At 45.5% G+C, this 61,413-nt stretch overlaps 1 protein-coding gene across 1 annotated transcript; it reads right to left on the bottom strand.

Annotated features, from left to right (window-relative positions):
• Window positions 1–3,616: 3,616 nt before the first annotated feature.
• On the bottom strand, window positions 3,617–59,018 carry Pard6g (par-6 family cell polarity regulator gamma). Its single transcript, XM_090352932.1, has 3 exons — window positions 58,831–59,018; window positions 35,981–36,203; window positions 3,617–6,226 (listed from the first exon to the last, which is right to left on the bottom strand). Exons 1-3 carry the CDS (start codon window positions 58,900–58,902, stop codon window positions 5,370–5,372), a joined length of 1,152 nt encoding a protein of 383 aa, XP_090209058.1. The 5' UTR covers window positions 58,903–59,018; the 3' UTR covers window positions 3,617–5,369.
• Between the last annotated feature and the right edge of the window lie 2,395 nt (window positions 59,019–61,413).

The raw sequence follows: 61,413 nt of genomic DNA, 5'->3' as shown, positions 1-61,413 counted from the left end.
CGCAGTGAGACTTATCTCATTAAATAAATAAATAAATTGGTAGTTAGGCACACATGGCTCATGCCTGTAACCCTAGCTACTTAGGAGGTTCAGATCTGAGGATTAAGGATTGATGCCTCTTCCGCATATAAATTGGGGCCCAGCGGTTGTATGCCCTTCTGCCGAGAGTCTTCACCATGCATGGCAGGACATAATTCAGGGTAAATTTTTTTCCTTCATGCCTGAATACAGAGTGGTGCTCTTTCCATTGACCTAACAATTTAAATCTAACAGTACCATCAAAGGGTCACTGTTCAGTGTCCCTTGTTGGGTAAAGCCCTGAAGCAGCACTGTGATGAAGGCATTTTGATAGCTGTGGCACAAGTCTTGATGCTCTTATGTTGAATGTTAAGTAGTTGCTCAGTACTACATTTTTAGATCAAAATTGATGAAAACTGAATTTCTGAAAGTCTATGAGGGAGTTCATGTCATTATAAATAAGGAGACAAACACTTGGTGAGGCTTAAGATCTTACTAGAAACTTTAGCAGCTGTTTACTGTATGCAAGGAAGTGAGCTAAGTAAAGTCACTGTCGGTGCTTATTGTGAACTCTGTTGTCTTGTGCGTGTCTGCCTAGTAATTCTAAGTGGTAGCTCCCCATTCACACAAGGAAACTGAGATATAAGAGGTTGCGTAACTTGTTTAGGCTAAAACAATTCTGATGTGGCATTTGAATGCCTCATTGATACCATATATTACTGCTACACATTGTGTGTGTGTGGGGATGTGATGGTGGTAGTGGTGTGTATGTGTATATACTGGCACTTGAGTTTGAACTCAGGGTCTTTCCCTCTTAGTTGGCTTTTTTCAATCACAACGAGCACTACCATTTGAACCACACTTCCACTTCTGGCTCTTTGCTGGCTAATTGGAGGCAAAAGTATCATGGATTTGTTTGAGTAGGTTGGCTCTAGCACGGAAGATAGGATTATAATTGTGAGCCACTGTGTCTGGGACATGTTACCTTTTAGAGGTTTAGGTAGGTGATTAATTGTTCTAGTCTGCTCAGGACTTGAGAGATTTCTCTGGATTTTCAGTGCAAAAAACAATGTCCCAGGCAAATTTATTTGTCCACACTAATGTCACTTGATGAAAAGTGTTGTCTTTAGACTTAGATATCAAGATGAACAGGACAAGTTGGGCATGAGTGGCTCATGCTTATAATCCTGGCTGCTCAGAAGGCTGAGTTCTGAAGATCACAATTCAAAGCCAGCCTGGACATGAAAGTCTGTGAGACTCATCTCCAATTAGTCACCAGAAAACTGGAAGTGGTGCTATGGTTCAAAGTGGTAGAATGCTAGTCTTGAACACAAAAAATAAGAGATAGTACAGAGGCCCCGAGTTCAATAACAAAAACACTTGATAAAAGTGGAGCTGTATGCCAGGTGTGGTGGCTCACACCTGTAAACCCAAGCTACCCAGGAACCTGAGCTCTGAGGATTATAGTTCAAAGCCAGCCCAGTTACAAGAAAGTCCATGAGACTCTTATCTCCAGTTAACCACCAGAAAACTGGAAGTTGTGATGCTGCTTAAGTGGTAGAGCAGTAGCCTTGATCTGAAGAGCTCAGGGACAGCTCCCAGGTCCAGAAGTTCAAGCCCCATGATCCCCCCTCCCCCCCCCAAAAAAATCCATTACTGGGGCTTAATCTCAAGGCTTTCTACTGTTGCTTTTTCAAGAATGGTTCTCTACCACTTGAGGCACACCCCCATTTCTATCCTTTGCTAGATAATTAATGATAAAAGTGTTTCAGGAACTATTCTGCTCTGGCCTGCTCTGGATCACAGTCCTCAGATCTCAGCCTCCTGATTAGCTAGGATTACAGGCTTAGCTGTATCCGAATGTATTGGGTCTTACATCCACCTGACAGATGTCTACAGAGGAGTATTATACTGTGGGAAGTGCATGGCCTTCTCTAATTTGCTGTCCCTGTTATGAGTATGAGGCCACTCCATTTCTGCCTCTGATTTTGGGTTAATTAAGCACTCAGATGTTTGCTGCCTTCCATTGTTTCTTTTTTGCCATAGTTTTGGATGTTTTCAAAAGGTAATGGCCTTAGCTAATAAAACCCATAGAGCCATTAGTAATACAGTCATCCACTGCACCAAAAAAAAAAAAAAAAATCTGGAAATGATGCTGTGGCTCAAGTGGTAGAGTGCTAGCCTTGAGTAAAAAAAACTCAGAGAAATAACCCAGGCTCTGAGCTCAAGCCCCAAGACTGGCATACCACGCATAAATTAAATTAGATTAGTGGAAATTCACAAATCAGACTGTATTTATAAAGGGTTTTATAATAGTCAAAAAGAAGAAAAGAAGAAGAAGAAGAAGACGACGACGAAGAAGAAGAAAGGATTTTCCAGCTTGGTGCAGTGGCACAGTCCTGTAATCCTAGCTACTCAGGAGGCTGAGATCTGAGGATCACCGTTCAAAGCTAGCCCAGGCACTAAAGTCTGTGAGACTTTACCAGAAAACCGGGAGTAGCACTGTGGCTCAGGGGGTAGGGTGGTAGCCTTGAGCTGAATAGCTCAGGACAGCACCCAGGCCTAGAGTTCAAGTCCCATGACTAACGACAAAAAAAAAAAAAAGTTTTCCAATGGGTATCTAGGAATAAGTGAAAATACGGCACATAAAATCTTGAAAAATACTATTCAGTCCTTGCTATGTATTTTTCTTCTTTTTGTTATTGTTTTATCTTTCTCCAGTTGTGGGGATTGAACTCAGGACCTGAGCACTGACCTTGAGCTTTCTCAAGGCTAGCACTCTACCAACTTGAGCCACAGCACCACTTCTAGCATATTCTGTGACCATACAGGGATGGTACCAAGGAATCAAACCCAGGACTTCATGCATGCTAAATAGGCACTCATCCACTAGTCCACACTCTTGGCCCCTGAGTGTTTCTTTCTGTCATTGACACAAACACTTTACCCTTATTCAAAACAACTGAAATATATCAGCATTATATTTTGTCAGCTCAAAAGCAAAAAAGCCTTTTTTCTTTGGCATATAAAACAAATGAAACTTTAATATAGTCATTTTTTTTAAATGAGAAAAGAAAATGGCAGAAAACCATTATAAATCTTGGTAGAAAAATACACTCAAGTAGCTACTCCAAGCAGCTTATAATTCCTACAATTACAAGCAACAGCATACAAAACTCAGAATAAGCCTCTTTTGTTCTCCTTAAAAAAAGGATTCACAGTTGCTAACAACTTAAAACATGGTAAGAAATGTAACTTCTCCTTGGTAGCAAACCCAGTTAATAAAACAGACTTCAACCAGTAATAACATATTTTGGAACATTTCTTTCTGATAGTAGAAAGAAATGTCAGAGTTCAAGTTCTGTAATGTTTGCTTACTTAGTAAAAAGTTGCTTATAACTCTCAGGAACAAATGAGATGCTCTTACAGCTCCTCAAAGATCATGCATCTGGATGTCTGGACCTTTACTGAGGCTTCATAGTGGAGCATCTTGCTCCTTGCTGTCAGGAACAGGCAGTCAGGAATCTTATGTACACAAATAAGAAACTCAGACACAGACTTAGAAGAAATTCCTCAGCGAGAGCTACTTATTATTAATAATAAAAGGAAAACAATGTTTTCACTTAATGAATTCAAAACAAATGATGATGAGATGTGTAGTTCATGGATGAGATAAACATGAAACATTCATGAAATCAGGACATTTCTGCCACTGACCAGCAGGTGGTGCTGGACCATAAGAGCAACAGGTAGGTCTACCTGCCAGAAAAACCTAGAAAATACTTTCACCTGTATTTACACCACAGATTCATTTGGCCAAAGTTTGTTCTCAAAGACTTAACGTCACATTTTCTTCCTGACATCATATTCAGGAGGAAAACACACCTAATGACAACTAGAGTCAAATAAGAATAAACTAAGGTCAAATAAAAGTGACACTAACATTTGTCAAATCTATCAAGTTCCGTGTGACTTTATAATTCAAAGAACTCATGCCCACTGAGAACTGTGCTACGAATGGAAGCTAGCACAGAGTAACAGTGACTTAAAAAGAACCAGCTAGCTGGGCACGGATGGCTCATGCCTGTAATCCTAGCTACTCAGGAGGCTGAGATCTGAGGATTGCGGTTCAAAGCCAGCCTGGGCATGAAAGTCCGTGAGACTCTTATCTCCAATTAACCTTCCAAACCGGAAGGGACACTGTGGCTCAAAGTGGTAGAGCATTAGCCTTGAGTTGAAGAGCTCAGGAACAACACCTAGGCCCAGAGTTCAAGCCCCACTAGCAGAAAACAAAACAAAACACACACAAAAAAACAGCTGTTCTAAAAGTAAGGTAACAAAGCATACATCCACTTGAATGATCACAGAAGCTTCATAGTGCCCTCTTTCATTTTTGCCAAAAACATCTTAAAAAGTGCCCCAGAGTCAGCTCACCCAAGGACAACTGAAATGCTGTAGAATAGATACTGGTTCTTCACCACACATGGCATTGCTGAGCCCACCTCCCAGCTAGCAGTGCCCCTGGTTTCTAGCACTGACTGGGAGGCAGGAGATGGTTGAATGACAGCTCATGGCAGGACCATTTCGCAGCCCCAGGGAGCTGTTCCCAGAGTTGACTAATGCCCACCAGCCTTTCAGAACTGGCTGTAACCCCCATGAACACTGAAATCCTGCCACGGTCTTGCCTGTCCTGGACATGGCTACACCTGTCCTCAGAATGTCTGTCTTGTCACAGCCATGCTTCAGGTCAGTAGAGAGCTCCAGCGGCATGGTGGTTTTTACACAAGTTAAAAACTATGAATTTTATTATAAAGTATTTTTACAGTTTAAAAATATTTCCTGGCCAGGAGTGTGGCCTAGTGGTAGTGTGCCTGCCCACCGTGCACGAAGCCCTGGGTGTGATTCCTTGGTACCACATACAGAGAAAAAGCCAGAATTGGTGCTGTGGCCCAAGTGGTAGAGCTCTAGTCTACCAAGGACAGTTCCAGGCCCTGAGTTCAAGCCCCAGGACTGCTTTAAAAAAAAAAAAATTGCCCTTAGGTCTTTCACTTTGCAAAGGTTCTCAGGCTTATGCATGTGTATGTATTTTAGCTTCTTTGGAGAAATCCTATAAAAATGCAGTATTTTTAGTTCTTGTCTAAAAGTTGAAATAAAGTTGTGGAAATGATAAAAAAAAAGAAAGGGGGACCAACGCACACAATTATCTTAAAATTGATAACATTTAAAAGGCTTCCCTTTGGAAACTTACTGCTGTAATTACTGTGTATCTGAGTATCACCAGCTCCCCTCAACCATGGGTCTTACAACAACTCCGTGTGTCTGGCACATGAGTCCAGCCCAGAGCCTGGGTTCTACAGAGTGACAGCTGGTCCATGCTCCTCTACTCCTCCTTGAGGGAGGACCAGGGTGTGGCGGGGGTCTGGCTTCAGGGAACTGAGAAGTTTGTGAATGCTGCCATTGCTGTCCCGCCCAGAGTTGTGCAGACCCAGGTCCCGCTGTAGACTGTGGGCAAGACTGGTGCCATTGGCTCGGGAGAGGCTGCCTGCAGGAATACCCTGTGACCTGGGAATGTGTTGAGGCTCCAGAGCCCCTTCGATGACAATGTCTGCTTCCTCATCACTTTCCATCTCTTCAAGGTGGAAGTTCTGCAGAACGTGAGCAGCTGACAGGCTGTGGTGGCTGGCAGTGCTGTCTGTGGACTGGCCAGAGCTGCCAGAGGTGCGGCTGCTGCGGACAATGTTGTTCCTCTGGTTAGCAGGCTTGACAGTGACAATGAGGTTGTGACTGTTGGCAATCATCATATCTGTGACTTGATCCAGCGTCTTCCCAGCCACCTCAATCCCATTTACCTCCAAGACTTCGTCATTCACAGCCAGGAGCCCAGTGCTCTCTGCCAGGCCCCCAGGGACCATGCGGGAAATGAAAATGCCTGGAACTTTCTCCAGCCCATGGGGTGTTACCCGAACACTGGTGCCGTCTCGGATGTAGAAGCCCAGTGGCTTCTCACAGCCATGTCTGTAGAGCCTCACGCGGCGGTGTGTCTCTGGAAGGATGTCCACGTCAATGATAGAGGACACTGGGCGGAAGTCATGTGGCATGCCAATGTCAAGGTGGGTGCGCCGGCGCAGACCCTCATCCCTCAGTGTCACCAGCACTTTCTTCTTCCTTGACAGGGTGCCTGTCCCAAAGCTGTAGTGGTCTGCCTCTTCTGAAACAGTCCAGAAAGAAAATGATGAGAAGTGGACATCACGCATAGGCAGTCAAGAAAGAGCTGCAGCAAAACCAAGTGACTCCAAGACAGTCACTGGGGTGACTGTCATGGAAAACCAGCTTTGCCTTCCTTCAGACACCTCCACCTGGGCTCTTGGAGGCCAGAGCTGCTGTGATGGATCCTCTGTGGTAACACACACTGGAACATGACATACAAACACGCTGTTGTGACTCGTGCATTGCTTCACCAATTCTAGCCCTGTCTGGGCAAATCATGTTCCATGGACACTCAAGCACAAGTCAAAGTGTGATCACCTCCCTAAAACTAACTTTGTACAGAGATCTTTAGCACACAGACAAGCAAAACAAAATGATTTATTAGAGGGTGAGGTAGAAGGAAGAGCCTGCAGCAAAGAACCAGTGATAATGAGGAAGAATAGTACCAACAATGTGTGTTAGCCTCCACCAGGGCCCAGGAGATGGGGGTTTTCATAGTGGCTTGGGGGTAAAGCAGACTGGAGGACTTTGTAAGCTATTCCCAACGGGGTACCTAAAGTGGACTCTTCTTTTTTCTTCCTTCCCACTAGAAGTTGGAGAACTATCTCTGTTTTAGGTTAATCCCCAGGAAGATAGCCTCTTTACATGTCCTTTGGTACACGTCAGTGTAACTTGCCTCAACAGCTGTACATGAGGCATTTCTTAGAGAATCATCTAGGTCTGTTGTACTAGGGGAGGTGTGAACAACTGCTCTGGTGTGGGGCAATTACAAGGTAAAACATGTTAGATGGGTTAACTAATGTTAGGGAGGTGCTGAGGCACTATGTCTAAAGTAAAGTTGGAAGCCGGCTCATAGGCACCCTCAAAACTGTCTGTCAAAATTTTCAGCTGCAAAAGACAAAAGATGGGTGGAATAAAAAAACAGACAGTTTAAAATTTATGGGACGAGTATGGGTAAGAGAAAAGGAGGAAAAAGAAAGCAAGTTGGCTAGCGGGAAAACTCTTAAACCTTTAATACCTGAACACCAGTGACTCATATCAGTAATCCTAGGTATTCAGAAGGCTCAGATCTTGTGATCACAGTTCAAAGTCAGCCTGAACAGATACATCTGAGACTCATCCCCAATTAACCAGCAGAAAGCAGAAACTGGAGGCATGGCTTAAGTGATTGAGCACCATGTCTGAGCAAAAAAGCCAAGAAAGCACAAAAGGCCCTGAGTTCAAGCCTTAGTACTAGTGTGAAGGTGTGTATGTTTCTGGAAGCAGCTGAGAAATAGCTTGCTGCTTGTGACTGAACCTCCTCCTCTCAGTTGGGTACTCAGAGGGGGCCCATACAGAATACATCAAAAACCTGCCATCCATAGAAATTTGTATGTGGCCGGGAGGTTGGCCTAGTGGTTAGAGTGCTTGCCTAGCATGCATGAAGACCCGGGTTCGATTCCTCGGTACCACATACATAGAAAAAGCCGGGAGTGGTGCTGAGGCTCAAGTGGTAGAGCTCTAGCCTTGAGAAAACCCAAGGACTGGCAAAAAAAAAAAAAAAAAAAAATTTGTATGTGATGTGAAGATTCCCAAATACCCCATGGATGCTACGTCAAGCAGCAACTGCTGTGGAAGCCCAAGACTAGACATGACACAAACTTTCAGTACACAGCAGGGGTGAACAGGATTGTTGGATTGCAAGTTTTAACTAAAGATCAAAGCTAGTTCTCAGCTCCAGGGCTACATGCAATCTGGTTTTGCCCTAAAAATGGAATTATGCAAGAGCAAGTTGGTTTTCTATATTTCTTACTAAGAAACTAATAAATCCAGGTGCCAGTGGCTCATACCTCTTATCCTGGCTACTATGGAGGCTGAGATCTGAGGATGACTGTGAAGTCAGCCCATGCAGGGATGTCCCTGGGACTTGAATCTCCAATTAACCACCTAAAAGCCGGAAGTAGAGCGTGGCTCAAGTGACAGAATGCTAGTGTTGAGCAAAAATACTCAGGAGCAGTGCTCAGGCTCTGAGTTCAAGCCCCAGGGCTGGCACACAAAGACACAGATACAGGAACCTAATCTTTTTTTTTTTTTTTTTTTTTTTGCCAGTCCTGGGACTTGAACTTGGGGCCTGGGCATTGTCCTTGGGCTTTCTCTATCACTCGAGCCATAGCACCACTTCTGGCTCTTTCTGTGTATGTGGAATCAAACCTAGGGCTTGATGCATGTGTGGCAAGCACTCTACCACTAGGCCATGCTCCTGGCCCTAAATAGGTAGTTTTGTTTATTAAAAAGTTCTTATCTGACTAGAGGCAGACTTTGGCTTATGAAGTGGGACCCTAGGGGATTAGGTCTGGTCTGTAGGTATGCTGCTGCTCCTGGCTTTGCTTCCCACCCCATAACAGCTACTATCACTGGTGTGACCTATGCAGACTCTCTGAATAGTCACAGTACATGAGAATAGCAGGCCCTACTTTATTGCAACCATACAATACTGTGGAACTAAACAATACTTCCCTCATCCCACAAGGTGTGCCCTCTGTACTGTTTTACATGGGTACGCGAGTTTATGCTCTTGTAATAAACAGTAAATAATCTAGAATGTGAGTACAGAGAGGAGGTATTTGGAGGGTAAATTCCCAGGTTGTTCAAGAGATGGGCTGACTTTTGTCTTCAGTTGGCCCTTCTTTCCCAGTACCCAAAGGGTGCGGTCTGTGGCTTCAACTAACTGGCCTGCCTTCCTGAAAGAACAGTCTGCCTGTCTGTAGACAAGAAGGCTGGGGCCATAAGACTTGGAATTTTAGACAGCAATCTGTTTATCTCTTCTTAAATATAAACCACCACACATGGACTTTATTAGTAAAAAAATTCTAAACTATCTAAAAAAAATTGTTTTAAAGAATGCCCCATTCCTGAGATTCCAAGTTTGGCTTCTGAAGTGTCTCTTTTTATGAAAGCAAAATTGTCATGGCTTCTTTATCAAGCAATAGTTAACTCTTAGTGTGTGTGATGGCACTAGGTTTTGAATTCAGGGTCTAGATACTGTCCTTTTAAATTTCTCACCTAAGGCTAAGTGCTCTACCTCTTGAGCCACAGCTCTACTTTTGGACTTTTGCAGGTCAATTAAAACTAGGAGTAAGGCTTATGGACTTTTCTTGCCTGGGTTGGCTCCAAACTGTAATCCTCACATCTTACTTTTTGAGGCTTGAACTCAGGGCCTGGGCACTGTCCAAGCTTTCTCAAGGCTAGAGCTCTACCATTTCAGCCATAGTACCACTTCCAGCTTTTACTATGTATATGGTACCAAGGAATCAAACCTGGGTTTTTGTGCATGCTAGGTAAGCACTCTGGCACTTGACCACAGACTAGAAATTTTTAAAGAACTATTTTCTCACAAAACAATCCTTCACATGATGTGTTTGATGTAGACTAAAACTGTCCCTGATTCTGGGTTTTCTCACCCCAAGGAATTGCTGGTACGCATGCTTCTACAAATATATCTGGCCACCCTTCCAGACAACCCAGAAGTGGACTCTGGTAAGTGGGGAGAATAGGGCGGTATATATCTTCCCGTGCTTATTTGTTCTAGGAAGGAAGCATCCACTCCTGAGGACGTGGTGTACCCTTGGTGTCAAGACAGCTTGACAGTCTTGGTGTAAAGCCCCTTTCCATTGCCCATCAGGCATTCTGGACAAGGTTCCAAATACGCTTTCACTTCAGGTATTGCTGCATGCTCCGTGCACAGATGGAAAGTCCAGAATGACTGGCTGGCGTGTGTTGAGTGTGATGACTGGTGGCAGTGAGCTGCTCCATGACCCATGCCGTGGATCCCATTAGCCTCCAGCAGCTTTTCTGGCTCCAGGTAGCACTTAGTAATGGCCTGTGCAGACAGGCAGGTGCTCCAAGGTCCAGGTCAGGGCAGCTGCTGAGTATCATTCTGTATCTTGGCACCTAATTCACTTGATGCGCACTCACCGGACCATCTTGACTTCTGCTGCACTGACCTGCACTGTGGAGCACCTGCTTGTCTGCACAGGCCATTTCTAAGTGACAAGAGATGCTACAAGCACAGAGGCTACAAGACTGCAACCATGCCCTACTGTGGACTTCTTCATGCCTGGCAGAGTTAAGTGCCCACAAAGCCATAAATTGCTGCAATCTTTATTCTAATACTTCTTCATTGTAGAAGACTGCATTCTCACATCTCCATCCCTTGGAAAACACACACAGCAATGAAGCACTGCTTTTTCATCAAGAGTGGGAACTGGGTGCTAGTGGCTCACACCTGTAATTCTAGCTACTCAGGAGGCTGAGATCTGAGAACTGTGATATCAGCCTAGGGAAGAAAAGTCCATGAGATTCATGGCTCAAGTGGTACAGTACCATCTTTGAGTGGAAAAGTCTTAAGGATAGTGCCTAGTTCCTGAGTTCAAGCCCCAGTTTTGGCATGTGCATACATGTGAGTGCACACACACACACACAGTGGTGGTCCTAGCAGACAATGGCTGCCCAAGCAGGCTCTGTTTGCCTTCCACTCTAAATTCTGGAGACCCTCCTCCAAAAGAGTGAATGGTATTAGTCTAACCCTTATTCCTTCTACTATAAGATCTGCATGCTGAGGATGGCTCTGCCTGGAGAGCTGTGTCACCTGCTCAGCCTTAGCTGTTTTGCATGTCTCCTGGAATTGTGAATGCCAAAAAAAATAAGGAAGGGATTTTGGCATCCAAGGATCTGAGCACAAAGGGGGCAGCTTTTACATTTATCAGGGAAAAGAACATGACCAGAAGAAGGGGTAGCAGGTAGAAGCTCTCCAAACAAGAAGCATCAGGCTTCTGCAAGAGGTACTTCTAGAGGCTGTGCTTCCCATGGTGGGCTAAGACAGGGAAAACTTGGCTGCTTTTCTTTTTTCCATGGCCTCTTGGGTTCTAGCAGCACCCAGCCACTTACCCTTCCTGAGCATTTCCTAGGTTCCATATTCTCAGTAGCTACATTTATAATTTATAAGCTTTATACTCTGCCAACTGCCACAGCTGCCTTCATTTCTATTTAAGAATTCCTATTCAACTGGGCGCTGGTGGCTTATGCCTGACATCCTAGTTGCTGAGGAGGCTGAGGTCTGAGGATTGAAATTTGAAGCTAGCCCAGGCAAGAAAGTTCACGAGACTCTTCTCTCCAATTAGTCACAGAAAAAAGCCAAAAGTGGTCCTGTGGCTCAGGTGGTAGAGTACAACGGAGGTCAGGGACAGTGTCCAGGCCCAGAGTTCAAGCCTCAGGATGGGGGGAGGGGGAAGAACTTCTATTCAAGAATACAGAAAGAGTACAGACAGTATAGGTGAAATCTGCCATTTAATCTGTGAGCCCTGAGACTTTTTAAAAAAATGAAACACAAGTCAGAACACAGCCAAAGTAATAGCCTCTACCTGGTATCCCCCTTCTCAGTTTCACAATGAATTCAGAAGGAATTCTTATCACATGCACTGTGCTCGGAGGTTTGTCTGTCACTTCACCTCTGAGGCATCTAGGGGCAAGTGTGGGTTTGCTCTGGGGCAAAGGAGAAGGTAAGAACAGAGGTAAACCTTCCACTGGGTCTGCCTAGTACTTTTGACCAGGTCCTGGGCTTACACAGCATTTGCACAAGTAGTAGTGGGGACGATGGGTGCTCTTCCAAACAAGGGCTTTTCCAAATAGTGGCTGTTTCAGGTCACTCCATATTTCTTTTGATTACATAAACGGAATCTGCTCACTGCAGTATGTCTCAGGTGGTACACACACTTGGCAAGGCACCATGTCCATCACCCTGTACCCCAACATTGAGGCTGACCTGGGTGGTCTTTCTGCGTGTGATTCAGATAGTATGTATGATGCTCATTCCCTGAGTGATGATGTAGATTAAGGGTATTTTTGTTCAACAAATATTGCACCTTGGGGTTCTCTCTCTCTCTCTCTCTCGGTTTTTTTTTTGTTGTTGTTGGTCATGGTGCTTGAACTCTGAGCCTGGGTGCTGTCCCTGAGCTCTTCAGCTAAGGCTACCACCCTCCCCCTTGAGCCACAGCCCCACTTTCCATTTTCCAGTAATTAATTGGAGATAAGAGTCTCACATTCTTTAGTGCCTGGGCTGGCTTTGAACCAAGATTCTCAAATCTCAGCCTCCTGAGTAGCTAGGATTACAAGCATGAGCGACCACTCCTGGCACTGAGATACTTTCATGGCACACAAGATTCTAATGTGCAGATTTTTCTAAATTTCTTTAATCTACTCCTTGTTGCTGGTCATTTAGTGTGATTTTACTTTTGACCTCACAGTGATGGGGAGGACACCACCTCAGGCTGTGCCCATTTCTCAATATTTCTTGAAGCCGAATGTCCAGGTCTGATGGTGAGCCCATTCAAAGGACTCTCAGTGTGTAATGTAAAATTATCTCTATCAATTGGAAAGTATACAGAGCCATATACATGCCAATATAACCACAAAAATGAAGTCAAACTCCATTTGTATTGCTCAGTCATCTTGGGTGTACTGTTGCCCACAGCAAATAGCTCCAAAATGGCAGCAGCAACTTTTTCTACTCAGTATATGATTAACTTTTAAAAAGTGAGAGGAAAGGAGAAAACAGAAAGAAGATTCATTCTCGTAGGGACATTACGATGCCTGGCTACATGGAAGGTGTAAGTTGCCTGGCAGACAGGCCTGTGCAAGTACTTTCCCCTTGCCCCAGCTTGTCTATGAACAGCCAAGACCAGCCTCTTCACCATAACCCACATGCAGACACACAGGAAGCATTCCAGAGGAAGTACTGTACAGGATCACAAACAAGCTGGAACAAGATGTTATTAGTAAAGATAACAGAGACAGACTTTTAAAAGCCTGCCACAAACCGGAAAATAAAATATGCCGTGTATTAAGACAGAATCCCTGATTTTTCAGTAATCTTTTCCTTTCTCTGACTTTTGTCTTAAAACCTTAAGATTTGTGTTCTTTTTTCCTTTCTTCTCAATTTCCAGCCCACATAGGGTTCCAAGTGATATGAATATGAAAAAGTGTGGTGTGAAAGTTCCTGGCCTAGGAACCAGAGGTATAGGAGTTGCTCTTATCCCCAGCTAAGCAGAGATGTTGAACAGCAGAATAAAGCATTCCTATGATTTTAGGGCTTCATTTGGAATTATGATGGTCCACATAGACAAGGGGTTGTTTTCGCTGGTGCTCTGCCCGCTCAGTGGAAGAGGAAGCTAAGTCAGAGGCAGGTTACTCTGGTGTAAGGCTTCTATCATCTTTGATATTAGGAACAACAGCATTCAGCTACTTCTGGGTGGTAGCTTGTCAGGGCACACATGGCAGAGCATGCCCTACACAATCATCCCAGAACTGCTGCTCTGCCAGGGATGCTCTGGAGTCACAAAGTTTAGTAAGATTTTAAAAAGCAGCACGAGCCAGACACTGGTGGCTATACCTGTAATCCCAGCTGCTCAGGAGGCTGAAATCTGAGGCTTGTGGGTCAAAGCCAGCTCAGGCAGGAAATTCCATGAGACTCCAAAAACTACTCAGAAAAAAAAAGCTGGAGTGGCTCAAGTGGTAGAGTGTTAGTCTTGGGCACAAAAGAGGCTCAGGGACAGCTCCCAAGGCCTGAGTTCAAGCCTAGGACTAGCAAAAACAAACAAACAAAACCAGCACAGTCAGGCACCTAATACGTATTTTGCGTAACTTTTTTCCTCCCCTTCAAGCTAATTGGTTTAAAAGTATAATACAGCTGGGTGCAGTAGGTCATGCCTGTAATCCTAGCTACTCAGGCTGTTAAGAGCTGAGGATCACGATTCAAAGCTAGCCCAGATGGTTGATTTTGTTGCTGTTGTTAAAGTTCTGTAGACAATTGCTCTTTCCTGAAAGTTTCTAAGAAACAAACAAAAAACAATGAACACTGACAAAACATTCTCTTCATAAAGAACACCATACCTAGGCAGTCACTGTACATAGAAGCCACTGTGCTACCAGGACCCCAAGTTCTCCAAGGAGATGAAACTCCAGGGTCATAAGCAGGCAGGATGTCATCTGGCTTGGCACACAAGACCAAAGTCACTGTGTACTGAGCACAGTCCATCAATCTTGGGGAGCTGGTTGCACTTCATAGCCCAGCTACAACATCTCTAACTCAGTCATACCACCCATAGGGCACCTCCTCTGATTGAGTGGCCTATCTCTTGTGCTTCCCCAGAGGCCCTCTGAGAGCTGACTATTTCCTCCTTAATCCTCATACCTTCCGAGGTCTCCTCTTCCTCTCCCCCCCCTTCTTCTCCTCCTTCTCCTTCTCCTCCTCCTCCTTCTCCTTCTTCTTGTCTCCAGAGGCCCTGTGAGAGCTGACTATTTCCTCCTTAGCCCTCATACCTTCTGAGGTCACCACCTCCTCCTCCTCTTCTTCCTCCTCCTCCTTCTCCTCCTCTCCCCCCTCCACCTCCTCCAACTCCTCCTCTTCCTCCTCCTTCTTCTCCTTCTCCTTCTTGTCCCCAGAGGCCCTGTGAGAGCTATTTCCTCCTTAGTCGTCATACCTCCTGAGGTCACCACCTCCACCTTCACCTCTACAACCACCACCTCCTCCTCCTCCCCCCTAGTCCTGGGGCTTGAACTCAGGGCCTGGGTACTGTTGCTGAGCTTCTTTTGCTCAAGGCTTGCCACTTCTGGCTTTTTCTGTTTATGTGGTACTGAGGAATTGAACCCAGGCAAGCAATCTACCACTAAGGCACATTCCCAGCCCAACACCTTCTTTTACAGGAGGGAAACTGCAAGATGATGGAAGAACCCAGGACCTCTGACTCTTGCAGGATGAAATTAAATAGCAATCAGACAGGATTAAATAAACAAAACATAAAAACCCTACCCTTTCCTGATAGTATAGCACATAACCAGAATACACTACATAGTAAGATAACACTTCAGAAATCATTTTGTTCCTCACATAAAAATTCTCCCTCAACAGTGGACTATCAGTCCCAAGGCCGTGGGAAGTCACAGTGTGGCTGGATGGAGTGACACTATGTCTCTGGCTTGCAAACCTGTTGCCCTTTGGCCAAACTCCTCCAGGGCCTGTGTGTCTGCAGCTGTGCCACATGACCTTGTGAACTGTGTCCACGGTCACTGCTGCAAAGGAGTCCCCCTGCCCACTCTCAAGCTGCTATTTCTTATTGCTTGCATCTGCCATGCAGCAGGGTCCTGGGGCTCCCATGACATTCCTCTCAGGAAAGAAAGAAACCTCCATGTTCTGTAGTAATGGGAGTTCTCAGAACACAGGAGGTGTGAACATGACGAATCTGGGGATGCTGCCACTATGCCCTGAAGCACAGGGGACACGGGCACAGATAGATATCCAGCCTGATCTTTTGGCTGTCTTTGGGTGCCCCTGACCACAGCACTTTGTGAGACACATTAACCCCTGGCCTACCTAGCAATCGTTTTGATGGAGCTATTACGTACACTGCAGGCAAGACAAGATTGGTTGGGTAGCACCTCCTGGAAATTGGAGATACCCTCTTAACACTTAAAAACCAAAGAGCATCTTACCTGCAGCACACTACAGAACAGGGTCTGCAGAGGTGGTTGGAGAGACAGGTGCTGAGCAGGTATTAGATGGACATGAATTTAGGACAGAGAAGGAAGCAGTTTTGTGGAAGCTAGAGCCTCCCTGAATGTCCATTTTCTTTACCTGCCAACTCCCAACTCAGCTCCTGGGGCTTAGGCCACTGCCCTTCTTTCTAGGAGGGAGGAGCAGGAAGCAGGAGAAGGGTTCTTAGGCACCCAGCAAAGCCCACGCTGGAGGGACAGGCCAGGGTCCGTGGGGGAGAAAAAAAATTCACAGAAGGGACCTGACGGGGTCCACGGAGAGGACAAATCATAGAAGATAGTTTCTTCTGTGAGATATTCTTATGGAGGCTACAGAAAAAGGAGAAGCTGACAGGTGCAGTGGCTCGCACCTATAATCCCAGTTATTCAGGAGGCTGAGATCTGAGGATCAATGTTCAGAGCCAGCCCAGGCACTAAAGAACATAAGACTCTTACCTCCAATTAACCAGTAGAAAACAAAGTGGGGCTGTGGCTCAAGGGGTAGAGTAGTAGCCTTGAGCTGAAGAGCTCAGGGACAGCGCCAAGGCCCAGAGTTCAAGTTCCATGACCCACAAAAAAATCAAAAAATCAATAAATCAATAAAAAGAAAAAGAAAGAAAGAAAGAAACAAAGGAGAAGCTGATCACAGAGCACCAATGGGAATCTGCTGATTCTTCTGGAACAAGCCAGAGGTTGGCACAGTGCCACAGCCTGGTCCACAGCACCCTTAAAGGAAGAGCTGGAGGTGGCTGTGGTCCTGTGCGTGTGTGCATATGTGTGGGTGTGTGTACACATTAACTACAGCAGAATCAGGGAATCACTTCAGTCAGTAAACCTCAGGAGGTGATGTCACCAAACAAGCCTCCGTGTTCAGCAAGGCCAGGCAGGCAGAAGTGAGATCACCATGTGGCAGAGGAGCACCTGCCCAAAAGCAGTGGCATGCTGTCCTGCCCACGTGGATTACCTTGCCAGATGTTCTCTGTCTTCAGAGGCCAGTGCCCCCAAACCATTGCAGAAGAGCTGAAAGAGTACCCATGACATATGCCATACCACTGGCCTTCCCTTCAGCCCACAGCTTGAGACTTCCCTGTCTCTGGGTCCCTAGAGACTTCCCATTCTCTAGATATGCAGGAAAGCATGCCTGTCAAGGTCTTCTGGGTGTTTGTATTCTCAGGAGACAGAGAGCATAGTGACAAATGTCTATTGTCACCAGAGTATTCAATGAGACAACATCTGTCAAAGAACAGTAAGGCTGGTTATCAGAAGCAAATGAACTAGCTACAACAACCTAAACAACCTTATCTTTCTTTTTTTTTTCCCTGTCCTGGGCTTGGGCTCAGGGCCTACGCACTGTCCTTGGACTTTCTCAAGGCTAGAGCTCCACCACTTGAGCCACAACACCACTTCTGGGTTTTTCTATGTATGTGGTACTGAGGAATGGAACCCAGGTCTTTGTACATGCTAGGCAAGCACTCTACCAGTAGGGCACACTCCTGGCCCTAGCTTCTAGAAATTTTTTTATTTCCTCTTACATTTCTTTGATGATCCACTGGTTCTTCAACAAAATTATTGTTCATTTTTCACATATTTGAATATTTTTTGTAGTTTCTTTTGTTGATTTCTAGTTTTATATCATTGAGGACTGATAGAATACAGAAAATTACTTCAAGCCAGGAGTTTTGCCTAGTGGTAGAGTGCTTGCCTAGTTTGCCCAAAGCCCTGGGTTTGATTCCTTGGTACTACATACACAGAAAAAGCTGAAGTGGTGCTGTGGCTCGAGCTCTAGCCTTGAGCTGAAGAGCTCAGGAACAGCACCCATGCTCAGAGTTCAAACCCTACTACTGACCAAAAAAAAGTTACTTCAGTTATATTTAATACTTGCTTTATGTCCTGTTTACTTTGGAGGTAATTCCATGACCTGCTGAGAATACGTATTGTGTAACTTCTGGATGAAATATTCTGTAGCTATCTTTACAGTCCATTCGATCTAGGATGTCATTTCTATATTAAGTTTCTTTGTTGATATTTTTTTCATGATGGCCTTATCAGTCAGTGAGACTACAGTACTGACATCTCCCACTGTTGGTCTCTGTGCCTCTAAGTCTAGCAGTGTTTGTTGAATGAAACTAGATGCACCAATATTTGGTGCTAGTGTTAATAACTGTTGTTGTTTCAATAGGTTGTTCTACTTATTAATGTCAAATTACATGTTTTATTGGTACCAGAGTTTGAACTCAGACTCCCCATGCTTGCTTAGTTTTTTTTTTTCAATTGAGCCATGCCTCCAGTTAAGCTTTTTGCTGGTTATTTTGGAGAAGGAATCCTGTAGACTTTTCCAATTTTCCAGATCTCAGTTTCCTGAGTAGCTAGGATTACAGGCATGAGCCACCATGGCTCAGCCTAAATGACTGCTATCTCTTCTGACTAACTTTGGTTAAGTCTCTCCATTTTATTACACTGAAGTCTATCTGTGCTTGCAAGTCCAGTAGTGTTTGTTTAATGAAACTAGGTACACCAATGGAAGTGTGTGTATATTAACCACCACAATCTCCATAATTATTTCACTTAGCTGTTTATTTGAGTTTTTAAAAATTCATTCAAATGTTCTCTTTAACTTCATTGAATCTCATCAATGTTTTTTTGAGTTCTTTGCTTGAAATTTTATCTACTTCACCATTAATTGCTCAAGTCTTTTCTTATGGGATTGTTGACTTTTGGAGGAGACATGTTATCCTGTGTTTTCATATTATGTGTGTGTCTTTGTGTGTGTGTGTATGTGTGTGTGTTGGCCAGGGGCTGGAATCCAAGGCCTAGATGCTGTCCCTAGCTTTAACTCTACTACTAGAGCCACAGAACCATTTCCAGCCTTTTCTGAATAGTTTTTTGGAGATGAGAGTCTCACAGACTTTCCTGTCCAGGATGGCTCTGAGCCATGATCCTCAAAGCTCAGCCCTCTGAGTAGCTAAGCCACCAGCACCTGGCTATATTACTTGTGTTTATACCTTGAGATTTATGCATCAGAGGTCAAGGCATTGATTGGAAATTATAATCGTCTGAAGGCTTTTTGTTGAAGTAGTCTAAAATGTTCAGGCATGATAGAGTTGTGGCTGAGTTCAAGTGCTGTTTTCTACCACAAGACTGGGTGGTATGACTCATTAGCCAAGCATTCACCCATATGCTCAAGGCACTGGGCCTGATCCTCAGCACTGCTATCTGAGCTACACTAACCAGAGTCTTTTGTAGAAGCTGTCAACTTTTACTACCACAGTTTCCCTTCTTCTTGGACTACTGTTGGCTGCAGAGAGCAGATTCTCCACACACTACCTAGTGTGTGTTTCCAGGGGCAGCAAGTGCTTTGGAAAGATCCTTAAATCAGAGTGGGGGGAGCACTGGGTATGGGGGGGGGGGCGGGGAGAACTGAGGACTTAGTAGCTTCTGCTGATCTGAATATTTTCAGGACCCCCACCCCCCAAAAATATCTCAGTGCCCCTCTTTGTGAGAAAGAGATTTCTGTGGTTCTGAGGGTCTAGATCCTGGGCTCTGACTGTCAGCAAGCATAAACTGATACTGTTCCTAGGGACAGGTCCTAGAGCTCAGCGCTAGCCTGACAATTTACCTCCTTGCAGGGCAGGAGAGGTTATAGTGTCCTGTGATTCAGAGTTGGGTTATAGAGCCCTGACCCATAAAGCAGTCAACACAGGCAGCCAGAAGCAAGCCCTAGAGATAGAATACTAAGCCAGATACAAGCCCAAAGCTTTGTTTCCCAAGCCTCAGGCAAGGGCGGGTGGGGACCTCTGACAACAGAGGGGCCGTTATAGCTACTAGAATAGCTGCTAGTCTCCACCACTGTTCACTCTTCCCACTCCTTACTTTCTCAGTGGGACCGGATCAGATACCCCCTCTCCTCAAAACATCCTTTGGGTCACACTCTGTAATGGCAGGGTGTAATAGACTTCCCAAGCTGTGAATGTTCCTTACTTGCAGGCCCCTAGAGTGTCTTAAACAACAGGCCTCAAAATGGTGCCTTGCTATCATCCTCTGAGATACTAGCCTCCCATCAACAAGTCCTAGCACTGGATTTAATACTTGCGGGAGGTTTGGGTTTATCTTGCAGCTATGACTGCTGGTCTGCCACCAGGTGTGTCCATCTTACTTCACAGTGGTATCATCAGCTTTGCCTCCTTCCTTCCCTTTCAAAGCCAAGGACAGGCTTAGAACCACATGCTCTCTTTGATGTCTCATTTCTTAGTACTTTCCTGCCATCCTGTTGCTTCTTTCATTGATTCTAGATGCTCTCTTCCATCTCTGGGCTCTTCATCACAGTCACAAAGGCACTGGGGACCTTTTTCTTTTAAACCCAGAACTAAAGAGCCCAGTGCTGGCAGTTCGGAGGCTGGGATACTTCCTCGTTCCATCTCTTCTTTACCCTGATGTCAAAAGTGCCATATTAGCTCCCTCACTCTCTGATATTCAGAATACTTGCTGCTCCTGGAAACACAAACCAGGGAACATGTGGAACAAGTGAGAATCTGTTTCCTGTGGTCAGCAGTGGTTCCTGGTACAGGAAGAAGGGAAGCTGTGGCAGTGACAGTTAACTTCTACAAGGCACTGGCTAGTGTGCCTGAAGCAGCAGTGCGGGGGATCAGGCCCAGTGTCCTGAGCATGTAGGCAAATGCTTGGCTACTAGAATTCTACCCCTCCATTTCCACCATATCCTTCCCAGAACATGTCTTGCTCCCATTTTTTCCCAGAGCAATATTGCTGTCTTCTTTCTTCTCACCCTGGAATTTTTCCCTTGAAAAAAAGGAAACACAGTTTCCCTACTTCCCACAGAGATAAAAAGAGTGTAGAGGTGAGCTGGGCTTTGACTTCATACACTCTTGGCTTCACTGAGCAGAGCTGTAAGAAACTCATGACGGAATGTACTTTCTGTAGCCTTTGTATCTCCAGGGGGGGTATGGATCTGCCACTCTCCTGAAACACAGAGGAGCTTCAGGTAGGACTGGGAGGGAGATACTAAAGATTACCACCCTAGCCAGAATATGGCTCTGGACGCCACCTTGCCCCGACCAATAGACTTCCCGATCCACCCAGGCTGGAGGGTGGAGACCACTCAGGGCTGTCCATGTGTTGTCCCCACCCTAGAGCTAGTTCTGCAACCCAGCTCTGATTCAGCCTGTATTTACAAGACACTGCAGAGGTTACCAGAGAGTACAACTGTAATTAAAACACCCAAAAATAACTGTTGGCAGAAAAGCCCATATTTAGGGTAGACCTCCTCCAGTAATTCTCAGTGGATTGCAAACCACCAGTTCAACCATCGTCTGTCGTCATCGTCACTGTCTTTCTTTCAAAGGGGACTGGAAAAGCTCTACAAAGGCCTATAAAATGCCGTTGAGATCCTCATAGTATAGGCTGTGGGTTCCTCTGCTAGAGGGACAGTTCTCCAGATGATATGACAAGAAAACATGACAGCAAGCTCTTCAAGGGGACTCGTAGGAAACGGCAATTGACAGGGCATCCATTTTCCTCCAACCCTACAAAAAGACCACTAACTTCAGTGGTCTTTGCTTACACTATCAATGCTGCGCCAGTCACCCACGAGGGCATTCAGATCACCCTAACCTCATGGCCTGTCCTCTGGCTCGTGGATCCTCTAGGAAGATGCCCTGAGTGTGCCCGCTGACGCCCCCTCTGTCCTGGGCCTTTCCCTCATCTCTCATCGGAATAGACCTTACTAGGAAGAAGCAGGTAAGAGGCAGAACTGTTGGGAGGAAGGTTCTGAAATACTGTTGACATAAGTTTGTTTGCCAGTCCTGGGCTTGAACTCAGGGCTTGAGCTTTCTCACAGCTAGCGCCCTACCACTTGAGCCATAGCACCACTTCCAGCTTTTCTTGTGTATGTGATAACAAGGAGTCGAATCCAGGGCTTTGTGCCTGCTAAGCAAGTATTCTATCACTGGGTCACACTTCGGGCTGGACATAAACATTTTTACACAGTTGTATCGAGGTATCACATAGTTCATGATTTATCTACCATAAAGTTCATTTGTTTGAAGCACAGAATTCAGTCATGGTTTTCTGCATATTCAGAATTGTGCACCACCACAGTCTAATTCCACAATGTTTTCATCACCCCCAAAAGAAACCCCAACCTCATGAATATTATTCTCCATCTTTAAGCTCACCACTCTAGGCTGGAACTTTCTCTGGTTTATGAATCATTCCAATCCGTTTACACAATTAAGAGCCAACGTGGATGCAGATCTGTGTTCTATTTTTTTGTTACAAGGTCAGTCATTGCATTCTGTGAAGATTCCACATTTTAAGAATTTAACCAGTTACCTTCCTTCTGTTTCAAAGCAGCCTCCCCATGCACCACAACAATCTAGATCTGAAGGCAAGGGAGGGCTCTGAGTAGAAGCCTCTAGGGATGGGCAAGCTCTGTCTGGGCTGCACATGACTACAGTGTCATCATCAAGGGATATCATGAAGGCTAGGGCACCTGGGCCAATGAAACTCTAACCTACAGGCCTGATTTGCACACACCTAGACTCTACCATCAAGTGAGAGGCATGACAACTACATTGATGATTCCAGTATGTGGAGGAACATGGAAGACACAAGGTTTTGGAAGCAGACCTGGCTGTGGTCCTGATACACCACCTGATTCCATGTGGCTCTGGGAAATCACACTACTTCTCTGGAAACTCAGCTTTGTCCCTGAACAGGGGATACTAAATCCTTTGCTGAACAGCTATAAATGGGAAGACCATGAACTTAAGGAGAGGCCAGCTTGTAAACAAGATGGCTGGATTGCATGAACTTTTCCAGCATGTGCACAGTTCTATGATTCTGACTAACAAGAGACTGCATATTTATTAACTAAATGTGCTTGGGCATGGATGCTTGATGATCTAATGTTGGGTCATTTCTCAGCACCAACATCCCAGTCTCCTGTCCCCAGATCTAAAAGTTGTTACTAGCTGTACTGTGATCCCATCCTCAACGCAGTCATCTTCATATTGACTTCAAGGTGAGAGAAATATAACTATACAAATTGTTTTCATTCAGACTGACATGAGTCATTAGAAATCTTGGAAGGTGTTGAGTAACAAGGCTAATTCTGTGGAGGATACTCACCATCTGAGAGGCTCTCTGCTCATTCCCCAAAGTGTGCAATCAATAAACTCCCAGCTGCTCCATTCTGTAAGCTTCCTGGAAGGGAACTTCCTAAGCTTCTATCCTGTATGTTAGGCTCTCCCTATAACTGCCTAGGAGTAGAGGGGACTTGTTTGGAAGGAAAGCTCTACAGCTCTCTGGAGTAGGAAGGACCACTATTGTCTTTTCTGGACCCTGCTTCCAACACATCCAGCACACAGCAATGGCATTTCGAGAACTCTCTTCATAGCCAGGCTTTTTCCTGGTTCAGTAGGCCACGGTGGCTGGAGCTGACAAAGGCTAGGGAGCGTCCTCCTAGTACTGCAGCCTTGGTCCAATCACAAGGGGTCCTTGCTTCTCACATCCCATGCCTTCCCGATCCAAAGTCTTATCCGTCTTGCACAGAGGAGCCAGAGGCGAGTAACCCAAGGTCGGACACCCATCATCAATGGGAAAGGGCCTCAGGTCTTGTGGGAGCTCCATGACTCTTTAGTGACAGACAGTGATTATTCCAGTGGCTCAGTCTTTGAAAAAATACAACTTGTCATATCTGATATGAAATATTCATGATCAGTACTGTAGATACATCGATGAAATATCCATGGGATATTTGATCGTACTTATACCTGGAGGTACTAAAGACAAAAGTTCTGGAGGAGGATGGTGATGGTTGGACAACAATGTGGATATGCTTAATGCTGCTCAAATGTGTGAAAATGGCAAGGGTGGTAAATATTTTGCTGCATATATTTTACCATTATAAAAAAACACAAATCTCTATTGTTAGCAAATACGGATTTGTGTTCATATTCATTTTGATAAAGTTGTCCCCCCCTTACTTCCACCCATGCAGATTCCCTACGTGAATGCTGGAGTGCTCAGGCAGAATGACCACACCCGGTAAGCCTGCTCCACAGAAACGAGCAAATAGCTCCCTGAGAGTTCCCACCCCTCACGCCTGTGTTTGTGGAGTGCAGTAGAATGGCTGGAGGGATGGGCAGGGCACAGGTGGTGACCCCGTGATCCTGTTCTGAACACTTTCCCACCGGGGAGGCGGACAGCATGGCCATGGGGCAAACAGGAAAAGAAATTGCTGTCAGAGAGGAAACCTAAGTCTCATGTTTCTGGAAAAGAAGAGTTCACTGTGGAAATTTTTTATCTCTGGCCACCATTTCTGCTACAAATTTCTTCACTCCATCATACTGAAACAAAGGCTCTCCTGGCCTGGGAAAATGTGTTCTTCATAAGGTGTGGGGCTCAGGGCTGCTCTAGTTCCTAAGCAATTTGCCGGTTTCCAGTTTGGAAGGCAGGGAAGGCCCTGGAGAATAAAGCTGAGGACAACTGCCCTCTCTGTGGGAGAGCAGCAGCATGTCACCATGCATGTACCAAGCAATGCTAGATGAATGTGTTTATGGTTTGGGCCTCTTGTGCCAAAGGAGAAGCATACAGCTTGGTTAGTTGTACACATCACAATTTAAAAATTTTTCAAAAATCCATGGTCAACAGTAAGCAGTTAGGTAAATCTTGCTATGTCCTCTCAAAGCCTCAACATGGTGAGTCATAGTGGAGCTGGGCTACAGCTTTCCTCCAGGGACCTTGGTCCCCAGGGTTGCGGTGAGCCCAGACCGTGGTTTACAACCCTTAGGGGCTGGAAATACCTTACCAATGCATGGGAAATGAGGTCTGAGGGATCTGGAAGTCAGGATGGTTATGGTGAATTCTGGGAGCTGATGACTGCCGAAGAGACAGATTGGGAGTGGCACAGATGGAATGGAGAAACAGAGGCAAAGGGGGCCATGTAGTGGCTCAGTGGCCAGCCTTCACTTAAATGGAGATGTGATCTGAGGGTGCCCACTGAGCTGAACGCTGAATTGTTACATCCCCACTGGCTACAAGGTAGGTAGCAGGAAGAAGAAGAGGGGCAAGGCAGGAGACAAGCTCAGTCCAGCTGTGGGCCCCGGGCTGCTATTGGCAATGCAAGCCCTTTAAACAGTGTGGACATGCTTCACAGACACTGGTCATTTCTACAGAACTCTGTCTGTAAGTCAAGCATTTGCCTAGCTCTCTCCTAGCACAGTTATGGTGCCAGAGCCAGAATGACCAGCAACTCAGAGCATAATGGCTCTAGAGTTTGGCAGCCCAATAACCGCATTCAGGTGCAGATGAAATGGATGCCTCTAGGCTGTGCTGTGCGTTTTCTTGCACATGGTTCTGTCAAAGATGGTGTAAGTGTGAAATACTTAAAAAGAGCAAGAAAAAAAACACGATCAATGCTTAGCAACAATCTCTCGCTTCACAAATGATGCTTCAGCCATGGTTCATGACATGCCACAATTGCCTCAACTCAAGGCATTTTGGATTTAGATTTCCTAGTGTCTCAGATCCACATTCTGCCAGCTGTCTTTGGTCACCTGTTATCTGCTTCTTCTCTGCAGTTGCCTATGGAGGTGATCCTTCTACTGAGGGGCTCCCTAACTTATTCACCAGCTACTTGGTGAGTGCCTCCTGCAGTCTCTTAGGGAGGTTGCTGGCTCCCCTACAACCTTTGCCTAATATACCCCAAGCCCAGGGTGGGTGGCTTTAGAACCACACCTCTTTGTAGACTCCTTGGGGCCCATCTGCTACTGTTACCTTCCATCTATCCTTCCTGTGGCATATCATACTTCAAACACCTGCCACAGGAAGGGACAATGAGTGCTGTTTTCCAGAATATACACCCTTGGCATTCTAGATCTCAGTGGTAGGCTCTTCTGTCACAAGGATGCATGGGGTATCTATTAACTATAGGCAGCCTTGTAACTGACTGGCCAACCTGAAGGCTTCTTAGAGATCTGGCTGTCAACAGAAGGTGCATGATGGGGACCTGCCTCCTGGGGAGGGGCACACCATGGGGACCTTTGCAATACCCAGTCTGGCAGTCAGGCCAGAGGCATGCTGGATACCTTTAGGAAGCACGGCCTGTGCTCCTGTGGTTGGGCTCGGTGCCAACACCTGGCGGCTCCTGCCCAGCACCTCTGCTGGGAAACATCTTGGCACAACTGGCCCCATCTTTGGGTCAAGAACCCATCCTGGAAGTGGACCTCTGGCACTGTAGCACACTAGGCTTGATGTTCTCCACAGTATCCACTTCTCATTTACTTAGTGGTCTGTTCCTGTAAGCAGAGGTCTGGGCCAATCTATTTGTCAGAGCACACAGGAAAGAGAGGTAAGCATTTGAGGAATCAGGAATGAGTGTCGCGTTTGCAGGCCCGAAACATTCCATCAGTGGATGAAATCCCATTGTGGTCCAGAACTGCCTGAGCCAGGGGTGGTGTTACTACATGCCGAGGAGTCACCAGGTGCTGTGGGCAGAGCATAGGTACCTAGGAACCATTCTGGGTGGTTAAGAATCCCTCCGTTCTAACACCAGCCAGTAGCACACATGACTAACCCACTTCAGAAACAGAAACACATTCTAGAGGTATGATCTGAGGAGCATGTTGCCCTTTTTCTCTTTCTTTCCTTTTCTTTCTTTCTTTCTTTTTTTTTTTTTGTCAGTCATGGGACCTCAATTCTGGGCCTGGGCACTATCCCCAAGCTCTTCAGCTCAAGGCTAGCATTCTACCACAATGAGCCATAGCACTCCTTCCATCCTTCCCTTCTTCCTTTCCCTCCTTTCTCTCCCTCTCCCTGCCCACCCCTTCCCTCTCTTCCTTTCTTTTTTAAGATTTGTTTCAAAGAGAAATCCTGCTAACACAAATAGTCTTAAAACAAATCACTCTGGCTCTAGGTCATCACTGGCTTAAACATGAAATTCTAGAAATCTCCAAGCTGGCATAGGTAAATGTGGCTCACATAATGAGCCACTATTGATGCCACAGAAAACAAACGTGATGATAATGTCTAGTGTCTAGTTAAAGTGACTCAGATGCTGCTTTTTTTTTTTTTTTTTTTTGCCAGTCCTTGGCTTGAGCTCAGGGCTTGAGCACTGTCCTTGGGCTTTCTCAAGGCTAGAGCTCTACCACTTGAGCCTCAGCACCACTTCCGGCTTTTTTCTATGTATGTAGTACCAAGGAATCGAACTCGGGTCTTCGTGCATGCTAGGCAAGCACTTTAACCACTAGGCCAAACTCCCGGCCCGACTCAGATGCTTTTAAATTACACTGGCAAGCACAGTTTTCTCACGTGTTGCCAAGGTGCTATGCAACAGGAAGAGAGACTCTGGAGATCTTGTGCATGCCAAAAGCATCTTCTGTGGACATGAACAACAGCACCTGGGAAGAGGAGGGGTCCCAGAGCTCCCAGGGCCATGAGACAGTCATCACTCTGCTCTGCCAGCTCTATCAGGTGGCAGGAGGGCTTGCTTTCATAACTGTATCCAAGAGGCAAATTCTAAGGCCATGAGTTGAAATGTCATGCAATGTCATACAATGGCCATCTTCAAAGGCACATGTTATTTCACATGAAAAAGAAGCAATCTGAATGATATCCTGAGTTTCTGTTGAGAGGAACACTGGAACACTCAACCTAAACTGGCAAGAATATTTCTACCAGTTTACCCACAGACAATGGGACAACTATGTAAACATGGTCAACATGTGATGAGAAACTGGTCAATTTAAACTGCAATAATAAGGACTGGTAATACTCTGTTGCCGAGTCACACAACTGACATGTCCATCATGAAAGGGTGATGTTCACCCACACACATCTACAGAAAGACACAAAAATGTAAAAGCAGGTCAAAGCACTCTCCATAGCATGGATCCAACTGAAAGCACTGCCAGAGGGCTGGAATAATTTTATCAAATGTGTGTCACTTCAGGGCAAGGGATTACTTTCTCTTGGTCTGAATTTCCTTTCACAATATGCTACCAGCAGAAAAAGCTAAAAAGCTTTCAAAACAAAGTAGTTTTTCCGAGTGTTTAACCATAGAAAATGTTTACACCAAGTTAGACTTAGAAAGCAGGATTACAAGCTATAAACACGATGCGTTGAACATGTGAGAGAGTAAATGACTAGGGAAAATACTTTGTTCAGGGAGCATGAATGCTCACCATCTTCACTCTGGAACCCTGTTGGGTCTGCTAGAGAATGCAGCCACCACAAATGTTCCCCAGTGAATACTGCTGGAAGAGAACAGACAGCAGTCAGGAAGACGCCTGAAGAATGGCCCAAGTAGGCTCCCTGAGCGGCTGCATTCCTCTGGGTGGTGGGTGCCTCAGGCTGTGTGGCGTCTCAGAGCTGCATCAGCACATTCTCCCTGCGCCCACTCCAGGACAGCCCTGCAGGCATGTGGTTCTCCACATTCCCACGCCTCCCAGTAGGAGACCTTTTGCCTTGCCTTGCCTTGCCTTGCCTTGCCTTGCCTTGCCTTGCCTTTCCTTTCCTTTCCTTTCCTTTCCTTTCCTTTCCTTTCCTTTCCTCCCTCCCTCTCCCCCCCCCTCTCTTAAAAAAAATAGAAATAGAAAGCTTCCAAACACAAAAACTTCCAGGAATCAGAGGCAGTATAAAATCTCACATGTTTCATGAGGAGCCCTTGCACTAGACCAGAGAGAGCCTGACTTCACCAGTCTCTGTAAGTAAAGAGACCCAAACAAGGCCAGTTTACAAATGTCCCTGGAAATGACACAGCCTCTGAGGAAAGAATAAATGGGAGTGTTGAGAATCTGAGAAATTCCTGCTAATGAGTGAGCTCCCAACTTAAAACCAATCATAAAATACTCCAAGAAAAACACAATGAGCAGGCTTCACAGCCTGATACTTGGTGACTCTATCAATGCCTGACCAGTGTCAACATTCTACTTTGAAGAACATCACTTATTACTTTTCATAGCAACCTACTTAAGGGAAATCAGAAATACAATGTCATATAGCTTCTGATAAACCTTAGCATTTACAAATGTTTGTCTCCTTGTTCTAGAAAATCAAGAGCCCAGAACAAGCAGCCACATGCATGGCTACAACATGTGTGTTTACTTCAAGAGTCTTCCCCAGGTTCGGGCATCCAGGGTGAGGCCTGGAGATCCGCAAGGCCTACTTCTACTAGTGTTTGAATGAATTTTATTGGATGCATTAGATGTTAGTGCTTTCATTTCCTGTTTATTTAAGCTAAAATTAGGAAGAGACACTCTGAATATCCTTTTCTTGTTTTGGTCTTGTGTTCTCTAGCCAGAGCCTTCCCAAATGCTCTTGAACTTTTGGGACACTGGAGGAGAGGTAAAGAAATAAGACACAGGAAACTGCAACAGAAACAAATTATTTTAGGGATAACTATCGGAGAAGTCGTCCCTAACACCCACCAGTCTTGCAACCTGGACATGCAAACACCAGCCCAGTTCCTCTGTCATGATCACTTCATCCTAGGCTACTGATCTTTTCTACCTAGGCAATTATGAACATGAAAGGCAGAATGGTAGCTGCCGTCTACCTGAGGGAAAGGCCCAGAGACTTTAACTATTGGCAGAAGAAGCCTGTAAAGACAGAGGGAAGAAGCCGTGACAGTGGACGCAAAGGCCTGGCCTCTGGATCCCACTCTTTTCCACAGTGGACAGTAAGGTCAGAGTCCTTAAGAAAATGTCTCCGGTGGTGGTGTGGTGGCTCACACCTATAATCCTAGCTACTCAGGAGGCTAAGATCCGAGGATCCAGGTTCAAAGCCAGGACCTGAGACTCTTATCTCCAATTAACCTCTAAAAAAAACGGGAAGTGGGGGGCTGGGAGTTTGGCCTAGTGGTTAAAGTGCTTGCCTAGCATGCATGAAGACCCAGGTTCAATTCCTCGGTACCACATACATAGAAAAAAGTCAGAAGTGGTGCTGAGGCTCAAGTGGTAGAGCTCTAGCCTTGAGAAAATCCAAGAACAGTGCTCAGGCCCTGAGCCCAAGCCCAAGACTGGCAAAAAACAACAACAACAAAAAAAAAAAAACGGGAAGTGGGGCTTGGATAAAGGGTAGCTCAGGGACAACGCCTAGGCCTAGTGGTAGGGTGGCAGCCTTGAGCTGAAGAGCTTAGGGACAGCACCCAGGCTGAGTTCAAGCCCCAGGACCCACAAAAAAAGAAAGAAAGAAAAGAAAAGAAAGAAAGAAAGAAAGAAAGAAAGAAAGAAAGAAAGAAAGAAAGAAAGAAAGAGAAAAAGAAAAAGTCTCTTAACCAGGAGAAGACATTTTTGTTCCAAAAAGGTGAAAACCAGATCACTCCTAGCCTATTGTCTGGGCCCCAAATGCTGTCTCCTTTTGCCTGTAATAATGGAACTTGGGAACATCTTCTTCGAATACTGCTTCAGAAACCTAAAACAAAATACAGGCCATTATGTTGGAACTAAATTATTATTATTGTACAGGTGCTTTCTTCCTTGTGAATGCATTATATAGTTGTGTCATTGCTTAAAAATGGTATTTCATAGGAGATAATCCACACATGATACCTGTATATGTCTCACATGATAGAAAAATATCTGTGATTTCTACTCATGACAAAGTACAAGATACAGAAAAATCCCATTCCATTCTGCTAGCTTTGTTTCTGCTGAGGATGAAAGAGGACACATACCCTGCTCAGTCACAGCACACAGCCACAGCATCGTTCATACCTAGCTATGGCTCGCACGGGGACAAGGCTCACACCTGGATGCAGCTTGCACATGGATAAGACTTGCATCTGCAGAAGGCTCGGACCTGGATAAGGCCCACATCTGCAGATGGCTGGCACCTGGGCATAACTCACATCTCATACTTGGAGCCTAGCAGAGGATAGGGGAAATTCTTTACTACCAGGGGAAAAGATGATTTTTTAAAAAAGAAAACATTTTATTAATTATGTTCTAAAATCTATGTGCCAGTGACTGCATATAGATTCCCTTCTTGAATACTTGTTTGTTAAACATGACATTTGAAATATGATGTAAAAGTCAGTATAAATAAAATCTTTCAAAAAAAATTAAAAAAAGAAAACATTTCAGAGTCGAAGTATTCACATATGTTAAGTATGGCCAAATTCTATAAATAAAAGCTGAAGACAGGCTTAGAACTCTCTCCAAGAGCTGTGGCCTTAGATAAGAAAAGTGCTTTGAACCTGCTGTCAATAGCTAGCCCTAGTACCTTTTTCTTCTCTGTAACAACTTTATTGAGATATACTTTGAGTTTTCCCATTAAAGTACACAAGTTCATACTTATAAAGATCTCTGGTTCTAGAACATTTTTATCACTCCACAACTAAATTCCAAACTTCTAGCTCTCCCTTTCCTCACCCTGACAACTGTGAATTAACCTTTTGTTTTTAAGATTTGCTTATTTAGTCAGGCACCGGTGGTATCTCTCGCCTATAATCTTTAGTTATTTAGGAGGCTGAAATCTGACAATTGCAGTTTAAAGCCAGCCCTGAGCTGAAGAGCCCAGGGACAGCACTCAGGCCCAGAGTTCAAGTCCCATGACTGGCAAAAGAAAACAACAACAAAGATTTGCTTACCCTACTTTTCACACACAGCTGACTGTGTTCTGTAATATCACTGCAAACACTGAACTAGTGAATTTGGAGTCATGGCTCCTGGGGAAAGACAGGGTCAGGTGACTGGGAGATTTTGGTCATAACATTTTTTTTTTTTTTGCCAGTCCTGGGGCTTGAACTCAGGGCCTGAGCACTGTCCTTGGGCTTTTTCCTCAAAGCTAGCACTCTGCCACTTGAGCCATAGCACCCCATCTGGCTTTTTCTATGTATGTGGTACCGGGTCTCTGTGCATGCTAGGCAAGCACTCTACCACTAGGCCAAACTCCTGGTCCTGCTAATAACATTTTCAACAACCAGTTGGTACATCATCTTGTTTTCCGTGTGTCTTGTTTAAAGACACTTTAGTAACTAGGCACTGTTGAGTCATAATGTTGAACTCATGGCCAGCATGTCTTAACAAAGCTTCTCTAGCACCCACATCTATGTGAGGCCTATCACAGACTGCTGTGCTGAGAGCACTGGGCAGCACTCCATCCCTGTGCTTGGAGCAACTCGAAACAGCAAAATCATCAACTAGACACACAAAAACACCTTGTGCAAACAGTGGCGTCGAATAAACTGTAACAATGATGTTGGCTTATCATAGGTGCTAAGATAGAAAACAGAGCCTCATTGTGTTCCATCTCAGCTAACAAGCTGCATATCGAGTGACTCCATGCATGTCTTCCATGAGGAGTACTGATTTGGAGTTACAAATAAAATTCAGCAAACACAGAACCTCTGAATAATGAGGGTCACAATACGTGGCCTTGGGTTTCTAGCATATATTTTTTAAGTTTAGCTTCATACTGTGGCATATGTTGGTACTTTATTCCTTATGGCTTCTTCTTCTGGCCAGGAAAACATTCTCTTATATCAATATGTGTGTTCTGTTATCCACTTATCAGCTAGTGGACACTTGGGGTTTTGTTTATGGATAGTGCTGCTATGCACACTCCCCTCTAGTCTTTACATGGACTCACATTATCCACACACTATGGGTTCTGTTGGTGGTTTTATATCTACCCTTACAAAGGATACTGTCCTGTCATTTTACTGTCATGTTCTCCTGTGGTTTGGGAGAAGAGATTACTGTGAGAGGCATATTAAATTTTCTAAATGTAGTGTGGATTTATTTCACAATGTGTAAAGAATGCTGATTTTGTTCATTTGTGATAGCAAGACAGTTTTCATTTAAAATCTGTTCCAGTATGGAAAACTGCTCTGGACACAGTGGGTAAAGCTGTAGTGGCAACATGAGGGTAGCATAGTGGTTACTAGTCTCTGGAGACCAGATGCCACAGACAGGCTGTGGATTGGCTGTTGACCCTGAAGACCCCAAAAATAAGAGACATTGAGTCTTCACTGTGATAGGCAAGTGTGTCTCACTGTCTATAGGTGTACCAGTTCCCTAACTCTGCTCTGGATTCTAGCCAGAACTCCATGACTAGGGTGAGAAGGCCCTGAGTTTCCTAGTGACAGGATAAAGGGTCACAGAAGTACATATGGGTCTAGCCAAGGACTCAAGAAGATAGACCACATAAACACTTAGGCGGCAAGTGCTGCCTTCTTATAGAAAGGACTCTGGAGCCCTAGAAGGAAATACACACACACACACACACACACACACACACACACACACACACACACACACTACAGACAGGGTGCAGGATGTCAGCCTTCGAGCTAAAGGAGGCAAAGTTATCTGAGCTGCAAGGGATATTGATTTTGCTGTTTCGAGTTGCTCCAAGCACAGGGATGGAGTGCTGCCCAGTGCTCTCAGCACAGCAGTCTGTGATAGGCCTCACGTAGATGTGGGTGCTAGAGAAACTTTGTTAAGACATGCTGGCCAAGAGTTCAACACAAAGGTCCTTGTCTTACTTTAGCTTCAGCAATTTCACAGTGACAAAGTGTGCCTCCCTTGGGCCATCATCCAACTCTACAGCTCCCTATGCACTGAATGACAAGGCCCATGGGTGCACAGGCTGTCTGCTTAGAGCTTTCACCTGTTCACCTTTCCCTTATAAGCTAGCAAAGCTGTGATCTGCACTGCTGCAGGAATGAAGCCTATGGTCCTTAAAGTCTGATAGAGACAGACAGCAAGCCACCCTGAGAGGCATTCATTACATTACAATGCAAAATGGAGGATGCAGAAGGGCCAGAGGGAAATGTGGGCTAATTAGACTGAGGCCAGAATTTGTGGGAAGGTGGTGAGTCAACAGGTAGATTATCCAGTGATGTGACAGTCAGAGTTCCAGCAGGGTCAGAACCAAGCTGGTGCTCCCAGAGAGGGCAACTGTCAGAGAGGATGGAGACACTGGAGGCAGTGCAGAGTGCAGAAACCTCTGAGTCCTCTGTCACCCAGCCACTGAGGAAGGACAGCTGTGTGGACCTCTCAGTGCCATCAACAAGATACATAAGCTTGGCCAGAATGCAGATGCAGAGCTCACTGATCTTATAAGAAGGAGCCTGCCTGCTGTGAGGCCAGGGGGTCTCCTGCTGTTGGCCATCACCATAACAAAAATAACAGACACTAACATTATAGGGCATAGACTGTAAGCTGGTACAAGGTTCAGCATTTGTAAACAAGGGCATTTAAAAGAAGGACACAGAGGACAACCACAGCAGCTAGCTCCCCCACCTTGGCTCTCTGGTCCTCTCATTTGGAACACCACTGCTGCTTTCTTTGGCCTCTCAGCAGATTCCTCCTACAAAGCCCTTTCAAGGGTGTTGTAGTGATTCTCTACAAGAATCCCACTGCCTTCTCTGCCCTGAGAAACTGCATATGGTAGGTTCTCCCTGGAAGACCAGCCTTTCCAAGTCAGCTACACTGGGTATATTGGTCTGTCACAAGAAGGATCACCATTAACAAATCAATGATAAACAAAACACCATTTTCTTAATTTCAAGTTTCACTACAGATCATTCTTCATATAATTTTATTTTTAAATAAGGTTTTCCTAAGGTTTTTTTTTTTTTTTTTTTTTGGTGGGGAGGGTAGACATGGGGCCTGGGCGCTGTCCCTGAGCTTTTCATCTCAAGGCTACTGCCCTACCCCTTGACCTATGGCCCAACTTCCTGTTTTCTAGTAAATTGGAGACAAGAGTCTCAGGTTCTTTAGTGCCCAGGCTGGCTTTGAATCTTGATCCTCAGATCTCAGCCTCCTGAGTAGCTAGGATTACTGGGTACACTACTGTACCTGGCTAGTTCTCCTAAGTCTTGAGATAAGAAAAGAAAAATTGAGGGCTGGGAGTTTGGCCTAGTGGTTAAAGTGCTTGCCTAGCATGCATGAAGACCCGAGTTTGATTCCTTGGTACCACATACATAGAAAAAAGCCGGAAGTGGAGCTGAGGCTCAAGTGGTAGAGCTCTAGCCTTGAGAAAGTCCAAGGACATTGCTCAGGCCCTGAGCTCAAGCCCAGGACTGGCAAAAAAAAAAAAAAAGAAAAATTGAAATGCATTTCTGAGATGTGAGCAGCATAAGGTCCTACCATGAATCCAACACCAGTTCCCAGTCTCATTCCAACCTCCCACCTAAATGTGTAACTTATTTTCACATGAAATTATATTGTGATAACCTTTCCAGGTATTCACAGGTAAATATTAACCAAAGTTATAATTTAAAGCTAACATTTTCACCTCATCTTAAAGAGATGTAGAAAATATATACTAGAGACCACAAGTTTCATTCTTAGGCTTCTGATGACTGATAGCCTACTTGCTCCCATTTAAATACTGGAAGTATCAGGACTCTTGTTTTTGGTTGGTCATGGACTTGAGCACTGTCACTAGGTCTTTTACTCAAGGCTAGTGCTCTATCCCTTTCAGCTACAGAGCTACTTCCTCAGTACTCTTGTATTCCATATTTAAAAGGCAGAAGTCAACACTATTTAGGGTGGAAATGCAGCTTAACTAATTTTGAGCATTTTAAAAAATGTAATGTTTGCCAAATATTCATTTTAAAAATCTAGGTAGCCAAAGTCCAGCAGCTCATGCTTGTAATCCTAGCTACTCAGGTGGCTAAGACTTAAGGATAGAAGTTCACAGACAGAATAGCAGGGAAGCCCATTAACCAGCAAAAAGCCAGAAGTGGAGCCATGGCTTAAGTGGTAGAGTGCCAGCATGGAGAAAAAAAGCACAAGGATAGTGCCTAGGCTTGGAGTTTAAGCCCAAGGACTAGAACAACAACAAAAATCTGGTCAGGCTCTGGTGCCTCGTGGCCTCATGCCTATGATCCTATCTACTCAGGAAACTGAGATCTAAGGATCCTGATTTGGAACCAGCCTGGGCAGAAAAGTCCATGAAACTCTTATCTCCAATTAACCATCAAAAAGCTGGAGGTAGAGATATGGCTCAAGTGGTGGAGAACCAGCTTTAAGAGAAAAATCTAAGGGACTGTGTTCGAGCTCTAGCATCAGCATGCATGCATGCACACATATGCATGCACACACACACAATCTACTAGAAGCCAGACATCAAATTTTTGTCCCATAACACCATACAAAATTAAAAACTGCATTTTTCCCCTTAAATGATTTTTAAACAGTAAGTCAGCTCAGCTTCTTTGTACCTCGTTTCTGGATGAAGACTCTGAGCAGGGGATTCGCGCTTGAGACTGCTTTGCAGAAATTATCATCATTGTTAATAGGTAGCAGGTCCCCGTGCACATCTGCATAGCCAATCGTCACTTCAGTGTTGGAGATGTGATGGGTATGCACAACCAGTTGGTAGAAATCTTCAAACTTCCCAGGCTTATGACGGTCCAAGGAGAACCTTCGGAATTCAGCTCCAAACTACACAGGAAGACACAGGGACAGGTATAAAAACAGAGCAAGTAAACCAGGTAAAAGTGCAGTTTGTTCACAAAATAAACAAATAGTTACTAAGTCTCTATGAGGCCCTGGAGACAGAGTGGCCAGTAGGTTGTGTTCTTATAACTGACATGGAGCAAACAAGAAATTATTAGGCAGAAAGAGGGGCATCAAAGAAATGGGAAGGCCCTGATCAAGGAGCAGATGCCTTGACCACACTAATCAGGGATAGCTCTTTGTCCACACAGGCAAGATCCTAAGTGTGGGACTGGACGGTCTTTTGGGCTCAGCTTTTTGGAAAAGCGGCACTACAGTCTATTGTAAATCCAGATGTGCTACAGGTACCAATGGGTCATACCAGGAAAACTAGAGGAGGCTGAGAGCTGAGAATCCCTGTTTGAAGCCAGCTTGGGCAGCAAAGTCTATGACACTCTTACTTCCAATTAACCGAAGAGACAGAGTGGAGTTGTAGCTTAAGAGGCAGGGCAGCCCTCTAGTGAAAACAATAAGGGACAGTGACCAAGCCCTTATTTCAAATCCCAGAACCAGCAGACAGACAGACAGACAGACACAGACGGACAGACAGACAGACAGACACACACACACACACACACACACACACACACACACACACACACACATCGGGAGGTAAAAGATAAGGGGTCCATTTTAATCTCTCAGGCCAAATAGCCTTGAAGCAGGGCTCAGAAAACTCAAACAGGATAGAAAGTACCCTTTTGCACTTTTTAATAAGGGAAAAGTGAAGCTCTTACAGATGTTTTAAAATTTAATAAAAATTCTGAGCCAGGCACGATGGCTCATGCCTGTAATCCTGGCTGCTCTGGAGGCTGAGATCTAGGATCAAGGTTCAAAGCCAGTCCTGGCACAAAAAGACCTGAGACTCTTATCTCTAATTAACTACTAGAAAATGGTAAGTGGCGCTTGGCTCAAGGGTAGGGCGGTAGCCTTGATCTGAAGAGCTCAGGGACAGCGCAAACAGGCTAAGTTCAAACTCCAAGACCCACAAAAACAAAACAAAACAGCAACAACAACAACAACAACAAAAAAAAAAACTTGGTGAATTGATCTTTTATTTATTTATTTGGTCAGTCTGGGTGCTGTCCCCGAGTTCTTTTGCTCAAGGCTTAGTGCTCTACCACTTTGAGCCACAGTGCCACTCCCTGATTTTTATTTTTTTTTTGCCAGCCTTGGGGCATGAACTCTGGGCCTGAGCACTGTCCTTGGGGCTTCCTCAAAGCTAGAGCTCTACCATGTGAGCCACAGCACCACTTCCAGCTTTTTCAGTGTGTGTGGTACTGAGGAATAGAACCCAGGGCTCCTTGCAGTCTAGGCAAGCACTAGGCCATGCTCCCGGCCCCCTTAATTTGTTTTTAATAGGATTGCTTGTCTTTGCTGATACTAGGGATTGAATTCAGGGTCTTGCACTCTTACTTGGTGTCTTTGCTCTCAAGTCTGGTTCTTTGCCACTTCTGCCCTCCCCCCCCCAACTGGCTCACTGTAGTTAAGAGTCTCCTCACCTTTTCTGTTCAAGACAGGAAAGTCAGATTTAGCCTCTTGAGTAATTAGGATTTCAGGCATGAGCAACTAGCTCCCAGGTCTAAAACTTTTATTTTATTATAAAATAAAATTTTTTTTAAAAAAGACCGTTTGGGAATACTGTCAATAAGTGAATATAAGACACAAACTATCACAACTGATAAAAACAAGGAGATAAAATTAGAACTTAAAAAAAAAATCCTACCTGCTCAGATACCTTTCCTGATGTTCTCTACCAAATGTTTACAAAATTAATACCAACCCTTTACAAACTCTTTGAAAAATAATAGCAAGGCCAGTTTTGCCTTGATACTAATATCACAGAAAAACCTAAGTACAGATGAATATTCATTGTGGAGAGTAACAAATATTCTCAAAAAAAAAAAAAAAAGAATACAAGCAAGCCAGGCACAGTGGCTCATGCCTGTAATCCTAGCTACTCGGGAGGCTGAGATCTGAGGATCGCGGTTCAAAGCCAGCCCCAGCATTAAAAAGTCCACGAGATTCTTTTCTCTAAGTAAGCACTAGAAACCCAGAAGTGTAACTGTGGCTCAAGGGGTAGGGCAGAGTTCAGGGACAGGACCCAGGCCCAGAGTTCAAGCCCATGACCGACAAAAACAAAAATTAGGAATAGACAGAAACATGCTTTTCCTAACAGAAGGCTTCAACTAAAACATCGCAAATAACATACTTAATGGGTAAAGAAGACTAATTTTCCCTTGAGATAAAGAACAAACATGAACATCTACTTTCACATATTCTACTTCACTTTGTCCAAAGGCTCTACTGAGAACAATCAGACAAGAAAACAAGAAAATCAGAGTAGGAAGGAAGATGTTACAACATCTTTATTGGACAGTACATTCTAACACATGGAAAATAACTCAGAAGCTAATAGTAATTTATTAGAGCTAATAAATAGGGTCAGTATGGTTGCAGAACACAATATCCATACACAAAGCAAAACTTATTTCTATAAAGCAGCAATGAACAATCTTAACATGAAATTAAGATAACAGTTCCAAAGTTTAGTAGGAGGGGCTCACATCAATAATCCAGTGACTAGGAAAATGGAGATTGGAAGAACAGTGGTTCCAAAGACTGGCTTGAACTGGGAGAAAATGAAGGAGGGGGTAATAACACTGTTCAAAAAGAAATGTACTCAATGCCATACTGATGTAGTCAACATCTTTATAATAAAAATTAACAACAAAACAAATCAATACCAACGTCTGCCTTGACAAAAAGTTAGTGGGGAGCTGGGCATGGTCGCTGACGCCTGCAATCCTAGCTACTCAGGAGGCTGAGATCTGAGGATCTCGGTTCAATACTAGTGGGGGCACTAAAGAACATGAGACTCTTATCTCCAATTAATCACCAGAAAACCACAAGTGGGGCTGTGGCTCAAGGGGTAGGGCGGCAGCCTTGAGCTGAAGAGCTCAGGGACAACACCCAGGCACAGAGTTCAAGTTCCACAATAGACAAAAAAAAAAAGGAACATATATATCTCAACATCAAAAAAACTTGGTCATGGTGGTCCAGCCCCAGAACCCACACTATGAGGGAAGCAAAGGGAGAAGGATTGTGGTCCAAGAACTACAATGGGCAAAATGTGGATAACGTATTAAAAAAAAAAACCCACCTCAAGTACTACAAACAAACCAACAAACAAATGAAAAAACAAAACACAACCTCTCTCCAGCATGTGGAGATCTGAAACAGATCTGAGAATCCTGGTTTGAAGCCAGTTAGGTAGGTGAGTCTGTACCGAGACTCCAATCAACAATTAACTACCCCAAATAGCCAAGAGTGGAGCTGTGGCTCAAGTGGTAGAGTACCATCTTGAGCAAAAAAGCTGTGTCCAAACATTGGGTTCTTGATTTATACCTAGTACTGACACAAAAAAGAAAAGAAAGAAAACAAACAAAGCCTATTAATTTATGATCAACTGATGTTTGATAAAAATGTCAAGACAATGCAGTAGGAAGGAGAAAAAGTATTTTCAATGAATTGTGTTAGGAGAGTAATGTACATGTATAATACAATGATTTGCACACTTATACCACAGGCAAAAAATAATTTAGAGTGGAGACTAAATGTGAGAGGTAAATTTATACAAATTATAAGAAGAAGAATACATAGAATTCAATTTCCATTACTTAGGTTAGGTAATGATTTCTTAAGTATGCTCTCTAAGATGTAAGTAACAGCAACAACAACAAAAAACCCATACATTAGAATTACAACTCATACATTAAAACTTAAAATTTTTGAGCCGGGTATCGTGGCTCACACCTGTAATCCTAGCTACTCAGGAGGCTGAGATCTGAGGATCAAGGTTCAAAGCCAGCCGGGTCACAAAAGGACCTGAGACTTGTATCTCCAATTAACCTCTAGAAAATGGGAAGTGGGGCTAGGCTCAAGAGTAGGGTGGTAGCCTTGAGCTGAAAAGCTCAGGGACAGCGCCAAGGCCCACACAAAACAAAACAAAACAACAACAAAAAACCCTTACAACTACTGTGCTTTAAAGCATAGCATCAAGAAAGTACAAAGAGGGTCAGGAGTTTGGCCTAGTGGTAGAGTGCTTGCAAGACCCGGTTTCCATGTGGTACCACCACATACATAGAAAAAAGCCGGTAGTGGTGCTGAGGCTCAAGTGGTAGAGCTCTAGCCTTGAGAAAGTCCAAGGACAGTGCTCAGGCTCCGAGCTCAAGTCCAGGACTGGCAAAAAAAAAAAAAAAAGAAGAAAGAAAGAAAGTGCAAAGATTATCCTGGAGAGACAAGTATTTGCAAATTAGGCATCTGATAATGAACTCACACCAAGAATATGTAAAGGACTCTTAAAAGCAATAATAAAAGGACAAGCCACCCTATCAAAAATAAGGGGAAAAATGGAATAGGTACTTCTTCAGAGACATACAAATGGCTAATCAATTAATGGAAAGATGCTCAGCATCATTAATCACCAGTTCAGTGCAGATCAAAAGCATCCCAAGTCATTGCTATGGTTTGGATGGCTATGTGTTAAAGGCTTGGCCCCCAGGGTAGAGCTAGAGTGATCTACTGTGAACTTTTAGGAGGTGGAACCTAGCAGGACTTCTTAGGTCACTGGAGGCATGTCCTCAACAGGGACTGTGGGACCCCAGGTTGGTCCTTTTTTGTTTCCTGGTTTACAAGGTAAGTAGTTTGCTTGGCTCCATGTTCCATGATGTGGTACCTTACATGCTCCAAAAGCATGATCCTCAATGGAACATCCAGAATCATAAGTCAAAAATAAGCCTTTTTCTTTATAAGTTAATGGCCCTGGTTATTTTATTATAGTGATGAAAGCTGACTCATAAAAATGTTATTTCACATGGACTAGGATTGCCATACTAAAAATAATAATAAAATGTTAGTAAGAATGTGGAGTAATCTTAATTTTCATACATGTTCATAGGAATATAAAATGGTAGAACATTTTTGGTAGTTTGGCAGTTTCATTAAAATGCTAAGCAGAGTTTCCAGATGACCTAACTATTTTCCTTCAATGTATATAGCCAAGGAAATGAGTTCATTGGTCCACAAAAAACTTATGTGTATGTATATGTTTATCTCCAGGTATTATTCAGCCATGTAAGGGAATGGAGCACTGACCCATGTTATACCAAGGATGAAACTTTATAGGCTATCCTAAATGGAAGATATAGGACATAAAAGACCACATATTATATGATTACAGTTACATGAAATGCCCAGAATAGGTAAATCAGAACAGACAGACAGAAAGTCTAAAAGTGTTGCCATGGACATAAGGAAGGGAGACATTAAGAGTGGCTGCTGCCAGGAGTGTGGCCTAGTGGTAGAGTGCTTGCCTAGCATGCACAAAACCGTGGTACCACATACATAGTGGTAGAAGACTAGCCTTGGGAAAGTTCAGGACAGTGTCTAGGCCTTGAGTTCAAGCCCCTGGACTGGCAAAAAAAAAAAAAAAAAAAAGCTGCTAATAGGCATGGTCCCAAGGTTTCTTTCTGAATGAAGAAAGTGTTTTAAAATTAAATAGGGGCAATGACTACACAATGCTGTGACTATACTACAAACCACAGGACCTTACAATTTAAAGGTGTAAATTTTATTCCAAGTTAATTATACCTTGTAGACTATTATTTTTTAAAAGGTGTTTATTTCAAAACAAAAAGTCAACTGAAAGCTGATTGAAAGCCATGTTCAAACTGAAGAAAAGTACTATGCTAAGGAAGCTTTGAACCCCACAAGACTGGGGGTCTAGTTCCTGTTACCAGTGTACCATCAAGTAGAAGATGAGAAATTAAGAGCACAGGGAAGACTGGGCTCTATAACAGCCAGACCTTCCAAAGGAGGCACAGGACATGAGGGTTGATCCAACCCAGCTGGTAGGGCAAGCTTTTCCAGTTTGAATGGGTACTGCAGTGTAGACGGCAAAGAAGGCAGAGGGCAGTGGCTCCAAACAAGGTAGAACTTGCCCTCCCTCACACACTTGTCTTTATGGAATCCTAAAGTTCCTCAGGCTTCTTTCTCCAATTCAGAAACTAAAACTCTCTATGCATGGTATCTCTGGAGTCACAGGGCTCTGGTAATGTCTATTTTTATCATATCAATCTAGCCCCAAAGGAAATTTATTGCCATTATTATGATTGTTTCTTGCTTTTAAGATTAAAAGTTATTACATGTTAAATTTTCTTTTTCTTTAGACATCCAAAGGGACATCTAAATTTAACATATGGTTAAAAAATTGACTCTGTGCAGAAATACATTTGATATAGAGCACAAATGGTTCTGAAAAGAGCCATTTTTGTCTAAAAGAAACAGAAATGCAAAAATCCTTCTGCTTGCTTGGGATGTCCTGAGCCTTGATTCAGTACTGGCAAGCTGTCAGCAGATCTAGGCTCACAGTGATGGGTGTGCATTTTAAAGTACACTTAGGGCCTAGAGTGTGGCGTAATGGTAGAGTGCTTGCGCTGCACGTATGAAGCCACGCATTTGATTCCTCCGTACCACATGCACAGAAAAAGCTGGAAGTGGTGCTGTGGCTCAAGTGGTAGAGCACCAAGAGAAAGCTCAATGACAGTGCCCAGGCCCTGAGCTCAAGCAAAAAGAAAGAAAGAAAGAAAGAAAGAAAGAAAGAAAGAAAGAAAGAAAGAAAGAAAGAAAGAAAGAAAGAAAGAAAGAAAAAAAGAAAGAAAAAAAGAAAGAAAACAAGCAAGCAAGCAAGCAAGCTTGCTTAGCACTGTTCATGCCCTCATTTAAATCATAAGCTTTCCAGCTGGAAATTTCTTCTAAATCCCTTCTAAATCACTTTTTCTGATAGCTCAAAAAAGTGGAGATAATTATCCAGAGCCACAGAGTTACTTCTAGGTTAGAAATAAAGTCTGTATTTCCTAAACCTTCTCTGCCTACAGAACAAACTGGAACTAGTAGCCAACTGCAGTTATCGTTTGAATAGGGTTATAACCACACAGCCTTATATTCAAAGGGTATCCACCAAACTTTGCCTGCCATGGTTTTGAAGTATCTTTCAAGGTATTTTTTATATAGAAAGGCAAGCACATGTAGACTGTATATCTTCCTTTTTTTACATAGAAAGGTAAGCACACATAGACTGTATATCTTCTCTTTTTTCTTTTTTCTTTTTTTTTTTTTTTTTGCCAGTCCTGGGCTTGAGCTCAGGGCCTGAGCAATGTCCTTGGACTTTCTCAAGGCTAGAGCTCTACCGCTTGAGCCTTAGCTTTTTTCTATGTATGTGGTACCAAGGAATCAAACCCGGGTCTTCGTGCATGCTAGGCAAGCACTTTAACCACTAGGCCAAACTCCTGGCAAAAACGTATATCCTTTTTTTTTTTTTTTTTTTGCTAGTCCTGGGCTTGAGCTCAGGGCCTGAGCACTGTCCTTGGACTTTTCTCTTTTTTTCTTAACCATGGTATCAAACTATTCATGCAGGTGCACCCCATACTTTTCTCACTGATTTCTTTATTGTTTATTTGGTCATAATGGTGTTACAGAGAAAGAACTATAATTTGTAGATGCCCTCAAACTTGAGAATTACTTCCTTTTTTTCTTCTTTTTTCTTTTTCTTTTTTTTTTGACAGTCCTGGGGCTTGAACTTAGGGCCTGGACACTGTCCTTGGGCTTTCCTCAAGGCTAGTGCTCTATCACTTGAGCCACAGCACCACTTCCAGCTTTTTCTGTGTATGTGGTACCGGGAAATAGAACCCAGGGCTTCCTGCATGCTAGGCAAGCACTCTACCACTAGGGAGGGCATGGTCCTGGTCCCGAAAATTACTTCTTGAGAAACATAAAGTCACTCCTGGCCTCTAAGGGGCACACAAAGGCGCACACCATCTGAATCCTCTATATCATACTGATCAGAAAAGGCCTGCTGGAGAGCCAAAGATTAGTGAGTAGTTTTCACTAGCCTGAATTGGCTTAGTGGCCAAGCAAACTACAAGCCAGCACGAATTCAAACTTTTTAATCCATATCACAAATGGCAGGGTTGAGCCACAACTCAGCAATAATTGCAAGTATACCTCAAACCTTCATTGATCTAATGAATTAAACCTGCCAACCAACTTACAATTAAATCTCTGGAACTTTCTAAACAAATTGCCTGAAGATGTCAGGAAACAAAAGGACAGCGGGTCCCACCAACCCTGTCCTGTGCACATACATGTGCCACTCCCTCAACTCATCTGGAACCTGAACTGGCCCACATGCTAGCAGAAACAAAGAGGCAATGCTTCAAAGTCTGACAATTGGGTGACTTAAAAACAAAACCATGTGACCATAACTACACCTAGGAGCTGACTGAAGGTCTTGGGGAGGCTTTCCAAATCACTCAAAAAGGAAATGTAGTGAATCACTGTAGCCAATCCATTTGTTTTTGGCTAAACTTCAGTGGGAGCCTAGGGCTGCAAACAACAAGTTGTGTCCTATACTACATGCATGCTGCAGACAGGCACTGTACTGGGAACATTCAGGCTTCTTACCACATCCTGACCTTCAGCAGACCAGACACTAAGAAGAGAACCTCTGAGAAATACCATTTGAAAGAGAGCAATCTAGGAATCACCAAACCACCAGGGCTAAAAGGCTGAAGACACTTCACCGACGTGTCCCTTCGAGTGACACATTTCTATTTTAACTTTTTCAAACCACAGGTGGTTATTTCCTGAACTAACTCTTTCCCATGCTTTAGAGTCCTAAAAGGGAAATGTGGTATCCTTTTTTTTTTTTTAATCACCCACTGAGTATGGTGTACGCTTCTGTACAAAAGCATGGTGTACAGGTGCTCAATGAAACATTTACTCCATGAGCAAGTGAGTAAACAATGGGCTACGTGATGCCATTTTCATTTACCTAACAAGCATAAACATGACAGAGGCACCTCTGTCACCAGATGCCACCTTGCATGCTTGGGGCATTATAAAGCACCCTGAAACTTTGGGGAACCTGAACCTGTGCCCTTCTAAAGAGGTAGTGGGTAGCAAACAAGCCAAAATGCAGTATGAGAAAGTACAAGCACCAGGGGAAGAGGCTCTCCAGTCTGAGGCCACATGGGACACAGATGGTCACAGCACCACAGCCACCTTGTCTTTCAGTTTCCTTCCTACAGCCAGGTCATCCTGATAAGTCTTGATTGCCAGCACTCCCAGCCTGCTTCTCTGGGAAAGACCCAGGGCCTGCTGGCTAGTCCTGCTCAAGGACACCTCCTTGCTCCCTGCAGACTGATGGGCTGCTTTCCATACTCCACCTAAGGTGAGGCCCACCTGAGTCCCAAAGAGGCTCCAACAGGGAAATTCTTGCCCTCTTGTTAGTCCTAGTCCCAACATGGAGCAGGAGGTAAATCAACACTGTTGGGATGGCATTTGCTTCATTGTATGTCAAAGATGCACCCGCGAGGAAGAACAAGAGCACAAAGGTGGTTCTGCATGTGGACAGGTGGCAGAAACATTCTGATGTGGGCCTCAATGTGTCTTCTCTTGAACCTAAGGGGTATCTGGGCCCAGACGGACCCACAGGAGTCCTTTTCTTCTTTAACACTCAATACATGCAAGATGAACTCTATCAAGTCAGCTCTCTAGTTCTAAGGACTGCAAGCACTCTATGGTTCCCAGCCTACTAGGACCTCTAAGATACGCTGGGAAATGCAATCCGTGAGAGAGAGGAGGAAGCCTGGATAAACTTCCCTCACCGCTACTCCTCTGCTCTGAAGCAATATCCTACCTACATTCTACCCTAATCTCAAGCCTCTCACAGAGTTCTCACTGTTATCCTGGATGACCCTTTCCCTCCTATCTAGCCTGTTCTGCAGAGTAGAGGAGCTACTATCTTGACATGAATTTACATTGAATGAAAGGGTCTCTCATTCTCCCATACATCAATGATGGTACAGACTAAATCTGTGCAACAACATGGCTTCCAGAGCTACCACTCCACCACTGCAAGGCCCCAAAGTCCACCCTGACAAGGCCCCACCCTGCATAAATCCCACCCTGGCTCAGGGCTCACCCAGCTTGTGCCTCACCCTATACAGGCCCCAGCCTGTAAGGCCAAGGCCCTTACTCAGGTCCCATCCCACAAGATGAGAACAAACTCAGGTTATCAGAAGCAATGCTCATTGAAATACCTACAATGAAAAGTGGGAACAGTAGGGCCAGGAGTTTGGCCTAGCATGCACGAAGACCAGGGTTCGATTCCTTGGTATCACATACATAGAAAAAGCCAAGAAGTGGTGCTGTGGCTCAAGTGGTAGAGCTCTAGCCTTCAGAAAGCCCAAGGACAGTGCTTAGGCCCTGAATTCAAGCCCCAGGACTGGCAAAAAAAGAAAAAAGAAAAGGGGAGGGGGAACAGTAGCAAAACATAAAATAAAAAAAAAATGAAACGGTATGTTCATAGACAGAAATATTATGAAGCGAAAAGAATAGATGTTTTAAAAAACAGTTAAAGCCGCAGGGAAGTCTTTATCAAATGTGAGGACAGATTATAACGCTAAATGTTGTGATCCTATATAGGTCAAAAGTTGCTTTGGCACAGCATAGCAGAAAGATGTAAGGGTAAGGCTGGAAATCCTGTCTGAGACAGAAGTCTAGCAGATCATGAAAGTAGCCTGCTGGGCCTAAGTAGGTTTTATGATATACTTGTTCCTGCTCCTGAAGATGTCCTTGAGTCAGCAACATCTGTGGTCCAGGGAGCCACTGGATATCAGACTCCAGGCCTTAGGCGACTAATGTGCCTCCTTGTAAGATATACCAATCACTGTACTTTGAAGACTGAAAACCAGGGCAACAACCTAGTAAGCATCTTGTTAGTGATAGATGTATGGGCTGGCTTTGGGTATTTGTCTCAGAAAAATTCTAGCCACGCCTGGCTATGAGCTGGAGGAGTAATGGTGCTGAATAAACAATCCATCTTCCCAGGACTGAAGTCTTCTGCCCAGCAGGAAGTCTAGCAGCAACAATCACACATGTGAAAGTGTGATTACAAACTGATGAACATTAACAAAAGACTGAAGAACTCAGGTCCTAATTTAAAGTGGGTGTATAAGAAAAAGAAGTAATCCGCTGAGATGAGGAGGAAGGTCAAGGATAAGCAAAGGGAACCTGGGCAGCCCTGGGACAAAAGCAAAACAAGCTTGACACAGAAAACTCTGTCATATAGGAAGTGATGCAGAGAGACACAGCACAGCTGATATCAACATGTGCTAAGACCCTGGAATGTCTCTGACTCTCCCACTACTCATGAAAGTAGATCTTCCTCCAGAGGAAAGAGGGCGTCCTATCTCACTCCCCAGCTGTAACCAGGCACAAGCAGGGATGAGACTTGCCTTCTACTGTTGTACTGCTCAGGACACAGTCTCTGTTGGGAAGATGATAGAGCATGGACCATAGCCAAGTCCACATCTTTCTTGGCTGTGAAGTGGGTATATAAGCTTCCTTAGACTTCTGAGTGACAAAACCAAAGAGTGTGTGCATGCACCTGGAAGGAACTCTACATAGGAAAAGATTGCCATGGGTCTGAAAAGGAACACAGTCTGCCATCCCAGCAAGGTATTTGCTAAAGCTTGGGACTCAGCAGTGGTGTGTTACAGGATGACTTCCTGGAAGGCAAGCTGGAATCCTGTTTAAAACTGGGCCACAGGCCATGACTCAGGTCGGGTGGGGCCTGGCCCTTCCTGTCCCCCATCTACCCACTGAAATCCAGAGTGATGATAGCACAGCTGTTACACCTGTAGTACTGCTTGGACTAGCAGTACATGGTACACAGACTTGCCAGAGTAGATGCTGGGCAGAGAGCCAGATCATCTGGGCCCAGCTTCCCTGTGAGAGGGGTCAGACCTGGGCTCCCGCTCAAACACGTGCTTTATCCTCTGAAATAAGAACTGCCATGGGGCCAGGTGCAGTGGCTCACACCTGTAATCCTAGCTACTCAGGAGGCTGAGATCTGAGGATAAATGTTCAAAGCTAGCCCCGGCACCAAAGAACCTGAGACTCTTATCTCCAGTTAACCTCTAGAAAACGGGAAGTGGGGCTTGACTCAAGGGTAGGGTGGTAGCCTTGAGCTGAAGAGCTCAGGGATAGTGCCCATGCGGACCTTAAGCCCCATGACCCACCCAAAAAAAAAAAAAAAAAGAACTGCTATAGCAGGCCTCTATAGGACTGAGAATGTAGGTCCAGTAGATATGACAAAGTGACTGCCAGGTAGCCTTCAAGAAACAGGAAGAGAGTTCTGAAGCAATGACAGGTATGGACAAGAGGGGCTGACAGGTATGAACAAAGTAGAGCTGCTCAGGAAGTGGACACAGGGCACAAAAACTCTGTAGAGCTGGGAAATGGCCTGGGTACAGTCATGGGTGTGAATACAGCTACTCATCTGTCTCTACCTCTCTGACACTTTTCTGAAACAAATCCATAGCTGGAACCCTGGCCCACAAAAGCAAAATGTCACATTCCCGCCTGTGCTCATGATACATGGAAGAGTCCAGTAGGTGGTTCTCAGGCTGGGAACTGCTGAAGGGCTTAAGGGGTACAGGTTGGGTCAGGGTGACTTATAGACACAGGTTCAGGCAACCCAGTCATGTCAGGAATCATCAGTCTCTAGAGTCAACACACCAAGCTCCAGTCGTGTACTGTAACTGTGAGGAATGTACTGAACATCTCTGAACCTCCTGGATAAACAAGAGAATGAACACATTCCTCACAGGCCTTCTGGAAACCCTATAGGACATGAGGGTGTGCCTATGCTCACATAGTGGGAAAGGAGATGCATCCACATTCACACAGGGCTGGGGTGGGCGTGGGGGGACTTGCACAGTGCAGAGGGTGGCAATACCTCCCTGCTCTCACAGGGCCCTCATCCTCTGCAGGCCCAGAGAAGTGAAGCCTCACAGGGATGCCGCTGAGCCCTCTTGGAGAGCCAGATTTGTAAACTTCAATGGGCATTTATGGCCTTACATATTTGTTCTTGCTTATGCTGTGGGCTAGGCATGGCCCCTAGTCAGCTGACCCATACTTCCTAACTTCAAAGAAGCCTGGTTTCTTAGGTCTGCTTGTCCCTAACATTGCTGAAGAAGGCTATTCCCCAAGGCCATCTAAAAAATAAAATAATCTTATTATCCATGACAGACAAGAACCTGCAGCTCTGTGAGCTATCCCCCACATCTGTTCACTCAGTAGACCTATGCTGAGTGATCTGCCCATGCTATTGCCTCAGGGCCCACTGGTGCTGTGGCTCCTACACGGGAGCTTGTGGTGGTGTTGCAGAAGGAAGTGAGTGAGGTACAAGCCTGCACCCACAGTCTGTACTCCCTGTATCACATAACAGATATATAGTGCCCAGGGCCAAAGCACAAAGCACTCACAACATGCTCATGGAAATGATCAAAGTTCTAGGCTGCTGAGGAAGGGAATCTCTCAGGATGCAGGAGGCCATTTAGGAAGCCCAGCCCAAAGCCCACATCCGGGAGATACAGTGGAGGGAGTAGATGGACACTGACCTCAGAACAGACAGGTGTTGCCTGTTTCCAGGAGGTAAATGCACGGATCATAGACTAGATGGTGCAGGACAGTGTGGTAACTCAAAATATGGACTCTAACACACATGGCTTAGTAGCTCTGTCATAAATTTATGGCCTGGTTGAACTTTAGGACCTTGTCTCCACAGCAGGGAAACTGTTTATGCTGTGAAGAGTCATGAGCAGTAACAGAAACCAATGTGCCAATTATTAAGCATGAGGTCTGGAACAAATGCTGCCCAAGACTATAACCACTAGATTTCATGGACACTTTTGAGAAGACACCACACCCCAGCACTTTCCTTCACATGATATTTCTGGGTGACAGCTTCTCACATGGGCCTCATCAGTGAGGGGTCCCACAAAAGCAGGTTCCAACTAAGCACTAAGAAGTGCTAATTCTGGGCCAGTCAGTGTGGTCACTGCACCTCAGTTCCCACACAGCCTCATCCCAATGAGGCATGGGTCCAACAAAGCCACACATCTAGGAAACAGTAGGTACAGGCAACTACGAGGTCATGGGAAGACCCTGTGAAGGTTCAAGGAAGTCCATCTCCTGAGAAGAGGGTGGAGTTTCTTCAACATACTGCTTCTTACCACAGTAGCACCTTGACATCTGTGGCTACTGTCTGCTAGACTCACAGGTCACCTTCCAGCAAACAGCATGGTCATGCAGTTTCTATATTAAACCTAGTGCCTTGAGGTGACCAGGATTCCCATCCTCAGTACCAACCTCTCAGGTCCAGTAACCTCTTCCTGCAGTGCATCTACTATCCCCTTCTCGTTCCTGCAGAAGTACAGTGCTGATGGGTCCAAAGTTGCCTAAGGTCACAGGGACGGATGCATCTCCTCTGCCTCATGAGGGACTAACCTGCAGGCAGAGGAGTTTGTTTTGACCCATGGCACTACCTTTCTATTTCAGATCAGCAAGGGAGTGGGACCAGCATAGCAGCTGGAGGGGGAAACCAGTGGCTCAGGCCAGGGAGAACAGGATTCTAATACTACTTCCATTTCCAAATTCCCCACAACTGATCCCCTAAAAACCAACAGCATATACAGACTCCAAATTTCTGTCACAGCTTCTCTGAGGGTCTTTCCACAACTGCACATGTCTCCCTGAAAGCCACCTGAAAGGCAGCATTCTGTTCCCAGGTACTGTAGTTCTGTCTTGTCTTAGAAGTAGAGGCAGAGAGGGATCTGTGTCCAAGGACTGCATGATTCATGATCTACCTTTGATAAGCACAGTGATGAAATAAAATAGAAAATAAATGGTATCTCAACAGGCAAGACTTCCCACAGTGTTCTTCTATACTCACAAGGCACAGAAACTCAACACCCTGGAGCTTGTGTGTGTGGAGCTTCCCGAGGCAGCCATGGCTTACCTTTGCAGGGAAGGCTGGGTAGAAGCTCTTGGCTCTACAGGCTTCTATGAGGCTTCATATGTGAGGCTGCTATGGGGCCTTGATTCCCCATGCACAATTCAGGTTCTCTTTGCAAATGAGGACTGCGCACTTATACATTGACTTGGCACCACAGAGAGATGCTCACTGATCTGCCAAGTTGTGTTTAGACTGGTCCTCATTCGTCTCATGTCCCAGTTTGCCCTACAACCCACCCCCCCCAGCCCAGCACAGGACCCCTGCAGGGAGCTGCTGCTGTGGACTAATGGACAGCTAATGAAATGTGGAAAAACAATCATTCAATCATATGATCAAGTGAAAAGCTATAATGGCTTCTTCATACATTTGCAGTGGGAACCCTAAATTCTGCCCAACGAGAAACTAATTTACTTTATTAATAATCTCAACACATAACTTAATAAATTTGATTCACATACTCCACAACTCCTAAGCCTCCTAAGCTCCCATCCTGCTCCATTCTAAATCCAGGAAAGTCACCGTCTGTGTACACTAGGGAAGGAACAGTGATAGTGCCAAGTGGCAGTTGATTAAGATCACCCTATCAGCAGTGTGTGTGTGCCATTTACTACCAGAGGAACAGTACCATGGAACTGGTGAAGGGTATTCTGTGAGGTTCCTAAAGGCATGTGCCATCCAGGATATGGACTGTGATGTCTAAGACAACCATGCTCACCAGGGCCAAATGCTGGAAACATACACCTTTTCCTCAGAGAAGGAAACAACAGAAATAAGATCCAGAGAGGATATAGCAAATCACACACATTAGGCCAAATGGAAGACCTCCACTACAATGGCACCACCACAATCTGGTACTGTCTTGGCTTGCTGGAAGGTCACTGGATGGACTGGGGAGGGAGACAAAGTAGTAATTTAATCTGGGCTGAGCCACACAGGAGGGCCGGTCCTTTAGGCCCTACACTACACTAATGGAGTTTGTAAACTCTTTAAGCATCAAAAGGCCTCTTTTTCTCTAAATAACATGCTACACTACAGAATAGCAGAGATGCTGAGGGTGAGTGGAGTGCACCTCTCGACCTAGATGCCAAAAGCAACAGGAAAGGGATGGCAGACAAGGGAGGGAAGCTGAACCAGGATGCAAGAAAGCCACAGCTCTTCCTAGGAGCCTGTGAATGCTAGAAAGGAACTGGTGGTACTAGGAGGCCAGGCAAGTGGGTAATGCTGAATCTGGAGATGCAGAGCTGCCAGAAACATAACAGTAAGTAAACCAGGGGACAGACATCAGTGGAAATAACAACATGAATTTTTACTATCTTATGTTTCTAGTTTGTTTGGCTCCTCTTCTCCCAGCTTCCACCACTGCCCCATATATTATTTGCTTTTCCAGGCACAGAGGGGAAAGACTAGTGCCTCTTTCTGTGATGACCTAATCCACTACAAATCAAGGATCTGCTACCTTCTTCAAAAAAGTATTTTCTCAGCCTAGCACTGGTGGCTTATACCTAATCCTAGCTACTCATGTGGCTGAGATCTGAGGGTCTAGGTTCTAAGGCAGCTGGGACAGGGAAGTCCGTGAGCCTCATCTCCAATAAGAAGAAGAAGAGGAGGAGGAGGGGGAGGAGGAGGAGGAGGAGGAGAAAGGGAGGGGGAGGGAGTAAGGAGGAGGGAGTAAGGAGGAAAAGGAGAAATAGAAATAGCAGCAGTGGTAGCTGCTGCCATCAGAAGTGGCACTGTGGCACTGTGGCTCAAGTGGCAGAGCACTTACTTACCTTGAGTGAAAGAAGCTCAGGGGGCATTGCCCAGGTCCAGAGTTGAAGCCCTAGGACCATTAAAAAAAAAAGGACAAACAAAATAAACTATTTTCTTGAATGAAAAAAAGAAGTGTGGGAGGATACAAACAATTCTTCAATGTATACATGTGAAAATAGAACTAAGAAAATTGAGGGGATGGGTGGGGTTGAGAGAGATGTGGAAGAATGATGCAAGGAGTGACACTACACAAGACATGTTGCATTGTACTTGTAACCTAACAAGGCGAACTGAGCTCCTTTGTACAGCTACTTAAAGATAATAAAATTTTTTTAAAATCTTAAAAAAAAAGGGGTCTTGGCCGGGAGCGTGGCCTAATGGTAGAGTGCTTGCCTAGCATGCACAAAACCCTGAGTTCAATTCCTCAGTACCACATATACAGAAAAAGCCACAAGTGGTGCTATGGCTCCAGAGGTAAGGTGCTGGCCTTGAGAAAGTCCAAGGACAGTACTCAGGCCCTGAGTTCAAGCTCCCGGACTGGCAAAAAACAAAAGAAAAAACCTAACAGACCCTTCCTCAAGCAGTATTTACCAGGAAAATCTAGTAGATCTAATTTGAATTTAATTCATTGAACACTGATTGAGAACTTAAATGCTGGATGTTTAAGTTTTTTCTTGAAGCATATGATGGAAGTACACAAGAAATGATACCCATGTTGAGCATGCTCAACCTGATACACATGTGAGTGAAGGATTAAGAAGCCCCCAAAAAGGAAAAACCATAGCCACTTTTAGAACTGATCTGAGACCTGGCCCAGAGACCTCATGACAGGTATCCTTGACTCTGTAAATGCAGAAAATAGACAAGGGTATCCCAAGAGGCCAAACACATTGACTAGTCCTGCTGGATAGTCCAGCAGAACCTGGACTTGTGGATATCAAGACAAAGTACCCTAGCACTCCATCCAAATCTACTCACCTGACAATGGTGGGGACAGGGTCTGCCTTGTAGGCCAGCATAGACTTCATGCCTAACAAAGAATAGCTGCTCAGTAAAAGAGTAAATAAACATTTGGATGGGGATAGATGGGGTCAGAGTTTTATGAACAGCTAGCTACTCAATAAAGGGCGTTCCTTGAGACTTTGTAGCAAGATTATTCTATTGTGGTTTAGAAAGAAAGGAAGGGGAGCCTCAAGGGTGGCCTAGTGGTAAAGTGCTTGCCTAGTATGCACAAAGCCCTGTGTTCAACTTATTGGACCACATACACAGAAAAACGCCAGAAGTGGGGCTGTGGTCTCAAGTGGTAGAGGCTATGCTCTGGTCATGAGTTCAAGTTCCAGGACTGGCAAAAAAAAAAAAAAAAAAAAAGGAAAGAGGGAGGGAGGGAGGAAGGAGAGAGAGAGAGGGGCGGGGGAGGGAGACAGAGTGTTACTACTGCTCAATGTCCCTTGTATACAATGGGGGCAATAAGCCAGCTAATCCATCTCACAGGTCATAACAAGGATCAATGAACCACAATATATTTGGAATGGTCTGACATATCTGTCAGATATGATGGGGAATTAAATAGATTAAGAAATGTTCAAGAATACAACCTCTGTTCAGTGTGCAGTGTCCAATCTGAATCATGCTCTACCTCCCCAAAGAGCCCAGGTCACCCCTGGAGCAGAGCTCTGACCTGACATATGCTGGGAAGAGAAGCTGGTGAGGTACAAAGGAGCAGAGCACGTCCCTCAGGTCTCAGGTTCATCAGACTATTGAAATCTCTTGAGAGGAAGTGACAAACTAGTAAACATGTGAATATGACACAGACAGAGCCAACTGGAAAAGTCTAATCTGGCAGGTTCTGGTGCTGTCACTCTAACTTCCCTCCTATCTGCCTCTAAAGATCTAGGATACACTTTAAGAAAAGTCAGGATTTGCTGGGCGTGGTGACTCTCACCTGTAATCCTACCTACTCAGAAGGCTGAGATCTGAGGATCAAGGTTCAGAGCCAGCTGGGCACAAAAGGACCTGAGACTCTTATCTCAAATTAACCTCTAAAAAACAGGGAGATGGGGCTTGGCTCAAGAGTAAGGCGATAGCGTTGAGCTGGAGAGCTCAGGGACAACACGCAGGCCCAGGAGAAGAGTGGTAGCCTTGAGCTGAAGAACTCAAGGACAGAGCCCAGGCCAAGTTCAAGCCCCATGACCCACAAAAAAAAAAAAAAAAAAAAAAAAAGAAAAGAAAACTTGGGACTTGCCTCTTTCCTTTGTGCTAATTCTAGATATGATTTGCAGATTAGAGTTTCTAAGACCTTGAATGGTTGCATCTCCCAATTCCTGATATCTTTCCCTTTCTAAAAATGGAGATAATTCCAGTCCAATATCTAAAATGCCCTGAGCCTCGGTTAGTTGCAGTGTCTCAGGATGTTATGTCACTACAGGCTTGACACCTAGAGAGGTAAGAAGCCATCTGGGGACAGTGACACCTTCAGTGCCACCCTGGAAGTCTTCTCTGGTTGTGATGTTCCCAAATCAAGCCACCTAACCTGTTTAAATAAATATATGCACAAATACAACAAACTAGAACCTCAAGAGGGTGTAGCTGATATATAGGTGAGTCAAACCATGTCCAGACAGTTCTAATCTGGTCCATGGGATGCAAGTCTCCAATTACCCACAGGGAGGCCTAGACCTGGCTAAGGATCCATACCACGTGTGCCCCATGCTAAATAGAAAGGTGTGTCCCTGAAGAACTGTGGTGGCAAACAGTAACCTCAGCCAGAGATAAGGTCTTGGAGACCCGAGGAGACATGCTGACACAGAACACTGTATGCGTAGCTGCCCACAGAAGAACACGGACAGCCAAGCCTCCAAGGTGATCTTTATATGCAAATCATCCCAAAGGGCCTATTTTAATGCCTGGGTTAAGCTTCTCTTGGGACGGGTACTACAGCTGCTCCAGAACTGTCTACACAGGGAGATTCAGCAGGATGAAAACCTTTAGTATGTTATTCTCATAGATACTACGGGCACACAGAAGCCTCTGTTGTGTCAGCAATGACCTTGAACTTGCCCCAAACAGGAGTCTGGCACAAGTATCAAGACAGATGCCACAGAGGAGCAGAGAAGAATTGGACATAGAGACCTTGGCTTGGAGGCTGAGTCTTAGAGATAATCAGGTGGGCAAAGCCACAAACCCTGGTTTAGGGGTACACAGCTAAGCTGGGTAAGGAATGACACCCCAGGATATGGAAATGAACTTGTGGCAATGATGCATCTGACTCTGGGGTTGCAACATGGCTGGGATGGGAGGACTGGTGTTCCTTTAGGTCTTTCAAGCACAAACAGATAATCATAATACTGAGTGAAAGGTCTTAATGGCAGATGCTTTCCATCTTATCAAATGAAAACTCATCTCCATTACTCTGTCCCTATATCCTCTCCCAGCACTGGCTTTTCTGCTACCGTTTCATGGTGGCCCAGGCATATTTTCTTCTTCCCCAACCTGAAACAGTTTCTTTTACCCACCTGCACTGTCCTGGCGTGGGTCTTATGAGAAGAGGGGCAAAAGCTAAAGGTAAGTGGGAAGAGCAGCCAGAATCAGGTAATCAGAAGTGTACTCTTGGTTTGGGGGAGACATGAGTTGCTGACATGAGGATATCTGGGGCAGTTTGAGGATGTGAGCTCCAGGTCCCTGTCCCCTCTGCACACTCAGCTGCTCAGGAACTGACTGTCTATGATGGATGGGTAATGACAATTCTGAGAGAACCAAGAAAGCTGTCAGACCAGGTATCTGAAAATGCCACCAGAGGGGCTGGGAGTTTGGCCTAGTGGTAGAGCGCTTTCTAGCATACACAAAGTCCTGGGTCCGATTCCTTGGTACCACATATATGAAGAAAGCTGGAAGTGGGGCTATGGCTCAAGAGGTAGAGCACTAGCCTTGAGGAAAGCCCAAGGATAGTGCTCAGGTCATGAGTTCAAGCCCCAAGACTGGCAAAAAAAAAAAAGAAAAGAAAACTTGCACCAGAACCTCATCTGAAGCACTAAATTCCACCCCCCATGGCTGTGGCATTCTGTATTTTTTTAATATGCCCCGCATTCCTTAACTCATTTCATTTTTGGAGGTAAATATCCATTATAATACCCATTTTACAGATGAGCTATCTAAGGCTCAAACTTGCATTATGTTCCTGAAAGCACACAGCTCCCTGACTGCTGTTTCCCCACAAGCAAACCCATAGTGCTACTGTGTTACATCTAAGTTACATGCAGTCCTCACTGTCAAGAAATGTTGCCTCCTGCACTGTGACAACAACCCTTCTGCAGACAGGGACTCTATGGTAACACAAAGCAACTAAAACGGAGTGAATGAGAGAGTGTGTACAACAGAAAAAGCCAAAACCCTCATGCTTAGTGGCTACTGTATGGAACTGAAGAGATCAATCACTTCAGCCTTTTATTAGTTTTTGTAGGTCTTTCCTTCACAATCAATAACTGAATTGTATGTGAGTGTTTGGGATGTTCCTGGCTCCAGAAAGGATATGGGACGTTTGGGGGAAGGATAGGATTTTACTAGAAATGAGGAATTCAGAAAAAATATCCCCTCCTCCCAAGATGAGGCAGAACCCCTGCAATTCACTGCAATAGGCTTGAAATGCACCCTTACTTTGGGACCTCCGGACTCCTTTCCATCCTCTGCAGACTCCTTGAAAATCTTACACAAAAGGACCCTTTCGAGTTGGTCAGTAATCCAGAAGGATATCCTGTCCTCAGATCCTGGGACAGGGTCAGGTCCGGTCAGGTCAGGACCCTGGTGGGTGGTCGGGTGGCCTGGTCCCTTTCCCACCCATCTGGCAGCTCTGCCATGCCTTGGTTTACTGAGATGAGGGAAGCACAGGGCCATTTGGCTCCTAGGCAGTAGTCAGAAAAGGACTAGGGCGACTCTCCCCACAGGACCTCAAGAAACTGAAGTTGCTCCTCAGCGGGCAGGGTCCTCCACTAAGACCCACCCAGACAAAAGTGTCAGTATCACGACTGAAGCCTCCCCCGCAAAGGGCAGAAGCGCCAGATCCTATCCGCCAATTACCCAGACGCGCACCGAGACCCGCGTGTTGGGGCACGCTCATGCAGAGCGCAGGCAGCGGGAGGGGCTGGGGCGTGCCGGAGGGAGGGAGGGGGTGGTCTGGGTCTGGGCCCAGGTCCCGGGCGCGCCCAGTAGTGGGTAGTGGTCGGGGTGAGGACGCGCCGGCGCCTGGCCCGGGGGCGCGCCGGGCGCCTGGAGTCTAAGCTGGGGGTGCTCCTGGGAGAGATGTCTGTGTAGGGGCGTGCGGGAAGGGAGTGGGGTGGCTCATTTAGGCCAGGGGCAGGCCTGAGGGGTCTGGGCTGAGGGGTGCGGGCGCGCATGGGGCCTCGTACTCAGCGCTAGGTTGGGGCTGGGGGCAGGACTTGGGGCCCGGCTCAGGGGGCCAGTCCCAAGGATAACAAGGAGGTGGTGCGGCCAGGCCCTCCTTCATCCCAGGCCCCTAGAGGCCCCACTGCGGCCTCGAATCCGAGCAGCCCCCAGCCCTGATCGCCCCGGAAACGCGGTCCTCCCCTCCGGCGTCTGGCGCACCCGGGTCGCCTCTTGCTCGTGGAACAAAAGAGTAGCTCCGGGAGCGGGTCCCGAGCGAGCACTGCCTGTCGGATCCCCGGGCCTCCGCAGGACCCCTCCTGGCCAGCCGGGCTTTGTGTTAGTGCTGGGCGCGGGAAGGACGGCTGGGGACCCGAGCGCGCCCCCGGGACCTCGCGCAGCCCCGAGCGGCGGCGCGGGGCGCTCGAGTTCGAAAGTTGTCCCGGCACCCACCGCCCCCACGTTGCGCCAGCCTCCCGGCAGGGCGCCCCGCTCATCCTCCCGGGGAAGGGCCCGGGGACTTACCTTGCTCTTGACTTCCACCGCGCCGCAGTCGTAGAAGCGCAGGGTCTGAGACTTGTGGAAACTACGGTTCATGATTTCGGCCCCGCTCAGCCTCAGCTTCGCCCTCGCGGCTCAGGGGCCACAGAACGGCTCTAGGGGCAAAGCTCCCAGCCGTCTTCCCGGGCCCCGGGCGCCAGCCCCCGGCCCGCGCTCACTCGGGTGCCCCGCGGCTCTGCGTGCAGCGGGCCGGAGCTGAGCTGGCCGCGCGCCTCCCGTACTCCTGGGGCCGCGCTGGGGAGGAGCTCGCGCGGTACCGCCCCGCGCCCTGCCTCCCCGCGCCCCGCCTCCCGCACCCGCCTCCTCGCGCCCCGCCTCACCCTCCCCGCCTCTCCGGGCACCGCCTCCCCCGCGCCCCGCCTCTTTGCACTCCGCCTCCCCGCGCCCCTCCTCCTCCGCGCTCCGCCTCCCCCTCCTCGCCTCCCCGCGCTCCGCCTCCCCGCGCCCCGCCTCCCGCGCCCCGCCTCCCGCCTCCCGCGCCCCGCCTCTCTGCACTCCGCCTCCCCGCGCCCCGCCTCCCGCGCCCCGCCTCTCTGCACTCCGCCTCCCCGCGCCCCTCCTCCCGCGCCCCTTCTCCCGCGCCCCGCCGCGATCCCGGGAAGACTGGTATTAGCCAAGCACGTTCCTTTCTTTGTGATTGCCGAGACGAGATGAAGAACCATTTCCGACTTGTCCAGGGCATGCGATTTTTAAATTTTTGTTTTTATTTATGGCTCAGTGTCTTTGTCTTGGCTGGGAATACTAAGGAAACCAGGACTTGATTGCTAAGCAGTCAGCACTAAGGGCAGATTCTGAGTGGTCTGGGATTTCATGGTAGCGACCTTCCAAGCAACCCAACTTAGGCCATATGAAAAGGGCACGAGAGGGTGAGAAAGTACCTCTCTGTAGACATTTTTTTTTTTGCCTGTCTTGGAGCTTGAACTCAGGGACTGGGTACTGTCCCTGAGATTCTTTTGCTCTAGGCTAGCACTCTGCCACTTCATTAAGTGCCTCATAGGAAACACGTTTGGAAAGCTGAATATATGAATACGAGCATAATTAATAATCGTTTTATCTCCAGTGTTTACATTTTATGTAATGATGTGTTTTTAATCTAATTTCTGATTATGTCTTTAAAAAATCTTAATGGAAATATTAGGCCAGAAAGTATATATATTTCTAAAGCCTTTGCTACTGTTTGCCAAATTATATTCTCCCAACTGTAATTTTCATGTAATTTTGCTACATATTTATCTAGTTATGTGCCAATGACTATGGCCACAAACAATCAGAATCACAATCTCTGCTCTTAAGAGAAACACTGAACTCTCAGAGTACGAGATAGGTACACAGAGTCTCAATCAGGCACATGTGAAGTAAGCCAGCAAGCAAAAAATGCCAAGCGGTGCACATTTAGCAAGCAGCCTGTATAAAATACTGACTTTCTTTGAAGGAAAGCAGTTTGAATCAAATGCAGCCCTTTGGGCTTGTGAAAAGTCACATGCTACCACCGGCTGCAAACTGTCCACTCCAAGGTAACTTTGTTTTGCAGATAGAAGAGGCTCTGGAACATTGTGGAGGATGAGCTCCACTCCCAGCCTTTAAAAAAAAGGAGGGGAGGAGTGATGAATAGCTTTCTGGGGAGGGTTGGAAATGATAAGTCAAGGCTCAGGATTCTGGAGTGGGGAGACTTATCCAAGTACCTCCAAACTGGCTTCTCTGGCGGCAGCCTGATAAAAGTGAGAAGCTTTCTTGAATCTGGAGCTCTAAGTGAGGTTTGAGGCTGATATGCTTGCTAAGCTTCCGAGCAGCCCTTTACTGAGGCCTGCTGAACCGTAGCTGCATTTGAGTAAGTCTCCCAGGTGACCTGTGAGCACAGTGACATTCCAGAAGGTGGGCACCTGGGTCCTGACCACATGACCTGCTTGGCTGGAGGAGTAGTCAGCAGTCAGCAGCAGGAGGAAGCTGATGATGCCTGAGCCGGTTCTCATGTGTGTGGCCACACTATGCCTGTGAAAACCTTTTTTTTTTTTTTTCTTTTACAGTACAACTGCAGGGCTGGAAGCCACTCCCTACAGATTGAGGTAGTGGCCTCACCAGTGGGGCCTAATCTTCCTTCAGCTATGACTTCAAAAACCTGGAAACCGTAGCTGGCACAGTGGTACATACCTGCACTTCAAGAGGCTGAAGCAGGGTTTTGAGTGTGACGTCACAAGAAAGCAAGCAAGCAATCTCACTCTAGTAAATGAGTACACACCCTGTAGAATACATTTCTTAGGCCCCAAGTCTCCAAAAGTAACAGTAGACTGCAAAATCTCAAATTTGTAGATAGATGGTAACTGGGAACATTCTCATCAGAAAGAAAATAGATTGGCAATCTGTAAACTCTCCAGATTTTCAAATAGTGAAACCGATAAAGAGAAATTTTAAAAAATCAAGAGCCTTCATATTGCAGATGTCAGACTTAAGAGTTGCTGGTGCTAAGTCCTCAGCGTTCTGTGGAAGAGCCTTGTGATAGAGAAGTTGTTGCCAGCTAGGGACACCTGATTAGCAAGTGAACTGGTGTGT

This window comes from Megascapheus bottae, chromosome 19 (assembly GCF_031878675.1).
Source record: "Megascapheus bottae isolate mThoBot1 chromosome 19, mThoBot2.hap1, whole genome shotgun sequence".
Taxonomy (NCBI): domain Eukaryota; kingdom Metazoa; phylum Chordata; class Mammalia; order Rodentia; family Geomyidae; genus Megascapheus; species Megascapheus bottae.
The sequence above is the reverse complement of the archived record's forward strand: the minus strand, read 5'-3'. Positions and strand labels throughout refer to the sequence as shown.

Bases quoted from the DNA above. Each gene is read 5' to 3' on its own strand.
- Pard6g (XM_090352932.1), bottom strand. From the start codon at position 58,902: ATGAACCGTAGTTTCCACAAGTCTCAGACCCTGCGCTTCTACGACTGC. The intron at 36,204-58,830 runs GTAAGTCCCCGG...CTTCCTGTGTAG, and splicing joins CGGTGGAAGTCAAGAGCAAG to TTTGGAGCTGAATTCCGAAG. The intron at 6,227-35,980 runs GTACAAAGAAGC...GGACTGTTTCAG, and splicing joins AGTCTTCATCCAGAAACGAG to AAGAGGCAGACCACTACAGC.